The 72,089-nt window shown below is 34.0% G+C and overlaps 2 protein-coding genes and 1 non-coding gene across 3 annotated transcripts; all 3 read right to left on the reverse strand.

Moving 5' to 3' along the window:
- Positions 1–1,086: 1,086 nt before the first annotated feature.
- LOC105797332 (kinesin-like protein KIN-UB) lies at positions 1,087–4,291 on the reverse strand. Its single transcript, XM_012627313.2, has 7 exons — positions 4,055–4,291; positions 3,857–3,950; positions 2,811–3,036; positions 2,416–2,565; positions 2,166–2,254; positions 1,711–1,914; positions 1,087–1,568 (listed from the first exon to the last, which is right to left on the reverse strand). Exons 3-7 carry the CDS (start codon positions 3,028–3,030, stop codon positions 1,395–1,397), a joined length of 837 nt encoding a protein of 278 aa, XP_012482767.1. The 5' UTR covers positions 3,031–3,036; positions 3,857–3,950; positions 4,055–4,291; the 3' UTR covers positions 1,087–1,394.
- Positions 4,292–5,261: 970 nt separating this feature from the next.
- Positions 5,262–5,368, reverse strand: LOC128040060 (small nucleolar RNA R71). Its single transcript, XR_008194720.1, has one exon. It is a non-coding gene; the product is annotated as a small nucleolar RNA R71 (small nucleolar RNA).
- Positions 5,369–30,630: 25,262 nt separating this feature from the next.
- Positions 30,631–35,489, reverse strand: LOC105797334 (probable protein phosphatase 2C 12). Its single transcript, XM_012627315.2, has 10 exons — positions 35,295–35,489; positions 34,646–34,930; positions 34,147–34,318; positions 33,738–33,891; positions 33,595–33,658; positions 33,009–33,116; positions 32,433–32,558; positions 32,057–32,292; positions 31,672–31,871; positions 30,631–31,589 (listed from the first exon to the last, which is right to left on the reverse strand). Exons 2-10 carry the CDS (start codon positions 34,841–34,843, stop codon positions 31,564–31,566), a joined length of 1,284 nt encoding a protein of 427 aa, XP_012482769.1. The 5' UTR covers positions 34,844–34,930; positions 35,295–35,489; the 3' UTR covers positions 30,631–31,563.
- Positions 35,490–72,089: the final 36,600 nt, after the last annotated feature.

Below are 72,089 nucleotides of genomic sequence, written 5' to 3' on the forward strand. Positions count from 1 at the left end.
TCATATATTAACAAAAGGTTACATGACTTCATTAGTTTTATGTCATAATCCATAAATTAGAAACACTAAAAGTTCCCAAAATATCATCAACAGAACCACGATTTTTAATGGCTAGCAAGAAATCTTCTGACCCATTCCAACCGTACATCAGAAGGTAAACTAAAGAAAATGAGCATTTGCGTTGGATGATCTGGAATTTTGCTCAATGCTCGATAGCGCTCATCCACAATTAAACCTTCTATTTCACATAAGGTTGGATATAAATTTATAGCTTTTTCTTGGATGATCTGGAATTCTTCTGACTTTTGTTGAACTACCACATCGGAGGCAATACTCCTACTGATTTGTTCGCCAATGGCCTGCATGTATTCCGCCAATAAAGTGGAATTAGACTATCCTTGTGAGGTGAACAAATTTTGAAAATAGTTTAGAGCAATTTGCATAAATTCTTCGTCTTCAAAATCTTTAATCATGTTATTATGTTGATGCTTTGTAGGTATATGTATAATTGAGCTAAAATTATAATTTCATCTATATATTGAATTAAAATTAAATTTATATTTATACAATTGCACCAAAATAAAATTTTTAAATCACATTCTACATCAAATTAAAATTTAATGTAATTTTAAGATTTATTTGAAATTTTGTTGTTTCCATATTTATTATTAATATTCATTACAGTTAATTAAAACAATATTTTGTTAATTAAAACAAATAAAGACTTTGTAATTATTAAACGGTATTTAATAATTAAATATATAATTTAATTATTTTTATTTTAATAAATTGGAATATTAAAAATAAAAATATTAAAAATAAAAAATTTAATTTAATTATTTTAATTAAATATATAATTTAATTAATTTTATGCATTTAATTATTGTGTACACCACTTAGTAATGGCAACTGAGTTCGTACAAGGAAATTATACTTGACCATCATGCAACTAATATGTGTACACCATTATTAAAAACAGAGTCTTTTTACCATTATGTTGAATGCCAAACAAATCACCAAAAAGCCATAAATACGTATTTCAAACATTGATAAAACTGTAAGAATAAAGTTTGAATTAATCACATCTTCTAATAAACTCATGCGAAATAGAGAACTTTGAACTTGAGTTCGCAGAAATAGCTTTGAGAGGTGATTGCCACAGTATGGGACAAAAATCTGACTGATGGAAGAAACTTTAAGCCACATATACAAGAAAATTATAAAAAACATGGCTCAACAATGGGCATGCTACTACATATCTAAAGTGAAACTTAAACACAAGAAAAATATGCCATGATAAGTTAGGAAAATAATGCACAATTCCTTAATGCTGTTATATCAAAGAAAGATCATAAATGTCATCAAGACAAGTTTCCAACTGGCTAGCCATGAATTCACCTGATAAACTTAACATGAAACAAGATATGGTTCTTGATGCAAAGTACCTCCCCATTACATTTGTCTTTCATGAAGCCATCATGCTGATGCTTCCGTTGATTTACTATCATTTTTTCCTCCAGCTTCTTAACTGATTCCATATATTCCATCTGGTACTTTAGTCGTTCCTTCTGTAAAAGGAGCAACCAGATGTTCAATATCAATATATCACATTCTCAAGCAAATAACTGTTTAAGAATGAATAATGGAAAACATAAAAACATGAGGTTATAGAATCACGCATTAAGGGGAGTGATGAATTGCTGAACTAACCTCTAAGGCATCTGTGAAATTTCTCTCAACCTCAAAGACACGGTTTTGTGCTTCTAAGTTTATTCTTTCAACTTCGTCATCAAAAGCCTTTTGTTGCCTTTCATTTTCTGCAATGAGCTTATCCAGCTGTATTTCATGCCTTCTAGCCAAACTTTTATAATCAAACTCTTCCTTTATTCTCAACATATTCTCCACCTTCATTGCCTGTGCATAATGGAGTTAGCAAGGTAATAGCATCTTGCTTTTACATAATTTAGAGACTATGTTACACGAGACATGAAGAAATGGACAGATGAAAGAAAAGTGTCAAACAACGAAGAGAAGCTTAAATATAACTAGGATGCATCTTGCCCAGTGCCTTCACTTTATAATCATGAGTTGTTTGAAAGCAGATATTACTTATAGCAAACACATGATACATTATAGTTTGAGCCCATTTTGGTGTAAGAACTCACCCTTTGACCAAACAATATCGTACTTGCAGTCTCTCCTCGATGTCGAGGGGGAGGGACAATTGTCACAATTAATGAGGTCCTGGCAGTACCTGCAATACATAGAATCTATCTCATAATAACTCAAAAACATTCAACTCCTAAAGAAATATATAAAAATTTAGATCATAAACATCTTCGCCATAATAGCTTAGTTAGGTTAAAATGTAGCTCGGGCACATGCCAACTTAAATTAACATAAAAGATGACTTACCTTCGAAAGAATCTCTGAGTAGCCTCGTCAGTTTTGAATCACGAATGGGCACATGAGCGCTATTCTCTGCTAAAGCATTAATACACTTTCCCAAAGCACTCAGTGACAGGTTAATAGACTTAGCTTCTTCTAACATGTGTCCCTCACTTCCTGCCAGAAGCAAAGAGAATCAAACTCATCATCTACCAACCGGATCCAACTCATAAGTAACGCCAGCACTAGCACTTAAGAAAGTATATAGGTATATATAGGTTGGATAGGAAATATAACTTCTTTGCCAAAGATATATATATGAGATGCAATGCTTAAAAATCTTAGGTGGCAAAAAATGAGAATGCTCTTTGATATGCAGCATGCAACCGATTTGCCACTGGAGGGGAAGAAAAGATAAGCACCTGACTTTTGAACACGCTCTGAGCCTGGCAAATCTACCAATACTAGCTTGCTTTTCCGGACAAGAGGCTTTGGAGGTTTGACAAAGTGAGAAGACTTGTTTGATTCACTTGGAATGGCAACTTCTTCTCCCAAGACTGATCTCTTAACATGTACCTGCAGTAACATGGTTGAATATATATTATCATTTGTCGGATCAAGGAGATCCTGGATGGTCTCCATGTAAAGCTACAAGGAAACATTGGAAACAAATTAGCAAAAGTTCTTACCGAGGAAACACAAAAGCAGAAAGTCTAACAAAAAAATCAGAGCATATAAACTGTAAGGAAACAATAAAAAATTTTAAAATCCAAGAAGCATTTTATACAAAATAGCACAGTTGGACAAACATATCCGGCTATCACACTCGAGTCCAAGTAACATTGATCTAAACTATCATCATTACATTACATGCCCGATTAAACAACAATAATAGTGATAATACATAAACAGAAACGAAGGCGATTCTCAAATCCGCATCCACACATACTACTAGGTAGTATTCATGATTAAATCCTGAATATAGACTCTCACCTAACTAATCAATCTTCTCTAAAGAAAAACATCAACTTAATTCAATACAGAAACCAAAACATAAACTCCATGTTAACATCCTCTTAATATTAAAACCCACAATTTTATCATTAAAAAATTTAAAGAAATGCAAATAAAGAGAACTCAACTAATCGAAATCACAAGCCATTCGGAAAACAATCCAAAAAACAAGAAGAGAACCACCTTGAAAAACATATGGACTTTTTTCCTTTTTCCATTTTCCAACTTAGCTTCTTTACCGGTGGCTAGTATTTAAATCCTATATGCTTACAGATAAGAAGGTTTTTGGATGTTCCTCACCCTACCAATTTTTTGTTTAATTGTCCGTCTTCATGAAATGCAAACATTCTTATCTTATATAACCATAACCGTAACCATACTTTGAGCTTAACTTTTGATTTCTTTACAATAATTAAACAGAAAAGAAGAAGAATGAGTAATTTAATGGTATTACCTTCAAAGTCTTGGGCAATTTCACGAACGAGCCTTTGGAAAGGCAGTTTCCTGATGAGGAGTTCTCAATACTTTGCTGGTACTTCTGGATTTAACTGCATCCAATGGAAACATCATAATTTCAATTCGTGTAAACAAGAATAAGAAAACGTGAATGAAAGGGGAAAATAAGGGCAGAAAAAGTCTCAACCGAACTTACAATATTTGGGGAGATGAAGATGAAAGAACTTTAACTAAAAGGAATCAGGAAAAAAAAGAAAAAGAAAATGTAGGAGATGAAGATGAAGGGCGAATGGATGTTTGATTTGGGGAGGAAGAAATCTGGAGTGATGAGTTTTGGGAAAAAGAGAGGCAGGATATTTTGGTCTAAAAACCTAAATGGTGGGGCGTTGAATAGGTAATCAGACCCCCAACCCCTGTAATAGCAATTCCGTGAGCTGAGGGAATGCCCATGTAATAGCAATTCCTTGGAATCAAAAACGGTGAACCAAACGACTGCTTTACTGTAGCGTGCGGAATTAAGGTGAAATGGAATAGCTATTCCATCCAACCAAACTTGACCCTAGTTTTTAATCATCTTGAAACCAAAATATTTTTCATGACCAAAGTATTTTAACATTAATTTCATAAATATTCCTTTTTATAGTTCTTGTGGGTATGATAACTCGACATTTACTTGTCACTTTATTACTTGTTGAGATTGTGTACACTTACACATTTTCGTCGTTCCAAGTTTTTGGCGCCATTGCCGGGGACTGTTTTAAAAAAAACCATTATTTTTGAATCTATTTTTACATTTTGGTTTATTTATTTTCCTGTTTAAATCTTTACTTAATTTTTCTGTGATTATTTCAGGTGTTTATGAGTGTTAACCAGGTTATCGACTTACTCCCTGTGGACCCTGAAATAGAACGAACCTTTCGACAGTGAAGAAGACAAGCGGACCAAAGAAGGACTGAAGAGATAAACTTTGAGAATATGAATCAAGGAAACGGAGCAAACCTTGCTCAGAATCCTATCCTTATTGCTAATGATAGGGATAGAGCTTTACGACAGTATGTCGTGCCAGTATTTAACGATTTTAATCTGGGTATTAAGAGACCCGAAATCAAGGCACAACAATTTGAGCTGAAGCCAGTCATGTTCCAGATGCTTCAGACTGTGGGCCAATTCAGTAGAATGCCTACAGAAGATCCTCATCTTCACTTAAGACTATGTATGGAAGTGAGCGATTCTTTCATGTTAGCCGGAGTACCCGAAGATGCATTACGACTGAAGTTGTTCCCATATTCGCTAAGGGACAGAGCTCGTGCCTGGCTGAACTCATTGCCACCAACTCTATTTCTACATGGGAAGAGTTAGTCGAGAGATTCCTCATGAAGTATTTCCCGCCAAGCAAGAATGCCAAGTTGAGGAATGAGATCACTGCCTTCCAACAAATGGATGATGAGTCCCTGTATGAGGCATGGGAAAAGTACAAAGGGTTATTACGAAAGTGCCTTCATCATGGAATCCCACATTGCATTCAACTTGACACATTTTATAATGGTCTCAACGTTCACATGAGGATGATAGTGGACGCCTCTACTAATGGTGCTCTCCATTCTAAGTCTTATAATGAGGCTTACGAAATTATTGAAAGGATTGCTAGAAACAATTACCAATGGCCAACCAATTGAGCAGCGTCAGGAAGACAAGTCGCTGGAATACATGAAGTGGACACTCTCACTTCACTCGCATCTCAAGTGTCTTCAATATCCTCAATGCTTAAGAACTAATTGGTCTAACAATTTTGCAGCCCAACCACCTAACCAATTTGAGAATATAGCGTGTGTGTATTGTGGGGAAGGACATTTGTTTGAAGAATGTCCATCGAACCCCGAATCTGTATATTACATGGGTAACCAAAACCAAAACCGCGGGAGGCAAGGACTGCAATCCAACTTTTATAACTCATCGTGGCGAAATCACCTGAATTTTTTCCTGGAGTAACCAAGGGGCTGGAACCAGTAACACTTACGCCCAACCTAGACCAACTCAGCCACCTAACTTCCCCTAACAAGTTCAAAAACCAACCCAAGCGGAACCATCTAATAGCTTAGAGAATCTATTTAAGGCATACATCGTGAAAAACGACGCCACTCTAAGAAATTTGGAGAATCAAGTGGGCTAGCTTGCTACTGAAGTCAGGAACCGACCACAAGGTGCTCTACCTAGTGACACGAAGAATCTGAGAAATTTGGGGAAGGAATATTGTAAAGCGTTGACATTGAGGAGTGGAAAGACAATAGAGCCCAACACTGTCGAAGTTGAAAAGAAGCCAGCTGACGCTCATGATTCAGAAGAAGTTCAACCAAGTGTTGAAATTCCAGTTTCACCAGAACCAAAATCTACAAAACCCGACAAAGTAACCTTAGGACAAGCTAATTCTGATCAACTAACAATGTCGTTAGATGTAGAATTGCTGCCAAAGACGAATCAACCAGAATCACTCCCAGTAATGAAACCACCACCACCCTACCCTCAAAGACTTCAGAAACAGAAGCAGGATATTCAATTCAAGAAGTTCCTTGACATACTCAAGCAACTTCACATCAACATCTTGTTGGTTAAAGCACTTGAGCAAATGCTGAACTACGTCAAGTGTAAGAGTATGCCCAAAGATCAATCATGAGATGGTTGTAATAACATACTTGATTTACCATGTTTATTAATATAAGGCGTTGCCATTATTATTTCAATTTCTTTTCTGTGTGTATAAATAAATTGTTTTATAATAATATCCTGATAATAATATGATTACTCTTAAAAGATCCTTAGTCAAGTATTATTGTTGACTAGGACAACAATAACGCATTAGGACTAACATGTAGTTGATTGATGATAAAGAGTTGTCATTGATATGGAGTGTCAAAATCAATGCATGAATATGTGTGTTAGAGAACAACATATTGGACTGACCCGCTATGAGTATGTTTCTTGGATTATTATGTAATTGTCACAACATTACTCATAGTGATTAATATGTATATGATCCTCAAACTTGAGATCATCATTATCCCAACATCATGAGTTGTATATTTTGATACAGTCAAACGTACACCGTAACTAGTTGTTCTATAAAGGCTGATGTTGTATATACCACAACCTATGTAGAGAGATATGGTTGATCAATATAGGATAAGTCCCTCCTACATAATGGGAGTAATAACCTAGGCCACTTGATTGAGTGAGACTAGAAATGCATGGTCATGCTCAAATAATTTGATATGAGATGTCATACTTATTTATATATCATAGTCTACTCAAGATATCAAGGAACAATGGATGGACTATGCAAGTGTGACTATTCCATGACTTGTGTTCATTCTAGAGATAAAGGACTTAAAGATTAATGCATGAAAGGTTAATCACAAAAAGGTTATGTCGAATCATGACTTCTTGTAACTTAGGTAGCAATGATGCATTGCTAGATGTCACTCATTGTTTGTAACATTAGAATCGTTCTAGTATCACTGCTAACGTTACAAGAACCTACAAGGTCACACCCTATGGTTGAAATGAACGGAATAAAACATAGTTGGTATTGTGTTTAGTTGTCACATGAATTAAATTAATTATAGAATTAATTTAATTGAACAATCAAATATCGAACATATTATATGTGCAAGGATGTTGTACACATAATGAGAACATAGTTCTATTAATATATGAATTTGGTTCGTATATAAATTTAAATAAATATAGTTTACCGAAATCCTTGTTATAATTAATGTAATAATAATTTTCGATTAAAAAACATTATTATATTTATTTATTTTTTGTTATGATTATTATGTTCGGATAAAAATTTTATGAATTATGATTCATTATATATATACCAATTATAAAAGGGTGAGTTAGAAAGAGTTTTAAAAAAACCCTAAAAACTTTGCTTGTGATGTCTAGCAGCCGTCAAGCAAAGAATTCTCCAAAAACAGTTTTGGAGATTTCCTCCATTCATTGTCAAACTAGGTGGATTACTAAAGGTCAGAATCATAAAAGGTTGCGGCTTGGTTCGATAGTAGATCAGAATTCTCATTGCTGAGGCATCACTGCCTACTCAGATTAAAGTTTTGATAATTTTGAAACTATTATTTCACCCCGATTCGTTCCTCGCACATGGATCCATGGGTTGGATCACCAACATTATTTTTTATTAATTTTTGCTGTGCCATGGGGGTATCGGTATTCCAACATCAAGTTCATGAAAGATATCTTGTCTAAGAAACAAATACTTGGAGAATTTGATAGGTAGCTCTGACAAGGGAATGCAGTGCATATCTTCAAGACAAACTACCCCCAAAATTGAAGAATCCTGGATGTTTTACCATACCGTGCAACATTGGAGCAACATATTGTGGTAAGACATTATTTGACTTAGGTGCAAGTATCAACTTGATGCCTATGTCAATATTTAGGAAGTTGGGGATAGGAAAAGTTAGACCAACTACAGTTACACTTCAACTAGCAGATCGATCCTTAGCACATCTAGAAGGAAAAATCGAGGACGTATTGGTACGTGTAGATAAGTTTATCTTTCCTGATAACTTTGTAATTCTAGATTTTGAAGCAAACAAAGAAGTACCAATCATCCTAGGAAGGCCATTCCTAGCAGCTGGAAGGACCCTTATTGATGTGCAGAGGGCGAGCTCACTATCGTGTTCAGGATGATCAGGTAACATTTAACGTCCTTAAGTCTATGCGATTTCCTGAAACAATGGATGATTGCTCAGCAGTGTCTGATTTAGAGAATTTAATAGTGGAGAAGGAACTTAACTATGTTAAGGACCCACTAGAAAGAATTTTGGCATTAGATCTTCCAAGTGATGAAGAGGAGGATGAATACTTAGCTTTGCTAGAAGCTAATCAAAGGGGATTTAATCCGCAATCTCGTTTTGAATCTTTGGAGTTATAAAGGAGTCACCTAAATTAGAACTCAAGGTATTACCTTCTCATTTAATATACGTTTATTTAGGTAACGCTTTTACTCTACCTGTGATTGTTTCAGCAGAATTAACCACTAAGCAAGAAGAGAAACTTATCTTCGTTCTGAAACAATTCAAGAAGGCCATCAGATGAACCATAGCTGATATTTGCGGTATTAGTCCATCTGTTTGCATGCACAAGATTATACTGGAAGATGGTAAAAAAGAGACTATCGATGGACAATGGAGATTGAACCCCATCATGAAGGACATAGTAAAAAAAGAGATCAAATGGTTAGATGCGGGTATCATCTATACCATCTCAGACAGTTCATGGGTAAGCCTGGTTCAGTGCGTGCCAAATAAAAGAGGTATCACGGTCGTAGAGAATGAGAACAACGAGTTGATACCGACTAGAATGGTTACGGGATGGAGAATCTACATCGATTACCAGAAGCTGAACAAGGTGACTAGGAAAGATCACTTTCCTTTACCGTTCTTGGACCAGATACTGGATAGACTCGCAGGACGAGCTTACTACTATTTTCTCGATGGATACTCAGGGTATAATCAGATTATAGTAGCACCGGAAGATCAACACAAAATGACGTTCACCTGCCTATACGGTACGTTTGCATTTAGACACATGCCATTTGGTTTATGTAATGCACCTGCTACATTTCAAAGATATATGATGTCTATTTTTACTGACATGGTTAAGAAATATTTGGAAGTTTTTATGGACGATTTTTCAGTATTCGGAGATACTTATGATGATTGTTTAGCAAATCTAACTAAGGTACTAAGGCGATGCGAAGAAACGAATCTCGTACTCAACTGGGAAAAGTGTCATTTTATGGTACGAGAAGGAGTTATTTTAGGGCATCGGATAACGAGGCATGGGATCAAGGTAGACAAAGCAAAGGTAGACGTTATTGAGAAACTCTCACCTCCAACATCTGTAAATGGTGTTAGGAGCTTTTTGGGCCACGCCAGTTTTTATCGAAGATTTATCAAGGACTTCTCTAAAGTTGCTAAACCCTTATGCAAATTATTGGAGAAGAACTCTATATTCAAGTTTAATGAGGAATGCTTAAAAGCCTTCAACAATTTGAAGAGTCGATTAGTCACGGCACCCATAACCGTCACACCAGATTGGGATTTGCCATTCGAATTGATGTGTGACGCAAGTGACTTCGCAATTAGAGCTGTCTTGGGCCAGCGAAGGAACAAAGTTTTTCATCCCATCTACTACGCAAGTCAAACGCTAACAGGAGCTCAACTAAATTATACGGTAACAGAAAAAGAGTTACTTGCTATTGTGTTTGCTTTTGACAAGTTTCGATCTTATTTGGTAGGTACCAAAGTGACTGTCTATATGGACCACTCGGCAATTAAGTATTTACTTACGAAGAAAGACGCTAAGTCGAGACTAATCTGATGGGTACTTCTACTTCAAAAGTTTGATTTAGAAATTCAAGATCGAAAGGGAGTCAAAAATCAAGTAGCAGAACACTTGTCCAGATTGGAGCCATAAGAAAGGAATTCTCCTCTTATACCAATTCAGGAGATGTTTCCAGACGAACATATCCTGAACGTAAATCATGTCCATAATACCCCTTGGTTTGCTGATATTGCTAACTATTTAGCTTGTGGTTTGATGCCAATTGACAAGACATATCAACAAAGGAAAAGGTTTCTTCACGATGTGAAGTACTATTTCTGGGAAGAGCCATATATGTTTAAAAAGTGTGCAGATCAGATGATCAGGAGATGCGTGGAAGAAGATGAAATACCGAAGATTTTATACCACTGTCGCTCAGCTTCAAGTGGGGGACACTTCGGAGGTACACGTACAGTGGCCAAAGTATTGCAAGCTGAATTTTTTTGGCCAACACTATTCAAGGATGCATATGCTTACATGAAGAGCTGTGATCGATGTCAAAGGGTTGGAAATGTCACCAATAGAAATGAGATGCCTCGAAAAAATATCATTGAGGTAGAGTTGTTCGATGTATGGGGTATTGACTTTCTTGGTCCTTTTCCTCCGTCTTGTGGTCACAAGCACATACTAGTAGTAGTAGACTATGTGTCTAAGTGGATCGAGGCTAAGGCATATCCGACAAATGATGCTAAGGTTGTGATGAAGTTTTTGCAGAAGCATGTGTTTATAAGGTTTGGAACCCCAAGAGCTATTATCAGTGATGAAGGGTCCCACTTTGTGAACAAGTGGTTAAAATGGTTATTAGACAAGCACGGAGTGAAACACAAGGTTGCAACATCTTACCATCCGCAGACAAATGGGTAAGCTGAACTGGCAAATAAGGAGATCAAAGGCATACTTGAGATGGTAGTCTGCCTGAACCGACGAGATTGGTCCACAAGATTAGATGATGCTTTATGGGCTTACAGAACAGCATACAAGACACCGTTAGGGATGTCACCCTATAGGTTGGTCTTTGGGAAAGCCTGCCATCTACCATTGGAGTTAGAGCATAAAGCTTACTGGGTTCTTCAACAGCTTAATTTGGATCCTAAACTCGTGAAAGAGAAAAGGATGTTCCAACTGAATGAGTTAGAAGAGTTCCGAATGTTCTCATATAAAAATGTCAAATTACTTAAAGAAAGACTTAAGAAATGGCATGACAACACACTCGAGTTCGAGAATTTGAAGCAGGTCAGCAAGTCTTATTGTTCAATTCCAGATTGAAGTTCTTTCCAGGCAAGCTAAAATCACGTTGGTCCGGTCTATTTATGATTCACCAAGTCTATCTATATGGAGTTGTTAAACTCCAAGGTAAGGGAGGTAATTTCTGAGTTAATGCTTAGCGCCTGAAACATTATTGGGGAGATAAAATTGAACAGGATAAAATCTAGTTCATTTTATCGGATACTTAATTTTTTGTTTTTCTTTTTGAATAAATGATTTAGGGTATATTTTCGGGTGAAGTATGTTTAAATAAATTTTGTCTAGGAGATTGGAACTTAAGCGAGACCGTTTGTGACCCCTCCAATCTTTCTTGGGAATTTATTTTGACATAATTTTCCAAGAAATTATCCCCTAAATGGAAAATAAATTTTTAGTTTCAAATAAAAGGGTCAATTTTGGTCCAATTTTTAATTTGCAACTCAATTTTAAATTTTCATTAAGTCTAGGGACTTAATTGAATTATTTTAAATTTTAGTTGTTCTTTTCAGTAAATAATAAAAAACTAGGTGCCTTTCTTTGTGAATATTTTCAAAAGCATCTAGAATAAATATCTTTAATATTATTAATAATTTGATAAACTTTAATATATAATTATATTATTTATAATTTATATATTAATTTTATCAACTTAGCTTAGATTAGGATTAATTAGGAATTTTTTTATTTCTGCATAATAAAATAAGATATGAGAATCAAAAGTAAATATGAACAAGTAGTAAAGTCTAAAGTGTGGCAATAGGTATATACATGTCTAGGATTGGATCTAGGAAGAGCTTGGTACTTAAGCAGTCAAATTGACTCACCTCCTCTCTTCTGGAATCCTACCTGGTTTATAGTATCTATTCACTTTAAACAATGAGGACATTGTTCATTTTAAGTTGGGGGGACCGAAAATTGAAATTATTTCTTCTCAGAATTTTTTTTCTTTTAATTTTGAATATGATATATTTTTGTTCAATAAATTTGAATTTTGTTAAGTATACTAAATTTAAGTATGAATAAAGTTTGATTATTTCAATAATTTGTTATGTTAGCTTCATAATGACATGAAATGTATTTCTAATAAAGCATGCAAATCATACCATAAAATTTTAGTTCTTTAGGAAAGTTAGGCATGCATGAAAGTTTAAGTCTTTAGAATTGACTTAGTAGTTTCTTGAGGTGAAATCCTAGGAAGCATGGAACGTTGAAAATGATTTAAGCAACTATTGTTTGGACCGTTTGAGCCTTTCAAGCCAACCATGATGAAATTTTTATCCTTTGAAACCCAACTTTGAAACTTTATGGCCTAATTTTATTTGAACCCTTACAAAGTTAGTCATCATTTTCTTAATTATCTGAAAAATATCCCAAACACTAGACTCAGTACTACTCAGAGTATTCTTTGAAAATTGTAGTACATGCAGTAAAATACTAAAAAAAAAGCATATGTACTTGAAGCAAATTGCACTAAAGAGCATGTGAAAAGGAAAGAAAAGTTGATGTATTGAAGGTAATTATTTCAAAAGTTCCGATACAAGCTAAGTCTAGGGTTTTTTTTAAACCTAAAATTATCTATCTTTTACCTACCCCTAAGCCCAGGCATGTTACAACCTTGTTAAAGACATATTGATTCAAAGCTCCATTGTTACCTACATTAGTGGAGAGAAATTGCTCTGTTCAACATATGAAGACATCAGTTAAGCTTGTGATTGCAGTTTAATTTTGCATAAGGGATTAAAATCAAATTGGTAGGGATTAACATGTCTTTATTAAGAAACAATTAGTTTAATTTTGCTATTGTAGTAATTGTTGAGATTAAGTTGAACGATATATATACTTGAGTAGCATAATTATCTATTTTTGAACGAATGTTGCTCTAAAGGAGTTTTTCAAAAAGTGTTTACGAGAAAATTCTTTTCAAATTTGTGCATTACTCGGGACGAGTAATGAATTAAGTTTGGGGGTGTGGAAACACGAAAAATTATGTGTTTTTACATGCCCTTTTTAACTTAAGATCATGCTATTTCGGTTAAATTCTTGTCGAAAAATAATTAAATATTATAAAATATTTAAATTATGTTAAAAATATGAACATGATGAATTTTAATTAATTTTATAGTTAATTTTGATTAATTTTGACTATTTTCGACAGATTCGCACAAAGGGCGAAAATTGGCTCGGCAGACAATGCTCGAAAAATAAAACCGAGAAGCAATTTGAAGCATCAAGGAAAATTTATTTCTAGCCTAATATGGTCCAAAAATGTTTTTTAATTCATAATACAATTAATTTTAATTTATTCCCAATTTAATTTGGGCTAAATAAATTATTATTAATTAATTATGAAAAAAAGGGTCCACTTGAACTGAATCTAGTGAACCGAACTAGCCACCAATTGGGCTGCCCAGAACCGTCCATATGCTGACCCAAATCAGCATTTTAGCTGACTAAATAAGGTTGCAAAGAAGCCATTGAAGAACTTTCAACCTTGCATTCAAACCCTCCAAAAAAATGTGGCTTTATAGATTTGCCCCAGGCTATTTTTAGCAAAGTTGAATCTCTCAACTTTGCCATGTGTGTGGCCAGCTAAGGGGGGTCCTTTGGCTGATGGAATTTGCTATTTTTATCAGCCACAATCAGCTATAAAAGCCACCCCTTTCTGATAATTCAAATCATTCCCCACACTTACATTCTCTCTTCTCTCACTTTCTCTCAACTTTTCCTTCCCATTTTCCCTTTTGTTCAAGTGCCAATTTCTTCTCTTGGGAAAGAGGTCCTCATCAGTTATTTTTGAGCAGCAATTAAAGTTTTCATAAGCCACCTTGATAGCCCAGGACAACGGAGAACGAAGAACGGAGAAATCAGTCAAGCTAGGGAGAAACACCGGATTTGCTTCTTGTTCCCTATCTCTTTAAATTTCATTGTTGTTTTGAAAAACATGTGTATGAAAATTTATGCTATTGAAATGTTTATTTTAATCAATCTAGCTTGAATTTAATTCGTGTTGGGTTTATTATATTTTTCCTGCTTGAATTATTGAAATTGTGTTTGTGCTGTTATAGGCCTCGGTAAGATGCTTGATTAAGTAAAATCATGCCTAAGTTATTCTTGCAATATTAATTGCTAGATAACTAATGAATTAATTATTAAATCATATTTAAATTGTAATTAATCGACACAATACTTAATCAGTGCATGTTTATTCTTCTAAGGTAGATGAAGTTAATTTAGCATTGTATTTGGCGATACATATGCCTTGCATAACTTGCAAGATTATTGTGATTAAACTATTTCAAGGTAGAAATACTCTGTTACCTCACTTGATCTTTTATATGCTTGTGAAGATTGATTAATCGCTTGGATTGACATTGAAAAATGTTCAAGAGATTGATTAATTTAATAAGTATGTATGAGCAGTAGTTAGCAAATTACCGAGTTGCCGTGAATTTGTTCGTTGCAGTATAAACATAAGTTTAATAATTCTAAGTTAAAGGAATGTAATTAATCCAACACAATTATATCATCTTGATTAAACCTTATTTGAAATCATACATTAGAACCTCTTTATTTTTAAATTCTTTTTGTACTTAGTTTTTAACCCTTAGTTTTTATCATCTTTAAACCAAAATATTTTCCATCACCAAAGTGTTTTAACATGGTCATTTGATTTGGCTTGTGTTTAGCATATTTTAGTATGTATATAAGTAGCATTAACATGGTTGATGTGTTGCTTGTTTTGTGTTTGAATTATGGAAGTTGAAATTATGGTTTGAATATTCATATTGTGTAAGTCTTGTAATTTGTTGGAATTATAGTAAAATGGCACTTTGGTTGAATGGCATGATTCGTACCATTTGGTATGTTTTGGAAAGAAAGTTCCATGTTGTATTAAGGGAAACATGCCTATAAGTTAGTTGAGTAATTGGCCATATTGAATACATAGTTATACATGTTTTTTTGTATATTGTCATTTGAGGTGCCTAAAGACATAATGGTTGTATGTGATCATACCATTTATATAAGGCTAGAATATGCATGGATTTGGTGCCTTATTATGGCTTTTGTATATATGCATTTGTGGTTGTAGGTACATGTCAATTTGGGTGAGAAAAATGGCTTATAAAATGGCCTATTTTTGTCTATACGGGCAGAGAACACGAGCGTGTGTCTCAGCCGTCTGTGACACACAGTCAGGTGACATGATCGTGTGTCCCCTTCAAAGGTTTGTAAATCGGGCTGTTACACAGCCTAGCACACGGTCTGGCACACGGGGTGTGATTTTATTTTGAAGGGTACACGGCCTAGCACACAGGCATGTGGCTTGGCCGTATGGTCAAAGTCAGTGAGTTACACGTGCACGAGAAGGGGCTGGGACACGGCTGTGTGTCCCTACTTAAAATGCCCACATGGCTTGAGACACAAGTGTGTCTCTTGACAGTATGAGTCACATGGTCTGGCCACACAGCCGTGTGACCCCTACAGTGTTGAACATTTTCAATGTTTCCTAAAAAATTCTCTGAGTTTCTGATTTAGTCCCGACTTATTTCTAATGCATATTTACGGCCTCGAGGGCTCGTATAGGGGACAATATGTACGATTTTGATTGGTTTAAATATGAATACTGATATGATCTGAAATGTTTGAAATTTCTATCTGTTTGATTGGTAAACTCTGGTAATACTCTGAAACCCTATTCTGGTGACAAATACGGGTTAGAGGTGTTACAGTCCACCTAAGCTCCCCCTTAGAACGCGAACTGGTGTCCCCTTGTAGTATACAAGACCACTCACCCGCTAGATCGTTGCTTGCTTTCGAACCTAAGTCACCTTCTGCTTGCCTTTGTCTCTACTCGTTGAGGCTCCTTCGTGATCTGAGGCTTCGCATAACAACACACAAAACATAGAGGTCACAATCAATTTAAAGTTAAATAAGCTTCCTGGCAAGCTCACCACACACATCACTAATCCTTTAATTTCTTCACTCTCACTCGATTTAATCCCTATTTCTTACTTCCTAACATCACCTTTAATGTTTAATTACAAATCCATACCTCTAATTTCACACAATTCTACAAATCCTCATTTTTCGAGAAATCACGTTTGTTTTCAATCACATAGAAGAAAAATCATTGTATCCCTTCAAAATCATTATGGATTTTTTAAATTAATATTATAAACCTCTTAATTCCATCAAAATGATTCGAAATCATTTTAAAACAATCACTTAGCTCACTATTATGAAACCTACCATTTTCAAGCAAAAACAAGCGTTAAATCAATAAATCTTATGAATTCTTGATTAGATCTATAAAAACTCAAATTAAAACCACATATTATCTATTTAAACCATGAGAATTAGATTATTTCCTTTGATTTGAAGAACTCCACGAGATTTGGGTCGATTTGAGCAAAACCGTGTTAGAAATAATAGAAAATTGAAAGAGAAAGGATGAGTTTCTTTTGAAATTGGAGAAGAAAAAATGTATTTGGATGCTTAGAAAGTCAGAATGATTGAGAGAATTTTGAGTGGAAACTTCTAATTTGGATCTAACAAGCTTTTCAAATGAATGGAGATATGGAGGGAAGGGACGGTGGTTGTTCTTATATAGCCAACCAATTTTCAAATTTTGGTTTATTTCCCCAAGGCCACTTCCTATTCTCTCCATCTTTCAACTAACTCCATTTTCAATTAAAACTCTTTATTTTCACAGTTGACCTCGAATTTAAAATCCATTTCAATTTAATCCCTACTAACACATATATTTATTAGCCCAATTATTATTACTATTATTATTTTAATTAATAACTACGACCCTAATTCCCACATCTTTTTAAGCTCACATCTTAATTACGATTCTACTAACCCAATTTTTAGAGTGTGACATTTCTTTTTGAAACTATTCAAAACTTCAATTACAATATATTTTATATATGTCCATCACTTAAATTTATAAATTATAATAAGAAAATTGTGAAAGTACATTGTTATTTTTTTCTACAAATCATTATTTATAAACTATTCAAATTAAGTGTTTATCATAAATAACAAGATATAATCATCTAAACTTAAATTAATTTTTCTAAATATTAGTTTTCTCACTTCGACCTTTAACCAATAGTTTTGAAAAATTCATTATTTTTACCTTTGTTGCCTTGTATTGGTCTTTTCCTATTTATTTTTAAATTCAAAACGTCAAATGGAAGTTTAGAATAAAAATTTTATTGATTTCTTTGTAAGTGATGAAGAAGAAAAGAATATAAGTTTGGTAATTGATATTAGTTGGTAATTCATTTAACTTTTATTGATTTCTTTGTTTAATAAGTCGTTAATGAATATTTCTCTCTTCTATGATTTTTATAGTTTATATTATTGCATATGGTGCTTTTATTCCTTTCATTAAAATGAGCATTTGCTATTATTAAAAATGTGCAACAAGCTTAAAAATTTGAGTTTGTTGCAAGTAGTGATTGTCAACATCAAAAAAAAAAAACAGATTTTAAATGTTTTATCCTTTTATTTATGTATTTATAAAAGTTATTATTATTCTTACTTTTATTAGTATAGTACTTGCACATATAATTTTATATTACTAAAATATAATAAAATATCTTAATTAAAAAATATTATTTTAATAAACTAAACAAAAATGCATATAACTTGTTTTAATATATTTTTTCCTCTCCTTTTTCTCAACAAACCAAATTCACCATATGTATATTTCCTTCCCAAAAAAATAAAAATTTAATGTCAAGATCCATCACTAGTTCTAATATTTTTCATATTTTACGATAAAATTTTGACATCGCAAATGCCAAAGCAAGTTTCCAATGAACTTTGGTTCTTCCTTTGATGATGTGCATCCATTACTTCTCATTGTTGAAAAGCTTGAATCTTGTAATTACCTATTCCTACATATGTAAAAGCACCATGCGTAATAAATTGAGTTGAGCTTGCAACTTTGACTATGTAAAAAACTCTTCTATAGATGTTAAAGAAAATTCCTCTTTCATCATTTACCACCAAATCTCCCTTATGCAACTACTCTCATCGGTTTTTTCAACTTTTGTTAGTAGCTTTAATCAAGCACCATTTTCATTAGTGTTCTGAATACTTTTCATAAGTTTGGGGTTTTTACTTTATATTATTTTCTCTCAATAACTTGTCGAATTGTTGTAAGCATTTAGAATATGAGTATATATATCCTTAATTTGACTAGGAGCCCTAAAAGGATTAGAAGAAGCTTTTGTAAAGATCGCATTATTTTGTGCTTTCCAAATGCCTCCAAAGAATGCATGAAAATAAAAAAAATAACACTCCTCGACTTCCTAGTTGTTAGATCATCAAGTTAAAGCCATTGTAAGATCCCAACTAAATTAAAACTAAAAAGTTGGATCCTAATTGAAAGCGACATTTCTAGCCACACTACTCTAACAAAGTTACTTTGAATTAAACGGTGTTCCAACATTTTAGTTTCTTTATTACACATGGGGCATAATGCCGCAACAAGAATGATAAGCCTCTTCCTTAATTCTTCCCTAGTTGGAATATAATTATTTCAAATTTTCCAAAGACAGATAATAAGCTTAAAAGGAAATTTTAGTTTCCATGAATTCTTCCATTTTCTATCAATTTGATTATGTGTATTCTTGCCCTTCCAAATTTGTTTCCAAAGGAGTTGACTGCCTACAAACGAGTTATCGTTTGTAGTAAAGTTGGAACGCCCTTAACCTGACCTGGTTCACTAGGTTCGAATTTCAGGTGTTACTACACAATACTTAACAAATGAAACAGTTGACTAATACTCCTAAACGAAAACAATTTTCTTATTATTTTAACTAAAGGCCTTAATATCTAAAAACAAAGGAAAGTATAAAACATTGCATTACACCTTTATCTAAAATTTTACAATACAACATTTATTAAAGATAGACTTTTAGGATGAAAGCCCATAATACAACACTTTTCCACTGTATGCATAACAACCCACTTCACCGCTACCCAGGCGTACTCCTAGCATCGTCCTTCGTGATGCATTCTTTTACCACAATACCTAAAACAATAACAAATTTTTGTAAGTTCAAGATAACTTAGTGAGTTTTATCATAAAAATTACCTTGGTGGATACTTTATCTTATTCGAAGAACATCTATGCTCAAACTACCCCTCTAAACCAATTACTTTCATTTCAAGCTAATATTGTTACAATTTCGGCATACACTTACATGCCAATTTTCATACTATTAAATTACTAATGTACCATTTAAAAGAATATACCTGCAGAGCCCACTTTATAGAGATCAACTCTTCACACATACACTCATTCCGGAACACTTGTTCACTGATTCTAATAATTGGTTGATACATACATGTTTGGCAAGTACTCACTTAGATTTGCATACCATCAATTTACTAATGAAGTCATACTCTGATTCAATATCATACAAATTCTCATTGATAATGTACTATACAGATTATCCAGATGAATCCCATACAACCTTATTATAGGACCCCAAATAATTCAGAAAATACGATGACTTGGTTTCCATAAGATTCCAAAATAATGTATGATACTGTTCAAATATGGTGTATACCACATACTCAGATTTCAACACTATACAACACAAAAGAATTCAAATAAACAATTTATTATGTCTCTCAACTGTGAATACATCCATATTCAACACTAATAGATTCTCATGACGGTTATCCCTTCTTAGCATATAGATACACACTTCTCTACAAAAACTTCCTTAAAAACTTATCCAATTACTTTACACATTTAATTCCATCAATTAACTTCAAACATATCATAATCTTATCTTAGGAATATTTATTAAAAATTGTTAGGATTTACCCAGACTTACCATAAAGGCGGATAAGTACATTTTACTAGATAGATTTATCAGAGCACGTCGCAAGGGCCGAACAAAATTCGCCATAAGAGCATAATACAAAATTATGTGTTTACTGTCCCAGTAGGCTTTCACAGAAGGTGCCATGGGTTCTCCCTCATAGACTTATACATAAGTTCATATATCGCGATCTGCTCATTCGATTTACACACCATCGAAGGCTACACCATGAACATTCTTACAAACATATTTTGTCATGGGTCTTAACCATATGGTATTACACATTCATGTTTCGTGATGTGTCATTCCAGTTTTCATCTTATTAGAGGTTACACCATGAGTGTTTCCAAATCATATCAAGATGCCACGAGTCTCAACCTCATGATCTTACACTTGTTTTTATATCGTGATCTGCCAATCTGGTTAGCAATATAATTACCCTACTAGAGGCTGCACAAAAGGACATTTCTCATCATTTACTTACCCAAATGTATTTGCATTCCAGACTGACTCATACTTTTCATATCTCAAACTTTAACTACATACTTGTTAATCAATATTCCTCTTCAATAGAACTTATTACATGTCATCATAGCAATTATCTCATCTTTACTATACTAGTACGCTTACCATATTATAGATATCATAATCTTCTATATATATTTTTTCTTCTACTTGAAAAGTTTACTTAAGAGAGAGATTTAGGGTAGAAACTCACCTACTATAGTTCTAAGTTCTAGACTTAGATATTCTCCTCGAACCAGCAACAACAACTGCTTACAAAACATATGACCACCATTAAAACTCATTTTCATACAATTTACTATCACCGCAAACTCTGATAACCCCCATGCAAAGCCTTATACCTACCACTTACTGTTCATATACCATTTACAGACTCACTCTTTCAAAACATCTAACATGAAGAGCTGTAATACTTACCTAGAGATGGAATGATCACTGATTAAACTAAGAATTCTTAACTTCTAGTTTAATAGGGAACATATACCATTGGATTTAAAAAAAGAATCAGAAAGTACTCTCAAAAGAAGAAAAACCTTTCTCAGAACCCTCGCACATATAAATATGACCCATCCTATCTAGTGAAACTTAACAAGTGTCACGCATTTTAGAATTTGTCTTCTTAATGGTCTATAATTTACCGAGAGAAATATAAATGAGAATCTCACATTATAAATATCACTAGTCTATCTAGTTGGTTCCTAACCAGGTTACTTTACAACCTAACTAGTATAGTACTTTAGACAAATAAGACATACTATACCTTTGATAATAATTCAAATCACTATACCTTTGATAATAATTCAAATCATACTTACCCCTTATTACTTAACATGTAAACTCCCTAACCTAGCCTAGACGTTTGGCTAGATTGAGAAGGCTACATTAGTCACCGGAATGGCTAAGCTAACTTATGTTACTTTTTAAGACTTTAAATAAACTCATTTTGGAGAAAAACCGTATTTGCACTTTAAATAAACTCAATGTTAAACTAATGCAGCAAAAAAATCATTTTTCAAGTCATTTTTAAAACTTAGTTGTCTTATCGATTTGTTTTTCAAAAACGATTCATTTGCAATGCAGCGAAAATTAGGGAACAATGTCAAATTTTACTTAAGCCCAATATCATGTATTTTTCAATTATTATGCTTGAGTAATCCATGCATGCAAAAATCTCTAAAAGAAAAGTTACCAAGCCACAGACTAGAAATAATTAAAAATTACAAACCAAAACCAATAAAGACATAATAATATTTATTAAAAATAGTTCGAGGTCCAAGGTGATTCTCCGAATGTCGAGTCTGGTCCTAATTCCGAGGTTTTCTTGAAAAGTTAAACATTATTAAGGGTGAGCTTATGAAAGCTCAGTGTGAGTGGAACTGTTATTTAAACAGACATAAATATCAAATATAGTAAAACATATTAGCTTTAACATAAGAACACATAACCAACATTGGAATTTCATATCATTACATAGCCATTATCAAATTGATGTCAAACGGTCTATGAGCATAGGTCATCAGTCATTCGAGTAACAATCATTAATTTTGATACCATTCAATACAACATAATACAATATGTAGTATAAATCAATAACATTCGAATATGTCATGAGCATGATGGAATACAAAAAGATTCCTATCCATACATCTGCTACACACCACGAGTTCCCTAGAACCTGTCTGCCAAACTCCAACAAATGTGAGCATAGCTCGATGTGGGAAAACCACCAAATAATAAATAATGCAAAAAATCTGTCGGATATCAAATAGTGCGATACAATCGCAAATAACATATAATATGCGATAAAATCATCAATCCCTTAGGTACTCCAGCTGCAGTGCACTGACTACATATAAATATGGACTTAATATGCCACCAATACTACATGAAACTCCTCCGTCAACCACAAGATATCCCATCCTAATGCAAATGCAATATGTCACACAAACTCATACATAATCATATCTCAATACTTTTCACATTTATTTGACATGTTCAACATACCCTCAATAATCACATACTTTCAATAAATGGAAATAATGTTCCAACTTTCAAATTACCATTAAGATGATATCATTCAACATTATACAATTTCACATACTTTTACGATTTTTCTAATGTGCACGTATAGCAACCTTTCCAATATAACATAGCAAATTATCCATACAATTATATCATGCATAAACTCATATCTCAGCAAATCATGCTATATATAAAATCAATCTAATACCAAATAACACAATCATCAATCACAATACCATTCACACAGTCACACTGTCAAACTAGCAACTTTGCTAACATATTAATCTTTTAAGGCTCGAAATGTAACTGGTTCGATCACTCACAAAATTAATTATTTGGCTATTAAGTCAATCCAATCAGGAAGATAAATCATCAAATATATTAAAAAATTATCATTTTTAATTAATTTTTTGAGTTTGGGATCCACACCTTATTTTTCGCTTTCTCATAGCACACTAGCGAATCTTCAAATTTTCCTTAATTAACCTTAAAAACGAACCTAAGTTAAAAATCAGTATAAATTTCATCAATTCATCTCTTAACCATCCCTTAAACACCTACTTACAGGTTCCAACCAATCGTCAAAATTACTACTATTTTTCGAATCCAAACTAATTAGATTTCTTACACTACTTTGTTGCAAATCGTGCGAGCGAACGTCTTTCGGCTTTACAGTTGATTTGGAGTGTTCCAGTCAGCACCTAACACAATTACATACTAGAAAATTAGTAGATAATATTGATTAAAATCTCTCATTTAATCAATCCATAACCTTTTCCCAATAACTTTGTTGAAACAACAAACTAGTTTACAATTAATTGCACTTACACTTCCTGAATTGTGAGATCCGAATGGCTAATTGATCAAGAACGTCTTTCCCTAACTAAAATGTGATTAAAGGCTAATTAGAAGGATTCAAGAACTCAAATTAATGCTAGGAAAAGATGGGAAAAAACCAAGAAACAAAACAACCCCCATTCTTGCACATAGGCACACGCACCACCACCTACGGTGGCCAAATTCGAGGCTAATTTAAAAATAATTTAAAAATCCATTAAAAATATGGAAAAATAAATTTAAAATATTTAAAATTACCCTAAATTAAAGATCTGGAAATTTAGGTTTTTAATTGACAAATTAATCAACAAATTGAAGAAAGAAATCTTACACAAGCTAGTTGAGAGAAACGACAATGAAACTTTCTTGGCAATGGTCGAGACTGATCTTGGGGTTCAAGATTTCAGATTTGGGGATGATTTTAATGAGAAAAAATATCAGCAAGATGGTGGAGAAGATGTTAACAAATCTTGAGACAAAAAGAAAAAAGAAAGATATGGTAAAACTAGGTGTAGGTGACGATAACAATGGAAGAAGAAAGAAAAAAATGAAGATCAAAGAGGAGAGGAGAGGGAAGGAACAACTAGGATAAGTAAAAATAAAATAAATACTGGTTATTTTGTGTAAAATTAACATTTATACCTAGGGCTACAAGGGTATGGATGGCACACACATTAAAAATAAAAAATTTTGTAAAAAAATAGTTATTTTGCATGGGAAATGATTCGAACTTGGGACTTCGATTTAATTTTCCTGCTTTTTCATTTATCAATTAACCACTAGGCTATTTCCTTATTTTTGAAATAGTTTTTGCAATATTTATTTTAAAAATAAGATGTTTCACATTCTAGGATTTGAGCAAAATTAGCAAAATAATAAAAATGGTGAGAGAGAAGGGATTTGAACTTAAGTTTTAAGGAACATTTCACTAACACTTATCCAAAAAATCAATACCTCATTTATTCTTAAAAATACATAGATAATCTCAAAAATTAGGGCATGACCACTCTTTCTTAATTCCCAAACCTGATTATATTAACCTCTGATTTTTTGGATGTTACGTAACACTATCTTTTCCTTTAAATAGCAGAATATCCATAAATAACATCTTCATTTGCTTACACAACAGTTACAATACTCCCACACCTATGCACAAAAAGAAACATATGTGCAGACTACATTTCGCCAAACAATTATTTTTCCATTATACGCCAAAATCTTAAGTCTGCCAAACTTGGGGAATTCCTAGCTTTGGAGAATTCCAATACATAACTGAAACCTAACTATTTGCGTCAGACGTATACCACTAATTTGGATAATTTAGATTTTGGCAGCTACTCACGTAAATTCAAACATTACATAATTTACCTTTTTGACAGATGTCAAATTTGTATTAGAGAATCTAAATAGTTTTCACGAAATAAACTTCTTGCATACGCTTGTTTCTATAAAATAAATACTCAATCATCCCTTCAAACACTTTTGCTAAATCAATCCAAACCCTAACTTTTTCTCTACTTAATCTTTTTGCCTTCTTCATCTCCAGTCTCTACTTTCTCAAAAGGTAATAATTTTCTTTCTTTCATTTCCTTTTTTTTTTCTCTTTTTTTAATACAAAAATGGTCAAGACAAACACCAAAGGGAGGAGTGAGGCCAAAGTAAGTGAAACGAAATTCTCAGAAATCCCTTCTCTTTTAGACCTCAAGGTCCCAATGATATTCCACTACACGTGGAAACTCCTTATGAATGTAGTACTACCCATGATGAGATTCATTGATATTTAAGAACTTGGGGTCTTCTCCACCCAAATTTTGCCTAGGAAGTTCTTAGCACACTTGTCATGGGCTTCAATCTATGACCTGTAACACTACTATATTTTTTTTTCAATCCAGCTTGCTTGTTAAAAAGTCTAAAAGATGATAAGGCTGCCCAAAGTTCAAGTTTGTTTATTCACATAGTTGATTGGAGTGTTTGAATTGTATTATCCATCTTTTATTAATTATTTCAATTATTTTTATTTTAATTCCTTAATATATTTCTTCTAATTTCTTTATTATTAGTCATAAATAATCTATCATATTAATAAAAAAAACTCATTTCATTTCAAAATTGTTTCGAAATTAAAATTTCAAATCAGACTTCATTTTCTTTAATCAATTTCAACTCCAATCCTTACAATTAAATATCAATATCTTAAGTTATGTTATGGTCTGTATAGGATGTCAAACTATCCAGAGCGATCTAAGCTATCCACAGTCACTAAAAAAATTAAAGCAGAGCCTATTGAGGATAAGGTGTTGGAGCTTAAATCAATGATGCTCAAATTTACTAAAGCAAAGAGGGATCGCAAGCAGAATGAGTTAATGTATGTAGACATAAATATCACAGGTCAAAGAAAGTATGCTCTTGATGATATAAAAGCATCAAATCTGTTCATATAAGAGAAAGTCATGGGTAAGTTTGGTCTCTTAGTGTGCGAGTCAACTAAAACAATCAAGACTATTAATTCTAAAGAGGTCTCGACTGTGGGAGTAACACCAGGAGTTGAATTACAAATCAATCAATAGAAAGGAAAAAAAATTTCGAGGCAATTCACTTAGATAATTACGACTTTATTGTTGGCTTGAATTTCCTAGACAAGGTTAATGCTCTTCTAGTTCCTTTTGTCGGTTGCTTATGTATCTTGGATACTCAATAACAACAATGCTTTGTGTTGATGAGTTGAGACACGAGAGGCAAAAAAATGTATTATTGAAAATCCAACTAGCTAAGGGTGTTTCATATGGGAGAAACATTAACTTGGTAGATCAAAATGCTAAGGATATCTCCTTGAAAATGCTAGAGATGCGAAAAACTGATGTAAGACCTGTGGAGTCATTAGAAGGATTACCACATAAGATAGAGGTGGGTTATGCATAAGACTTTGGGGGTAAAATAGTGATGCAAACTGGACAAACAATACAAGTAAATGCAATAAGTGAACAAGTGAGGTATATCTCAAACATTTTGGTAGAGTTTTACATTTTGACTTATCGTTGGCTTGGCAAAGACACAGGAACCCTTTTAGAATTTTGAAACGAGTAAGTCGAGGAACTTACAAACCAGAGTTAGTGCAAGACTCAAAGTGAACTCGGTGTTCAATGTAGGCATGTCTAAGCCTATTTGTACAGATGAAGAGGATCTCGATCGAGGCAAGTCATAATGGGGGCAAGTAAAAGCGGTGGTCTCTTACAATTGAGATGTACAAGAGATAAGTACAGTGTGAGTTGGGCAACAAAAGAGGCATAAGCTGAGGCAAATGTTCTAGGAGGTGGGATGACCCGATAAAGAGAGAAGTTCGGAATCAGTCAAGGCATTGATACTTTTCTGAGACAAGTCAAACCAGTTCCATTTTAAAGACGCAATGAGAGCGTCTTGAGAATGGGCACGAGTTGCAGATCAAAGTCTGTGACTATTGTGCACAAAATGCCCCATAAAGGTCCACTTATTAAATGAGACTCATTTGACCTACATGAACTAGGTCGATTCGTGGAACCTATGGAGAAGCCCATCTACTTGAAGCTTTGGTGGGCCAGTGAAACACTCTAGTAAAACTAGAGTTTCCAGGCTAAATAGTGTAAATCCTAAAAAGATAAAGATTGTATAGAATTTAAATCCCTTAGGACTCTTAATTGTAGATAGGCTCTAATCTCGATCGTCGATGTAACTTAATCTGTACTGTTGGTTTTTAGGGAGCTCAATTGCAATAAGAAGCCTTCCCCCTCATTTGTATTCACTCAGTTGTAATTTTTCATAGTAATTAAATATTATTGAGAGCATTTACTCAAACACTTGGTGTGCGCTATTTTTCTGTGGCTTTTTGTTCATTCTTAGCTTCTTTTTTTATGAGTTTGCTTCCTCTTTGCTTTGATGTCTTAGAGAAATTCTGTGAGAATTTTCAATTTTCGAGATAAAGGTTGACTTAGGCAGATTTGAATCCAAGAAATCGCCTAAGGTCGTACGATTTGTTAGACTAAATATCTAGCCCCATGACATGGACCTACACCAATATGTTCAAATGGTTTTTCTTATTATATGATATTTCTTAATTCCTCTACTCATTATAGTTGGATCTATTTTCTCAAACGCAAGTTCCAAGTTCAAACTGTTTTTATGGAGTTTCAAAAGTTTGCAGAACAACACATTAGTTGCAAACTTAAAGCTTTTTAGTTAGATGGAGGAGGTGAATTTCGTTTGTTTTGTTACTTCTATACTTGAAGGCTTATGGGATTCAACAGCAAGTCTCATGTTCTCATACTTCTAGAAAAACAAGTTGGTTGAGCATAAACATAGACAAGTGGTCGATATTGGCCTTCCAATGCTTGCTCAAGCTCAAATGCCTCTTTCTTATTGGAACGATGCGTCCTCTACTATTGTGCATTTGATCAATAGACTTCCTACAAAGGCATTACATGGAATCTCACCTTATGAAAATTTATTCCACATCAAGCTTGATTACAACTATCTTCAAATATTTGGGTGTCTCTGTTTTCCATACTTGAAGCCTTTTATGGCCTAAACACACTGCTATTGATGGTAAACAATTTTCAGATTGCATCTGTATGGAAAAGTTGTTGGTACCATACGATATGTTTGTCTTACCAGACTAGATATTTCTTACAGTGAACAAAGTAAGTCAATACATGCTATTCACTTACTTGAGGCCTTTTATGGCCTAAACTTTATGCTATTGATGGTCAACCATTTTCAGATTGCATCTGTCTGGAAAAGTGGTTGGTACCCTACGATATGTTTGTCTTACCAAACTAGATATTTCTTACAGTGAACAAAGTAAGTCAATACATGAATATTCCTTTGGACGCACACTAATGATTGTTAAAAGGATTCTCTGGTACCTGAAAGGAATAACTGACTTTAGTCTCTTTTTTAGATCTACAGAAGTTATGAATCTCACGTGCTTTGTTGATATAGATTGGGCTGCCTATACCGATGATCGACATTTGACCTCTAGCTATTGTATCTATCTTGATGATAATCCTATTGATAATCCTATTGGGTGGTGTCCTAAAAAAGAATTGGTGGAGTCCAAATCAACCTATGAAGCAAAGTATAGAAGCCTTGCAAGAGTTAAACGTGGGTAGAACAATTATTTGTTGAGCTTAGAGTAATCATCATTAGTGGTAAATCCAGTACTAGGTGTGACAGTACTATTATTGTCTCAATAACAGCTAATCCCACACATCATGATCGTGTTAAACATGTAGAGATCAACTTACATTTCATTCGAGAAAAAGTTTTTGATGGCACGTTGCTGGTTAATTTTGTCCCTTTTGAGGAACAAGTGAATGTCTTCACTAAACCTCTTCCACCATAATCATTTGATAGGTTACGAGTTAAGTTGGGAGTCTTATCTCCCATTTAGGAGGAAAAGTTAGGGAAATACTATAGTATGAGTCAAAGAATCAATTTCACTTGTTGACCGAGTCTGCTAGTTTTAACTAGCTAGTTATTGATCTGTTACTAATCAATTAGTTCGTAAAATAATTAGCTGGTTAATTAGTTGATAAGTTATCAAATCTTATCACTTGTACAAGTGTATAAATGTGAGATTTCTGAGTTGAACGAAAGAAGCCTTTGTGCTACTAAATTCCTCTCTTGTTCATCATTGTTTTCATTTTTAGGGCCAGTTCTTCATTGCTTAAAAAAAGCACTTTTGACTCTAAAAGCACTTTTGAAAGAAAAGTTGTGAAGAACAAGCTACTTTTGGCTGAAATTTTTAGCTTTTCAGAAGTGCTTTTGAAAAACACTTCTGAAAAGGAGCTGAAAAGGAGAAGCTAAAAATTTTAGCTTTTCTTCTCTCAAAAACACTTTTGGTGCTTAATTACCTTTTCACCCCTTCAATAACATGGTATTTTTATTTTTTTTTCTTGGTGCTTAATTACAATTGTGTTAAAATCATTAATTAAAAATAAAAAAAATATTTTTTTAAATACTAATTACAAATATTTAATGGTTATATTTAAATATTTAAAATTTATATTTCATATATTAAAATATTAACAAGTTATAATAATTTTTTTATATTCTTACTAAAATATAATAATATTAACTAATTTAAATATTATTTAAATGTATATTTGTTACTTGATAATAACATGTCTAAAATGGACATTTTATTTCTCAAAAGTACTTTTTGACAGCAATGCTAAACACTCAAATTTTAAACTAAACTTTTCAAAAGCACTTCTTAAAAGTACTTTTCAAAAGTAATGAAGAACTGACCCTTAGTGTTTACTTCTTCATTTTAGTTTTGTTTCTTGATTCTCATGGTTATTCTAATAGGTTCTATGGGTGAATATCCTTTGATCACCAATGGAAATTCGAATTGTTGGAAATTGATATCCCTGATATTTTCAACTTGAGTCACGATTATTTCTAAATCAGAACTAGCAAAGCATCAACATAAAGAGCTACTTTTCAAAATGATGTTTGGACAAGAATAGCTTGAAAACTGACCATTCTGCTTGTAAATTCTACAAATTTAAAATTTTCTTCCAATTATTTGAACATTCAAGAAAACGTCTGGGCTTTGTTAAAATATCCTTCTTTACTATTAAAATATTAATATTTTATTTTTCTAAAGAGTAAGAAAAACGAGTACTATAAAAAAGGATGGGTTGTGATTTGTGAATTTATGAGCTAAACCCAGTCCAGCCAATTCGCAGGCAGCTGGGACCCTTGAGCCATTAACACCAATGGTATTCAAGAAACAGCCAACCAACAACAGAGATGTGAGCCTAAGATAACTTTAGGTCAACTCTTCCCCCCACTCTCTCCCTCTCCATATGCCTCGTAAATTATCAAACAAATGGAGCCGTCAAGTTAGAAAACCATATAATATGATCATTAGGATATTATTAATATGCCCTTTTTTTCTTTCCTTTTTGTTCTAAAACTCCCCAACATATACTGTTTTCTAAATTCTAACGTGAATAACAAGACAAGTTGTTTGGTACTTGCCTCCTCATAGAGCTTGAATTGTACACATAAAGGACATAGCTGGCGAGTTCATAGTCTAACTTGCTTAGAGTCCACTTCCTCCAGCCAAGTGGTGTCTACTGATCCTGACAGCAGAGCTAGTCCAGTGCTCGACATATCTATCTATCCTCAGACTCTGGCACGGCAAGATCTGCCTACTAGGTATCACAAAACATCAAGACATATATACACAAACTAAGCATGTGCATGTATCTTCCTTTTGATAACTGAGGTTACCAGCATTTGATCCTTGATCACTAAAAAGCTATATGTATAGCACTCTAGCAATAAACCACACAATACATTAACAAATTTCTTTCAACAAGCTAATAACAAAAGTTTTTTTCCTAACTTCTGACAAATGTGTATTATGTACTCATCAAACTCCCTATACATTATTACTAAGAATTGAAGTGCTCGGTATAAGATGGGAACACAAATGTTAAAAAGAAAGAATTACCTCTGAGGCAGCCAGTGTGCACTGCCAAGAGTATGAAACCCTTTGGCCAATATTTTCTCATTTGTTTTTCATATTTTCTTTTCTTTTCCCGCTTGAGGTACTGTTGAGAAAAATAAACACATATTTCAACTCTGATCTTCTGAGTTGGATAGATCTAACTGGATCCTTAGTTGCAAATGAACCTGAATGATCAATGCCCCCCGATAAGAAATTTGAAGGTAGTTACTGTAGTGAGACGCACCATCTTCCCCATTTATAACCACCTCCAAAACATTTTTGTGCCCATAAAATGCAACAGTAATTTGAGAGGTCTAGCTAGTCACTGTCAATGCAATGTCTGTCTGAAAATAGGAAGAAAGAAAAGGTGTTTTAGTAACACCAATTTGCATTTGAGACGGAGAGAGTGGAGAGTTCAGTCATTACCTGATGGTCTTTTCCCTTCCATAGCTTCTTTCTTCTCCTGGCAACTAGAGCAAAGGAAGGGACCATCCCATGGACATACCTTTACCAAACTAGAAGTACCAGCATGAACGGAAATACCCTCTCCAGGTTTCATTTCTATTTGACAGACTGCACACATGAACAGCTTAAACATGTTGCACACTGGGTATTTTGTATTCAACCTGCATCCAACAAAAGAGTTCCTCGTGAGATGAAAGTAGAAATTACTTTATCATGTCTTCATTTATAGCAAGCTATGCTAAACAGAATGGACAGATACAAATGATTTATGGGTCTGATGCTTGATCTGACAATTGAAGTACAAATTTAACATTTTAATAAATAGAAGATCCTCATAAGCATTAACCTTTCTGAAAGCAAAGCAGATCCCTCCTCAAACAATTCTTCCACCACATCTGGCTCCATGTATTCTTTATCTTTATAAGAGAATGATTCGGAAGGCTTCTTGCGAAATAATGACATCAAAAGGTGTTTTACTGGCTTCTTTGGTGGTGGCGACGGAGCAGCTGGCTTCTCTTGTGGTAAGATATCAATAACGATGCAGGTTGTATCATCTCGAAGACCATTTGCCTGCAAAGCTTCCTGTTCATAGGAGACAAAGGAATCAGAAGATAATGAGAAAGGCAACAGATACTAAAATATAGCAAAGGCAGAAGGGCATAGTGCTCCCAGCAGCAATATCTAAAGAGCAGAGTGCAGACAAATATAATTCAGGATGGTACTTTCACAATCTGTGCAGCTGCTGCTTCTGGTGGCATTCCACGACAACAATCAAGAGCTGCTTCAGCTGATAAGGCATCCCAAACACCATCACTAGAGATAATCAGCCTACCACCAGCTGTAGACATCTGCAGAAAATACAGAAGCGGTTAAATTAACTTGTTAATAACAGTAAAAAAGAAACACTAGCACTCTCAATCAGTTAGGAACATTTCCAAAGAAAACTGATTAGAGTAAAAAAAATAATAAAGAAAAATTGAAAAACCAATGTGCAAAAGCATTTCAATTGTGAGTGAAGGCAAATGAAGATATGAACTTAATGCCTCTACTAAATCCTTCAATGATCATGAATTCGGAAAAGATATTGGTCCCAAGCTCAAGGAAGTCCATTACAGCAAAATTCATTCCAAGTTTCTTAGTACAGTGGCATCAGGAAAATATATATTAATATGGTGCTCTGAAAGGAACTGTACAAAATACAATATTCAAGCACAGAGTAAGAAGTTCAATCCAGAAATTAAGATAGGCCAACTAACATATATCAAATGCAGCGTGCATGCGGTGTATGAGAGACAAACCTTTATTTGCTTTATGTATGGAACAGGAACAATGAACTCCCCAACATCCCTATCGCCAATGGATCGTGAAAGACACAAGCCTCCAGGCCAACATCTCAAAGGACCAATCTACAAAATAACTTTACCATTAAGTCACCAGCTTTGATCCACAAAATTAATCAAAAACAGACGTTGTCACTGACTGCAGATGCTGAAATTCTCTACAGGGAATCATATAATTTACAAGCACATCAGTGGCATGTTTTTAGAATCTGCATCTAAACATTATAGATACAGAAAAGTTGTTGCTAATTACAATTGTTGCAGCTATAATTACTAAGTTTTAAAAAAGGTGTTCTGTAATTCACATCAATTATCAAATAAGAGTAGTGTCTTTTTGATACACTTTTCCATAGAGTCATGAAATGTCTGAAACTAGCTTCTAGATTGTGTTTTCCAAGTGTTGTGGTTGCACATCCATTCACATGAATATATCTTGAGGGTGTTATGTTTCACTGCCTAGAAAGAAAAGGCTAAGAATCTATATAAACTTTGTTGAAACACCAAAAAAAAATGAGATGCAAAATTGCAATGGAAGAGAAGATACCTCTGTACCACAACCAGCATTTAATCGACCAATATCACCCCCACTAGCAGTGATTCGTTCCGTTCTAATAAGATGAAAACAGAGAGTAAGGCCTCAGTATTTAGAGAAACTTGCATATCAAACAAACACTGTCATTAACTTACTCCTCTTCATTGCAATCAAGCCTATGATCAGCTGACAAGTAATACATTCCACCATTAGCTGAGTCAAATATACACTGGGAATCACCAACAGATGCAACTGTTATAACCCATCCTTCTATTATCACAAAGGTTACAGTTGTCCCTGATTTTTTTCCTGGAAAGAAAAGCATAACATGCAAATCATTTACTAAACGTGCGTGAAAAGCCCAAAGAAATTACTACCAAAAACTTAAAAAATTAAAAGAAAATACCCACTTAAAAATAAGTTTTCTTCATCCCAATTGCTCCATTGGGGGGAAGAAATTATGTGCTTGTGTCCATGAACTTACCCAAATACTCCTATTTTGTCCAATGATTGTCCTATAAAACATATGCTATACTAAGATATGTTTACCAAAACAGCTCATACCTATCTTGTGGAAGTCTTTATCTGTTTTAACAAAGCCAGAAACCAAAGCCCTAGGCAGTGCAGCAACCCATTCATCTGTATTAAGATCCGTTGGAATAGCATTTAGGACATTATTAAGGAGATTCTCTTTAGTGTAAATAGCAGCTGCAGATCCATTGTGCCCATCAAAGAGCTGCAAAAGTGAAAAAAAATTTAGCAAAACCAACATATAAAAAGAGGAAAAAAAAAAAAAAAACAACAATGAAGAACATCAAGGAAGCAGCACTTTAAAAGATGATCTTTTCCACTCTAATAAGCAAATAAATGATGACAAGTACATCTTGGAAAACCAAACAAATTCTACAGAATAATTGAACCAATATGCCTAACAGATAAAAGTTTGTAAATCTTTATATTCTAGTGATACAAATGACAGATTTCTTGGTGAATTAGGCGACTCCTCAAGCATTAGTATATGATTAGCATTGGTTCAGTAAATATGGGAGACGGAAATTCATACCCCGAAAACTGAGAATGTGGTGACACCATTTCCCATTGTTCTTTGGCATTCCGTCTTAAGCAACGTAAAGTCCTCACCTTTCTTGCTCTGGCTCGCTAGTCCGTGTACAATCTCCGGTTTCTCTATCTTTTCATTTGATGATTCTCGTTTCAGTAGAACCGAAAGTGGCATTGGTTGATATTGGCCTCTCGAGGACATTGTTACAAATCCAAACACCAAGCCAGTTGCTAAATCGACTCCTCCAAAAACAATGCCTCTAATTATTCATCAATTAAGCCAGAATTCCTGAAAGATACACAATGCAATCAAATCCCATCGCAAGATAATCGAAAGTTAAATGAATCGATTAACGATCAACCAGAATATAAATATGTATAAAGAGATGAGACGCCAATGGCTAGGGGAAAATGAATATCGAGATCTTTGAGGAAAAAAATAGAATATCTAATTTACATAATAACTGAACGATTAGATTTTACATCAAACCAAATAGAAGAATCAAACTCAATGTAGACAATGACACATTATAGATATTCCTAAAATCTGCTAAACAAAAACCAAAAAAGGAGAACGAACTCAATGCAGAAGGTAAAATGGAATTGAGAAGAATATAACAAAAATTGAAAGGAAGCGAGAAGGAGAAAATTACAGTGAAAAGAAAGAGAAATCGGCTGAGAGCAGCTGAAGAAGGAGATTACGCGCGAAAGAGAATGAGAGGGACGATGGCACCACCAGTTGAATTGGATTTGTCGCTGTGATTGATAAACACGGATTCATTGATTGTATCTCTTTCTTTCAGAATTTTCTGTTTTTTTCAAACATCTGACGCGGTGAAAACGGTGCACTTCTACTTGAGTGGCCGCATTTAAAAAATAAATTATTGGTTTTCTCTTTAAAAAAAATGAGTAAATAAAATGGTAAATTACACCATTAGTCATTAAATTATTGGTAAGTTTTCATTTTGGTCACTTGACTAAAAAAAAAGCTACAAATTGGTCATTGTACTATTTAAAAATTTTCATCTAAGTCACTGTGCTGTTAAAATCGATGCTAAATGGCTTCCTCTGTTCACATTACATGAAACAATCGAAAGCTCATTTTCTCCTTCCTTCTACAGTTTAGTTTTTTTTCATGAAACGAAATTCAATTTTTTTCTCCATTCTCCAACACTGATCGTCAAATCACCTTGGATCTAAGGTATGTTCTTATACTCATATATGGTTAATGATCCATCGTACTGATTGTCGAATCGTCACTTGGAGCTCGCTATCAAAACTTAAAAAAAAAAACTTAACTATCCAATAACTTTGTTATGGTGTTCGCCATTATCAACTTGCTACCCAGTTACTCGATTAGGACCGGCCTGTAGTTTGCATAGTCTGCAACTTGCATTCACATGTGAGGAGTTTGCATCCTTTCATGAGCTCGCACGGGATCGGTTCACACCACCATGCAAGTGAACTTGCACATAAAGAACACGTGTTAATCCTAGAGTAGGGCATGTGTCGGCATGCATGGGGACCTACCTACGACGTCACATCTGGGAACCATATCATATAAATAGGGAAATTAACACCCTTTAGAGACAAACACACAAAAACACTCAACAATTTGGTGCGGTGAGCGTGGGTAGACTTCCAACCATTGGAAAATGAGAAAACCAAGATGACTCACCCTAATGAGAATTTTCTTAACAGCTTCCTATCAGACCAAGCAGGAAGTTCTAACACCGGCAACCAACACCGAGAAATGGATCTCTTTTTGGCTGGTTTGTTGATCGACAAAAAAACTTAGGCAACTCAGGCCAAGAAGGTGCTTCTAATTCATTTGATCTTAACGCCCCTTCTGGTTAAGGGCATCCTTCCCCTCTAACCAGGGAGCATTACCACGGTAGTTGTTTGGTTTACAGGAAAAACTAAGGTTAATGAAAGAATAAATGAATCAACAAAGCACCAGGTTTTAAACAGCAACAATTGTTTCACCAAGAGCTGCTAACGCAAAACAAAGAATTAAGAAGAAAGATTTCAACCATTCTAATCTGCAGAATCATGTCACGCCTTTCCAAGAAAAGGCTATGGGAGCACATGCAAAACCATGGTAGAATGAGATGGATGCTTTGCGTAGAGATGTCCAAGAATTACACCTTAATGTACAAGACATGGACTGGTTATTTTATTCTAACAACCTTTTGTCCTTAGAAGTAGCAGCTGTGAACCTACCATCCAAATTTAAAATGCCAAAAGAGATGTTTGAAGGTAGCAAGGACCCCAAAGCATACCTCATGCAATATAATGATTACATGAATGTATTAGGGGCCTCTAATGTAGTGAAGTGTAAATCTTTCTTGACGACTCTTAGGGGAAGTGCGAAGGACTGATATTTATCTTTGCAACAGGGCCCCATTCAGAGCTTCTCACAGTTGGGTCAGATGATTTTTGGAAGGTTTCGTGCCCATAGGACGATAATGACCACTCTTATAGGTTTAATGTAAGCAAAGTAAAGGGATAGAGAATCTTTGCAGAACTATGTGAAACGGTTTCATCCATCCACGTTGAACACGAAGAATTTGGAAAACTAATGGGCTATTGATGCCTTCATTATGGGGGATCAAAATGAGCACAATGCAGTATTCATTTACTGATAATAGACTGTAGAGTTTGGCAAACTTATATGATAAGGCACATAAGTTTGCTAAGGCGGAGGAAATTAAAAGAGCATTTTCCAACACCTTTCAAAGGGATGGTAGGCAATTTAGGGGTCCTAGAGTACGCATGGCCAACAAGGTCCTCCTTTAAAGAGTCTAAATGTGGCGCTCCAAACCCAGCCTGAATGGACTAACCAAAATCTGAAATGTCACATAGCCACTTATGTGACTCTCCTTATCGGTCAACCAATGACACCATAAAACCAACCACCACACCATCAAATCATGCTTAATCAAGAACATTTAGACATACCAATCTAAATCATGCTTCGACTAACATAATACAACAAAATATAAACATGGCTAAAATTTTTATTTTACACATCGAAAGCAAAACTCGTAATTTTTGAAATGTGGTTCATTCTGTGTCTTGGGCATTTTATTTTAAACCATTTGACAAAATTTCAACTTAAAACATATAAATGAGTACTCAAATACTATGGCATGCCAACTATATCCAATGTTTTCAAAGGTTCACAAGGCCAATATATCCATTTCACACACATTTTCTGGTTTATGCACACTCACATTTATCATCGTTTACCATGTTCAAACATTTAACACATGTTCATATAATGCACTACAAGTGCTAAAATTTTTCTAATTAAGCCAAATTCACTTTCATACCTAAGGTGTGTGCATAATATCAACTATCTTCAAGGGATATTCAATCACATATTCAGCATATATATAATCATATGACACACTTAAACATTTCAAAACACAAGTAATCTTGTTTATCAACTAATCAAAGCTCAAGTAAGAACACTTAATTCTAGGACTTATATTTGATGATTTTGATCACCTAATCCCCCTTTAACTCACTGTTTTGTACATTAACTATAGCACACAAGATCACTCACATTAGCAACTAGCTTCCACAATAAAACTCAAGTTAGCTTTTGTTTACCTTTGTCCTTGCTTGTAGAGGCTCCCAAATGAGTTGGAACATTACATACACATAAACACATTACAAAGGCATTACAAACAACAACAAACAAGATTAATTCATTCTAAAATATAGATCAAAGCCTCTAGATCTCTATACCGAAAACTTAGCTAGTTTTGTCGAAAATACGATTTCACCACTCAAATCTTGTTTCTAAACCTTAATTTTGATCATAGTCTTCCTAAATATCATCTAATTACATATTTAAACCTTCAATTTTTTCCAATTACGTGGATTTCATTTTTTGGGAAAAATCAAGCCAAAAAAGCTTTAATGTGAAGAAATCACTCAAATCTTTCAAAATTACTTAAAGATTTGTTAAATTAGGATTAAAACCTTTTAATAGGATCAAAATAAGTTGAAAATATCTTTGAAACAATACGTTAACTTAATAAAACGAGATTCACCATTTTCAAGCTAAAATCAACGTAAAATCAATTGATCTATTGAAATCATAATTTAATCTATTAAAATTTTATTTGAAATAACAACACACTCTATTTGATCAAGAAAAGTTAGAATGTTACCTTAATTTTGAAAAATTGATGAGCTATGAAGTTAATTCAAGTTTGAATGTGTGAAGAACTTTAGAGAAATTGAGGTTGAAAACTTGAGTATTCTTTGAAATTGAAAGGAGATTTTGTGTTTGGAGAGTTTAAAAAAAAGGATGAACTAATTTCAGAAGAAAAACAAGAATTTCTGTTTGGCAAAATTTTTGAATAGATGAAGAATGGGAGAGAAGGAGACGGTGGGTAGTTTAAATAACCAACCAAAATTTAAAATTTGGACATTTTCCCCTTTAACCAAGTACATTTTCCTCTCTTTCCCAAAATCGTCCTTATTTTTCAATTAAAATCATTTTCAAAATTATTTTCAAATCAAATCTCGTTTTTAAAATCCGTTTTAACCAAATTAATTCCCAAACACTTAATCTTAATTTCTTAACCTAAATTTTTTTAATTCTAATTATTTTATTTGTAACACCTTAAACCTGGTCTAGACGAAAAGACCAAGTTTAGAAAGTCAAATGAACTTACCAGAAACAGATGCACATAAAATCGATTTAATCGATACGTAGATAAGTCTTAAAACCATAAACTATTCAACATAATAGGACCATTAGATGACTGAGTCTCGCATCCTCCGGCCACTTAGTTCTGGGAGGTTCCTAAAATTCATTCAGCCTAGTTAGTATGTTGCAACCTAGTGTGAAATATAAATACTCAACGTATGTAAAATAACTCAGATATCATTGAGAATTTTGACATCATACCCAGTCTTATTTGATCAGATTAATAATTCATAATAGTTTTAGATACAGAATAGTTCAGATACACAGCAGATCAAATAAAAAATAGATTTAGATGTAAATATAGATACAAATGCAGTTATCCTACCCTCATCCACTACACACCATCTCCGACCAACACAATACACGAGTAAGCATATAATACCCATGCCGCCCTACGTACCTCATAGTGTCAGAATGTCACGTTGCAGTGTTTACAGTCTCATTGCCAGATAAGATAATTACAGGTGGTTTGACCACCAAATTAGTACAAAACACTTCCTTCAATTCATAATTCCTACCCCATGCAAATACAGAGAACAGATGACCAATATATATTACCTTATGCAGATACAATCATATAGTTCCAATATAATAGAGGGTTGAAATTCTTATGAATTTTCTCATACGTGTATGTAGAACTAGTTTATAATCATGATAAAGTAGATCATACAGTTTAGTTTAGTTCATACACATCCTACAGATGACTTACACTCACCTCGTACAACAATTATGGCATTAACAGATATTTGTTGATTCAGGGTCACATGCTCGTGTGGGTGCCTGTGTAACTTCACACGATTTGGCACACGGACATGTGGTTGCCTATGTACTTCTATTCACCAAGTTAGTGAGTTACACGATCTAGGCACACCCCTGTGTACCATACATAGTCTGGCACACGCCTGTGTCCTCTACCCGTGTGTCCCTAATACATAAATAATGAGTTACACAGTCTGGACACACATCCATGTGCTAGCTCGTGTGACCACTGCACCTTAATATCTCACACACAGCCTACCACACACCCATGTAGCTCGTCAGCGCGTCTTAAATCCAAATTCATTTAGTTACACGATCCACCACATGACTCTCCACATAGTCATGTGACACACATGACCTGCACACACGCTTGTATGGCAGCTCGTGTGCCGTCAACTATCTCATTTCCAACGACAAAAAAACGTAGAAGAAGAAAATAAAATAAACAAAAAACAGTGAGGGAAAGGAAGTTAAATGTATAATGAAATTCATTTAAAATTCTAAGATCGATATTATCAGATAAGTGCAAAAAAAATTCCTTAATACCCACGCAGAGATTTAAGCACAAGACCAATGAAACATACAGATGCTTAAAAAGTGAACCACTAAACTCATCATTGAGACATCAACGCACAGAATTTAACTTATGTAACACATGCAAGTCTAAAGATCAATTAAAGAATACACAAAAATTCAAAAGATGTGACTCAAACCTCAGACCTTTAGTGAGGAACCAGAGCACATTACTATAGAAACACTCACATCTTTCATTGACACAACCTAATAAGAAAGCTCACATTTTTGAGGCGTTGCAACTCTCTCCCCTAAAAGAAAATTTTGGCTTCAAAATTTTACCTAATTCAAACAGATGCGGGTATTGCTGGTGTATCAAATCTTTAGGTTCCCAAGTGGCTTCCTCGGTACCGTGATTTCGCCACAAGACCTTAACTAGAGGTACAGTTTTCCTTCACAAGACTTTATTGTCCCACTCTAGAATCTGAATCGATTCCTCCTCGAAGGTGAAATTAGGTCAGATTGACATCTTCGTAACATCGAGACATGGAATACGTCGTGGATCCTATCAAGTTCAGGTGGCAACTCAAGTTAATAAGCAATCGGTCCAACCATTTCAAAATATGATAAGGTCTGATGAATCTCGAACTTAACTTGTCCTTTTGTCTGAACCGGTGGACCTTTTTCCACGACGATACTTTCAAAAACACTTGATCGCCCATAGAGTACTCAATATCTTTTTTTAAGTCAGCATAGGACTTCTATTAGTCAGAAGTAGCTTTCAAATGATCTCGTATCAGTTTAACCGTGTTCTCAATTTCAGATACTAACTAAGGACCCAAAGCCCGTCGTTCACCTAACTCTGTCCAACACAGAGGGTTACAACACTTACGACTATACATACACTCGTAAAGTGCCATCTGAATGCTAGATTGGAATTGTTGTGATACGCAAATTCAGCTAACGACAGGTGATCCTCCCAATTGCCCCTGAAGTCAATCACACAACTCATAAGCATATCCTCTAGAATCTGAATAACTCGTTCAGACTGCCCGTCAAACTGAGGATGGTACATAGTACTGAAATCCAGTCGTGTACCTAAAGCTTCATGTAGTTTATTCCAGAATCGAGAGGTGAAATACAGACCCCTTTCCGTGATAATCTAAATCGGGACTATGTGTAACCTCACAATCTTAGACATGTACAGTGTAGCTAACTTCTGTAGTGAATAATTAGTTCTAATTGGAAGGAAATTGACATACTTGGTTAATTGATCAACGATGACCCACACAGAATCTTTCTTAGTGGGTGTCAGAGGTAACCCGCTAACAAAATCCATTGCCGTACGCTCTAACTTCCACTAGGGAATCTTAACCCACTAAAGCAACCCTTAAGGCAACTGATGTTTAGCCATGACCTTCTGACACGTTAGACATTGAGAAACAAAAGTAGTCACTTCCGATTTCAAACCAGGCCACCAGTACAGCTCTCGTAGATCACGGTACATTTTATTCCCACTAGGATGCATAGCATAATGGCTGCTATGCACTTCTTACAAGATTGATTGTCATAATTCATGGTCCTTAGGCACACAAACCCAACCTTTGAAGTACAGAACCCCGTCACTGTTCAAGCCAAATTCAGAAGCTTCACCAGACTCAACCTGACGAAACTGTTGAATTGAAGACTCATCATCCATCTGTTTAGCTCAGATCTAATCAGCCTAAGTTTTTTTAACTTGCAATACAACTAACAGACTCATGTCATCAAATAAGCTCAATTGAGCAAACATTGCTCGCAGATCAGACATCGCTCGACGACTAAGAGCGTCGACTACCACATTAGCCTTACCAGGCTGATACTCTATAGTACAGTCGTAGTCTTTAAGCAATTCAACCCATCTACATTGTCTAAAGTTTAACTCATTCTGGGTTAATATATATTTGAGGCTCTTATGATCAGTGTAGATAATATACCTCTCACCGTATAGATAATGCCTCTAGATCTTCAATGCAAACACGACTACAGCTAGCTCAAGATCATGAATAGGATAGTTACCCTCATAAAACTTAAGCTGTTAGGACGAATAAGATATTACCCTACCATCTTGCATCCGAACACATCTTAAGCTGACGTGCGACACATCACTGTAAACCAAAAAATCTTTTCTAGACTCAGACTGAACTAAAATAAGAGCTTGTGTCAGAACAGACTTAAACTTCTCAAAGCTCAACTGATTCTCCTTAGACCACCTGAACGGGGCGTTCTTATGCGGTAACTTAGTCAGGGGAGATGCAATTAAGGAGAATCCCTCGAGAAATCTCCAGTAGTAACCTGCTAACCTGAGGAAACTTTAGAGTTTGGATATATTGTTTGGTTGTTTCCACTCAACTAGAGCCTCAATTTTCTTGGGATTGACTCGGATCCCCTCGGCGGTTACAACATGCCCCAAAAAGGCAACCAGAAAACCATAACTCGTACTTACTACACTTAGCATACAGCTGTTACTTACGGAGTGTCTATAGTATAATACGAAGATGCTTGTTGTGCTTGGTTTCAGTCTTTGAGTAGATCAGAATACCATCCATGAACATTACTATAAATCGATCCAAATAAGGTTGAAATACTCAATTCATCAAGTCCATAAATGTAGCCGGGGCATTCGTTAAGCCAAAAGGAATAACTAGGAACTCGTAATATCCTTAACGAGTCCTAAAAGCAGTCTTGAACACATTCATCTCCTTAACTTTGAGCTAATGGTAACCAGAATGGAGATCAATCTTAGAAAACATAGAAGCTCTACGGAACTGATCAAATAAATCATCGATTCTTAAGAGCGGATACTTGTTCTTGATTGTTAACTTATTCAGCTGACGGTAATCAATACACTTTCTCGTCGTACCACATTTCTTCTTGAAAAACAGCACTGGTGCTCCCCACGAAGACACACTCGGTCTAACGAACCCTCGATCGAGAAGCTTCTGAAGTTGAGCTTTCAAGTCAGTAAGCTCTTTCGGTGCCATGTGATATGGTGTAATCGATACCAGAGTTGTTCCAGGTTTCAGATCGATACCAAACTCAACTTCCCGGTTCGGTGGTACACCCTGGCAACTCGTTGGGAAAGACATCCGGGAAGTCACAGACCGTTTGAATGTCATTAAAAGATACCTTAGTTGAAGCAGAGTTAGAGATGAAGGCAAGGTAGGCCTCACACTCTTTTTGGACTAATTTCTCGGCTACTAAGGCGGAGATTACATCTGCAAGATAATCTCGACACTCCCATATCATCACTATCTCACAATTCTCATCCGTTCTCAAAGTAGCCCCTTAGAGGCACAATCGAGAATGACTCGATGTTCGATGCGTCAATCCATTCCTAGAATCAGATCAAAACTCCCCGAAAGGTAGTTTCATCAAATCAGCTAGAAATGCAACCTCTTCATTCTCTAATGGTACACTTCTGTAAACCTTGTCAACTCGAACGGACTGATCTAGAGGACTAACCATAAAAACCTTGCTAGCAGTATACTCGACAAAAATATTCAGTTTCACAGATACAATACTAGCTATGTAAAAATGTGTAGAACCTATATCAATTAAGGAAAAATATGGTATAGAGTAAATAAAGAACATACCCGCGATAACATCGACGTCATCCCTATCCTCATGACACCTAGTCGCGTACACAAGTACAGGCTGATATGTTTCAGCCTGAGTTGCACCTCTGTTCGGTGCTCGCTGACCCCTACCAGAACTACTACCACCCTTACCGGTATCCCGACCTCTAGATGTTTCTGGAGTTACTCTCGGAGGCTAAATAGTACTCGTAGTCGTAATTTGTGTCGGAGCTAGCATCTGATCAAGTTAATGAGGGCAGTCTCGAGCTCAGTACTCCATTGACCCACAATAGAGACAAGCTCTAGATTTCCTCCAACACTCACTCGAATAACGTCTCCCATAATTGGCACAGCACAGAATCACATTAGAAGCAACCGACGCCTCATTCTTAGGAGGTTCATCGGATCTAGCCCATTTCTTGGGGCACTGAACAAAACTAGAAGGACCTGAATCTTTCTTCACCTTACTCTGAGCTCTCTCTCAGTCTTTCCTTTCGCGTTTAGTGCGCTTGACTTCCTTCAATATTTTGGCTTTATCAACTAAGACCGTAAACACTCGCTCCCTCTGATGAGCTATCAGAGCCGTTCAGTAACTGACCTCCAAACTCCAAGTCTAGTACGGTTCCCAGCAACCCTCTCTAGTACTCGTAGCATCATTTGGGACACAAGATCATCCCCAATTGGCACAGTCTAAGACTCTATCTCAGTAGTAGGAGTACAAATGGTCTTGTTAGTCTCCAAAACGGGTATGCTACCCATGGAGGATGACTCAACTCGAGCTCCCCCATGACGCCCACGGCATCTACGTGACCCTCATCCACGACTTCCTCGTGAACTCATAATTTTTAGTGTCTATAATGTTAGAAACACACAGATTAATTGAATATTTCCATCAGAAATCCCATAACAATTTATTTCAAGTTGCAGAATTAACCAACAAAAACCAGTTATCACATTATGATATACACACAACATACCAGAAGAGATACTTATAGGCGCGGCATCGGAGACCCGATCATTTACTAAACCAGTTATTTAGCTCATGATATAAAAATACTTTATTTAAAAAACCTTTTTTTAAAACAGAGTCCCAATTACACAGCCTGAGTGTTGTTAAAATTGGCTCTAATACCACTAAACGTAGCATCCTAAACCTGACCTAGACAGAAAGACCAAGTCTAAGAAGTCAAATGAACTTACCAGAAATAGATGCACTTAAAGTTGTTTTAATCGATACGTAGATAAGTCTTAGAACATCAACCATTCAACATAATTCAATCTTAAAACTTAAAGTCGGAAAACAAATAACAAGTTTAAACACGCACATATATTTAAAATAGGACCATTAGATGACCGAGTCCCGCGTCCATTGGTCACTTAGTTCTGGGAGGTTCCTGAAATTCATTCAGTTTAGTTAGTACATTGCAACGTAATGTAAAATATAAATACTCAACGTACATAAAATAACTCAGATATCATTAAGAATTCAGAAAACACAATCAATGTTATTTGATCAGATTAATAATTCACAATAGTTTCAGATACATAGTAGATCAGATACAAAAATAAATTTAGATGTAAATAACAGATACAGATGCAGTTATCCTACCCTTATCTGCTACACACCATCTCCGACCAACCCAACACACCAGTAGGTACATAATACAATCTTACTGTAAGATCAAATAATTACAGGTGGTTTGACCACCAAACGAGTATAGAACACTTCCTTCAATTCATAATTCCCGCCCCATGCAAATACAGAGAACATATGACCAATATATATATTTATGCAGATACAATCATACAGTTCCATTATAACAGAAGGTTGAAATTCTTACAAATTTTTTCATACGGGTACGTAGAACCAATTTATAATAATGATAAAGTAGATCATACAGTTCAATTTAGTTCATACACATCCTACGGATGGTTACCACTCACCTCGTACAACAATTATGGCATTAACAGAAATTTGGCGATTCAGGTTCACATGCTTGTGTGGGTGCCCGTGTAACTCTACATGGTCTGAAACATGACCATATGGCTGCCCGTGTGCTCCTATTCACCAAGTCAGTAAGTTACACGGTCTGGGCACATGCTCGTGTGCTGCCCGTGTACCTCACACGGTCCGATACATGCTTGTGTTCCCTATCTGTGTGTCTCTAATACATAAATAATGAGTCACATGGTCTAAACACACGCCCATTAGCCAACCCATGTGACCACTGCACCTTAATATCTCGCTCAAGGCCTGTCACATGCCCGTGTAGCTCATTTGTATCTCTCAAAGTCAGTAAGTTATACGGTCCACCACATGGCTCTCCACACAGCCGTGTAACACACACGGCTTGCACACACGTCCGTGTGGCATCCTGTGTGCCATTGACTATCCAGTTTCCAACAACAAAAAAAACGTAGAAGAAGAAAATAAAAAATAAAGAAAAAAATAGTGAGGGAAAGGAAGTTAAATGTATAAGAAAATTCATTTAAAATTCTAAGATTGGTATTATCAGAGAAGTGTAAAAATAATATTCATTAATACACACGTAGAGATTCGAACACAGGACCAATGAAATAGACAAATGTTTAACGATTGAACCACTAGGCTCATCGTTGAGACTTCAACTCATAAAATTTGACTTACGTGACACATACAAGTCTAAAACTCAATTAAAGAACGCAAAACTTCAAAAGATGCGAATCGAACCTCAGACCTTCAATAAGCAACAAAAGTACATTACCACTGAAACACTGACATCTTCGTTGACACAACCTAATAAGAAAACTCGTATTTTTTGGGTGTTACATTATTATTTATTTATTTAATTACTAATTATTTAATTATCTAACCTAATTGCGATTTTTGGTCCACTAATCCTTGATTTATTAACCCGGATCTATTGACCCGATTTTTTGGATGTGGCAACTCTCTCCCTTTCAAAAGAATTTTATCCTCGAAATTACCTGAATCGAATAGATAGGGATATTGATGTCTCATTGTATCATCGACTTCTCAAGTTGTAACACCCCTTACCCGATCCGATCATCGAACCCGAATAATAAGATGCTACATGCAACAATCAAAACCACATCTAAAATTTATATAATGCAAGCCAAATACATTGCACTGAAATAAATTGAAATATATTAATTGTGAAATTCAAGTAAGAAATAGGATTGATTTGAAAATTTTTAAAAGTTTTGAATTTTCAAAATTTGTATTGATACTGTATCGATACCATACCTAAATCACGATACCAAAATTTAATTTTGTTTGTTAGGCAAAAATAAGGGTATCGATATTTATTTCCTGGTATCGATATTTTAATAAAAGTATTGATACTCATATAAAAAGTGATACATTTTAGTATTAAGGGTCATATGGTCAAGTATCGATACAAAGTGGCGTAGTACAAAAGAAAAGCTTCTATGGTGAACTCGGAAGAAACTGTATGGACGGCGAAGTCTTAAGGGTTGAATCTTATAGTGTGCCTCAAAACAAATGGATATGGCACAACTAGTAAGACTCGTAAGAGTAATTAGTATAATTTACATGATTTAGAATCAATGCACTTTGGGAAAGAAGAATACTAAATTGTATTCTGATAAGGATAACAAATTAAAAGCAGATAGAGAAGTTATAAGCTAGCTTATGGGAGCATATTTTCAATAAAGAATTTTAATCGTGTAACATTGAAACAGCATTGACTAACTATGGGTGACCGTAAAAAGGTTTCGATGAGATGACAGCGTTGAAGAATTTTGAAATGGCAACGTTTTGGGCAAATAGATCTCTGACAAGGAATAAATAAAGTAACTAGGTGAGTACCCACTAGAGTATATGGTGAATACAAAAGAATGAGTCATTTAAGCTTGAAGGACTAAATCGAGTAAGGGCTATGTCTGGTGAGGTATGGAATGAAATATCTATGAGTGTCCATGAACTTCATGAATAGTTAAAGAAATGATGTTTTGGAATAGGAACGTAAAAACAATAGTACTTCACCTAAATGGATTTCTTGGAATGAGACGAGTTAAGGAAAAACATGAGAAGGTGAAGTGATGAATGTGAATATTGGATAAAGAAAGGGACAGATGTAAGATATAATGTCAGGATAAGGCACAACACCATAGTATGAAAAAGAAAAACCTAGAATGATATACGCTAGAGATAAGTCAAAGAATAAATATAATGAGATAGATAAAAGCAATGTTAAATACGATTCAGGTAATTGATGTTTGCCTTACTAAGTTCAAATGAACTCATTCTTGTGTCTTATGTTTCAAGTGAGTTGAATTGGGTTTACGCCTACAGGGATGATGCTAGGACTATGCCAAATGAGTGGTGTGATGGGGTTATTATGCATACAGAGCAAGTTAAATGGCGTGTTCAAACCTAAATACATGGTTGTAAATCAGTGCCTTATGGTATTTATGTTAGATTTTAGAGTTATTCAAATGCGCCACGAAAATCTCATTACCATACGTCATACTTGTAATCATGCACTATATATATATATACTTAGTAATTCAATTTAAAGCTCTCGTAACTATGTAAATGTTCATGAATAGAAACTTCTTTTTCTTAGTAAACAGTTAAGTAACACTCATACTAGGAGGTGACACCCAATATTTGGGTCCAATTTACCGGACCAAGTTTGGACTGTTACAAGTCCAGAATTATTCCCAGTTTATTTTAAATGCTTCATATGCTCGTTTTAGGTTCGGACATGATAGATTCACATAGATGTGATTGTAATTTAATTATGAAATGATTTATTTGGTTATCTATGACTGGTTAGTGAATAGTGTTAATGTTTTACAGTTGTAATACCTTATAGCTCGGGTTGCGCAACCGGACCGAGTAAAGGGTGTTTCATCTAGTGATATCAGAGCTACCGTTTAGCTGATTCTAACACTGAATTTAGCATGTATTGAGTCTAGAAATGCATGCCACTTTATAACCTGTGATCGTGTGATGACTCTTGATCAGTTTGAATTGTTTTCTTATATATTAAAGATGTCAAGTGTATCCAATAGAGAAGATTCTGATAGAATACAAAGTTATGTTCCAGTCACTGATCAAGGGACTGCTCATAATGTGCTCGAGTTTCAAGGGTCGATAGAAGAAGCTAATAGTGTCTTTTTTCTATATAATGAATGATATGTTTAACACGTATATAAGAGCAAATCTTGTGGCTCAACAACCTCCACCCCTCGTCCTCAAAGTCCTATACAACTGAATATTCATAGGATTTTTATTGATAAAGTCCAAAAATGTGGAGCCAAAGAGTTCCGTGGTAAGCTGGGTGATGATTCGACTTGAGCTGAGTACTAGTTAGAACACACACAGAGAGTTCTAGATGAAATGTTGTATCCCCCCAAAGATTGTTTGAGATGTGTCGTATCACTATTAAAAGAGGAAACTTTTTATTGATTGTGGTTGTACCTAAAGAATAGGTTAACTGGGAATTCTTTAAAACTTAATTTTGAAATAAATATGTCAGTAAACGGTACATTGATAAGAAGAAAAAGGAATTCCTCGAGTTGAAACAGGGAAATAGATCATTTGTTGAATACGAGTGTGAGTTTGTACAACTCAGTAAGTATTGTAACACTGGGTTAGTGCAAGTGTACACAGCTATTGTCAAGTAATAAGTAAGTATCGACTTATCATCCCACAGGGGTTGTATTTGTGCTAAGTCACTTAATTTGTAAAATTATATGAACAGTTTCGTAAATAAAAATACAATATAGTTGAGAAGTGGTGATTAAAATATATTAAACTAAATGTAATGATCCATAATGTCAATTATCCTAAGTATGCAAACTATATGATTGAAATAGATTTTAGTAAAATTAAACACAATTTGCAACAATTATAACATAAATAAACTAGGACAATTACTTTAATTAAACTCAATTTATTATCAACATGCTTAATAACATTCGAAAAAACATTCCATGGCAACTCGATCTTTCATGAGTTTGGAAACCACATTAAGTCCTTTCGGAATCCTTTACTTAGTAAATACGTATTTTATTGATCCTTATTTACTAAGGGTTTCTTAGCATTCGTGAGAGGTAACAGGGACGTGTTAGGTTTGAAACAATTTAATCACACAAATCTGAAAACTATGCAGATAACAGAGATTGGTTAGAGTTGTTATGCAACTTACAATTTAATCGTGTTGGGACCTAAATTAAGCATGCACATTTCAATTATGTGTCCATTAGCTGTCGTCTGGTTATGATCGCTCAGCTAATTCAGGTGCATTTCAATCACGCATGAATGAAATACAAACTTGATTTTAATTGAAAACAGGATCGATTGAGGCACAAACATTATAAGCATGAATCAAATAAATATTATTTAATCAAAATAATCATCTTAGTTTAAATAAAATTAAGCTATTATTGTTGTAAACAAGAACAAAGAACACATAGCAAACATCTTTAAATTAAATTTAAAGAAAAGAAAGATTAAACCCAATTTAGAGTGGCTGTCACCCAAGACTCTAATTGACGAGGCTCCTTCGCTTCTTTGCGTTGCTCCTTTGCTGATGGCTCTCCAAGGTGGCCGACCAAGGGTTCTTTAAGAGGATTAATTGCTAAAAATCCTTATACAAGGATGATGAAGGGGAAAGATAGCTGAGAGAATGATGAATGAGTGAGAGATGATGGGATGAGGGATGGTTGAAAAAGTGAGAAATGAGCTCTTATTTATAGCTGAGGCAAGGGAGCTAGTTTGCTAAAAATAGGAGTGTCCATATTTTGAAACTTCCTCCAAGAGTGGCCGGCCATGAATTGAGGAAAGGTGGCTGATTTTTCATTGATTTTTGGTCAATTTGAGTGCCACAACAACTCAGGACTAAGACTCGGTCATCAGCAAATCTTCGGGAAAATCTCCAATTTCTTTAACTCTTCAAGGACTTTGTATAATTAAACAAAAAATGGTTTATGACATCCATGTGTAGCCGAAAATTGGGTTGACTTGGTCCCCAATTTGGATGATTTTGCAATTAGAAGAAAACTCTCAAACCTGTCCAAAATTAGTAGATAGTTTAGAGGACCAAATAATATAATTTAACCACTTTAATTAATCAATTTACTTAATTAATTAAAACCCAATTTATTAATGAATTATTAAAAATGAATTATTAAATATAAATTTATATTGTATTATTTAATTTAATAATGCATGACCCACTTTATAGCTTAAAAATATAATATGCTCAAATTAATATAAAATAAGCCATTTAATGCATGAAAACTATATAATAAAGTATAAAATCACATTTTAATAATTTCTATGTCCTAATTTCATATTTTTGCTTATTTCATTAAATTATTAAACAATTACTTGGTTTTAACAACAAATTTAAGTAAAAAGGTAATGAATTATATAGGAAAAATCCTATATATTTTTCAGTTTACAAGTATGCACATGAAATTGTATCTGCTGAGGAAAAAATGTGTATCCATTCTGAAGATGGATTGGACGATGAAATCAGGATGTTGGTTGGTGCGATGGAATCCAGGAGTTCATAGTTTTGTCTAATCCAGCTAATAAAATGAAAGAAGTATACAACCATAAGAAATACAATGAAATGAAAGCTTGTGATTTCAATAAGTGTAGCACACCTAGAACATTCTCTGCTCCTCCATAGAAGAAAATTAAAGAATCGAGTATTTGTTTTTCAGCACTATCAGGGTTTTCTAGAAGAGATAGAATGAAATAGAATAGTATAAGATCACTGATGCCTTCTATAGCTAGCGCGGGTAGCGTTCAGAATGTTAATAGACTTGAATGCAACCATTATGGTCGGAATCATTCGAGAGTGTGTAGAATGAAAGACGGATCTGTTTTATTTGTGGATCTCCCGACCATTTTAAGAAACATTACTTGAATCGAGCTGAATTGAACAGATATCAGAATACAAAACCTGTTGTTACTTATACAGAAGAAAATGACCAAGAAATAATGGCACCACTAGAGTCAGTAGAAGTGGGACCAAAGATACAATAATTCGATCTAAAGCTCGAGCTCCTGCCAGAACTTATGCATTCCGTGCATGCAAGGAGGCCTCAAGTCTTGATGTTATTGCTGGTACCTTATATCTTTGATATTACTGTGTATGCATTAATTGACTCTGGGTCGACACATTCATATATATGTACTATGTTAGTAATGAAAAAGAGTTTATCGGTTGATTCAACTAAATATGTTGTTAAAGTAACGAACCCTTTAGGCCAAATGTCATAGTCAATCTAGTTTGCAAACAGTGTCCACTGAAAATTCAAGGTTTTGACTTTCTTACTGATTTGATGTTACTACCTTTTTATGAATTTGACATTATTTTGGGGATGATTGGCTGACTGTACACAATGTTGTAGTGAATTGCAGATAGAAACAAATTGATTTCAGATGTCAAAATGGTGAAGTAATTTCTGTTGAATCTGTTAAGTCTGATTGTGTTAAAAAATATGATTTCAGCAATATTTGCATAGAAATTGATTCAAAAATTTGTAATGTTTTTTAGATTATATCCTAGATTCCAGAGTATCAGAAATGAAAGTTGATCAGTTACCGTGAGTTTATAGATTTTTTTGAGGAATTATCAGGTTTACCGCTAGAGCGAGAAGTTGAGTTTGCTATAGAATTAGTGTCAGGGATTGATCCAATTTTGATTGCTCCGTATAGAATGGATCCAAAACAATTAAAAGAATTAAAAGCTCAGTTGCAAGAATTGATAGACATAGGTTTTATTCAACCAAGTGTATCACCCTAGGTTACACTTGTATTGTTTGTGAAATAGAAAGACAGGTCGATGAGATTGTGTATGGATTATCGACAGTTAAATTAACTCATGATAAAGAATAAGTATTTGTTTCCTCGTTTTGACAATTTATTCGATCATCTAAAAGGTACCACAATGTTTTTGAAGATTGATCTCATATTTGGCTACTATCAATTACGAGTTAAAGATGTTGATGTGCCGAAAGCAACATTCACAACTCGTTACGAACATTATGAGTTTCTAGTTATGACTTGAATTGACTAATACTCCTACAAAATTTGTGGATCTGATGAATCAGGTATTTTAGCTATGTCAGTAAGAATTTTGTTTGGTCAGATAAGTGGTAGTAGAGTTTTGACCAGTTGAAAACTTTATTGACAGAAGCTCTAGTACTATTTCAGATTAAACCCAAGAAGGAATTCATTGTTTACAAAAATGCTTCATTCAGATGACCTTGAATTATGCTAGTTCGATTATTACGGAGTTGAGAGTTAAACCGTTAATTCTTTAGAGAATTTGTGATATGCAAAGAAAATATTCGAATTTGTTAGCTAAATGAGAACATATTCAGAATGATCATATCACTAATTTCAGTATGGTTTGTCATACTAGTCTATATTTTTGAAATTGAATATGTGTGCTAAATAATTTTGAAATTATACGATACACCTTACATGAGGTTCATAACAGTGTCTACTTGATTTAACCAGGTAGTGATAAAATGTGTAATGAATTGAAACAGAGTTACTGGTGGTCTAGAAGGAAATGTGAAATTTTAGAGTTGTACCGAGATGTTCGGTATGTCAACAGTTGAAGGCTAAACATCAAGTGTTGTTCGAGTTATTACGACCTGTTATGATTTTTGAATGGAAATGAGAGCGAGTCATGATGGATTTCGTTTTTGGACTATCTTTGACGTTGAGAAACAAAGACTCATTCTAGATTATTATTGTTAGACTGATGAAATCGACTCATTTTATTCCGGTCAGAATAGATTACTCGTTTGAAAAGCTAGTTGAGTTGTATGTATTTGAGATTCACGAAGCTATGGTGCAAACAAATGGACAGTCAAAACGGGTAATTCAAATTCAGGAGGACATATTACAGTGTTGTATCATCGAGTTCGAGGGTAGCTAGGATTGGTTGAATTCACTTATAATAATAACTATCAGCCTAGTATTAAAATGGTACCATTTGAAGCTTTTTATGGACGAAAATGTAGAACCTCATTATATTGGTCAGAATTGAGAAAGAACAAGCTAGTTGAGACATATTTGACTTGGAAAACTAAAGATTCTATGAGAACACAGTTACCAAAACTAATTTCTGGTGAGAAATTTCGAGGACGAAATTTTCTGAGGGAGGGAGAGTTGTAACAACTTGTTTTTAGGGGTTTCAGAAACAATGGTTTCAAGGCCACAAATTCGACGAGTGAGTCCATAAATACTATTATTTAATATTTGCTAGTCAAATATAGTATTATATAGAATTTTGATCTAATAATTTTTCTAATTGAACGAATAGTTAATTACAAGTGGTTTTGGAAAAGAGGTTTTGGGACCTCGTTTCTGTAAATCGAGCCTATATATATTTAAAATATTTATGGAGTTACTATATAGGTATACTTAAGTTTGGTCTTGAAATTTTAACCATTAGATAGTTAATTAAAGAAAAGGACTAAATCATAAAAATGGTAAAAGTTAATCACTATTAGCTTAAATGTGTTAAATGGCTATAAAATTATGAATTGAGGGCTTTAAAAGGTAATTGGACCTTAAGTTGTTATAATGGACCGTTAAATGGTTAATATTGTGTATTTTATATGCTAAAAATATGTTTAATTATTAATAATTAAAAGTTAAATAATAAACAAAAGGAAGAGAATATTAGTATATTCATCATCTTTCTTTTTAGGTCGATTCCTCCATTAGAAAAGAACCAAAGCTTTGGTCGTGGTTATATTCTTTGCATGGTAATTATTTTTAATCTATTTTGAGTAATTTTTATGTTTTGATATCGTTGTAGCTTAATATAGCTAACCTAGAGACTAATTCGTAAAACTTTTAAATGTTTTGATTTATGCCACTGATGAATTTGTGATGTTTTTGAAGTTTAATGATAGATTTAGAAGCTTGGTTGTTAAATAGGACTATTTTGTACAGCGATTTTGGTTAGTTTTAAGTTTAAGGTCTAAATTGATAAAATATTAAACTTGGCATGGAATTCTTGTGAGATTTTAATAAATATGGGATGTAATTGCATAGGGGAAAATTTGGCTAGCATGAATTTGGTTTAATTGTGATAGATTTGAAAGTTTCGAGTTTAAGAACTAAAATGAATAAAATGTAAAAGTGTAAAATATTGATTAAGGGTCAAATATGTGAATTTAATTGTTTTAAGGTATTTTAATTGGTTAATTGAATGAAATTATTATATTTAGATCAAGAAACGGATCATTTGGTCAATAATCGTGGGAAAGGAAAAGTTATTGAATAGTCGTCGTAAAGGTTGATAGCTACTGTGTTTTGGTAAGTTCGTATTATGTTGTTATGTTTGATAATAACTTAATGAAATTATGTATATGATTATATAAGCATGAATAATTATGTGATTAATTAAAGTAGTTCTGAAATGGAAATGTAATGGATTGTAATGGAAAGTATGGCTTGGTATGCGGTTACGTTGAAATAAATTGTATGCGAAATGAATGTGACCAAGTGAGCATGGTTTAATGTTTGAACTTGTAAAGATTATGAAATACAGGTTAAAGCTCATGTGAACTTAGTGAATAGCTAGGATACAAATGACATGTCATTAGGGCATTCCAGGCACTAGTTACCAGTAATTACAGTTCCAGGTACTATGTACTGGTGATGGATACCATACCGATGGCTTGAGATCCTACATATGTTGTGTAGTCTTTGAAGCTTGTGAGAGCATCATCTTGTATTGGTTAATGTCTTATTTGTTAGCTTGTGTGAACATTACCCTCCCATATATCCGAAGTCAATTTGAGTTGATTGTGGTGTGTGAACATTACCCTCCCAAATCCTAACTAGTATTTTGGTTGGTTGTGGTGTGTGATGGTAAATGCATGTTTTGGTAACTAAATGCATTTTGAATAGTTTCTTTGGTATAAATGTTTAGGTAACTAGGTGAACTTTGGTTGATAATATGTTAGCAATGTGAGAAATGGTGTAATGTATTTAATTTGGTATTGAGTTCATGGAATGGATGGTATGGATGCTAATGGTTGATGTTTTTATGGTTATGTTTTAATGTTTGAAATGTGGTGCCAATGATGGCATATTGGTTAGGCACGTAGGTTGAATGTTATTTGGTGTGTTTTGGTACATTTTGAATAGGTTTCAGTGATTTTATTTGTATGGCTTGAGACTTAAGGAATTGTAGGTGAAATGGCTTGTTTTCTTAGGCATTTTAAGTGCACACAGCTTGTGACACGATCTACCACACGGTCGTGTGCCACACATGGTTGTATGACATGACCATGTGACTCTAAATTATACAGGCACATTTCGTCACATGGTTTGGCCACACGACCATGTCTTTGAGCCACACGGGCTAGGCATTGTCACATGGTCTTGCCACACATCCCTCTAACCCTTGTTTTCACTTTTTGCGTAAATTTTTGTAAAAGTTTCAATTTAGTCTAGAATTGTGCTCAGTTTGTTGTAAATTTTATTTATGCCTGATTTAGTTCCGAAAATGATTAATCAACCTGGAAATTATTGTAATTTAATTATGAAATTATTTATTTGGTTATTTATGACTGGTTAGTAAATAATGTTAATGTTTTACAGTTGTAATAACTTATAGCTCGGGTTGGGCGGCTAGACTGGGTAAAGGCTGATACACCACCAAAATGCAAATTCGGGCTCAAGTAATTGCTATTGATGAAATTTATGAACTAAAATTAGTAATAATGGTAATGCATGCAAGACCTAATAGTAATCTAGTCAAAATATCTCAAAATCACCAATATTGTTCAAGAAAACATCAAAATTTGCAATAATAGAATAATGAAATGTAAGAGTAAATTTTGGAATTTTATCACAAAATTTGAGTTGATGTTCGAGTCAGTTGTGGCCTTGTAAAGTGATTCGTATGATCTAGAAAGTGTGCTTGTTTGGTTGGATTTCGGAGATGTGTTTGGGGGGTTTATGTGGTTTTATGTTAAGAAGAAAAGGTGAATGGCGCAAGGACTGATTAGTGGGTGTTTTAAATATTTTTTGAAAATTAAGAAAATACCTGTGGGGCATCGATGTCGGTGTAGAGGCACAAGATTTAGCATAGAGGCATGCTAGTTGGGACGCCAGAGTGCTAGCTGGCATGGAGCACGGACATGAAGGTAGCAGTAGTAGTGCAAGGTCGCCAACAAAGATCGAACTAATCTTGTACAAAGGGTGTCATGGACATGAGGAAAGGGCGTCAAGTTGGCCTTTGTGGCTTCAATGTTTTTGGTGCAAGGGTACTAGACACCACATAAGGGGACCAGTGCAAGGCCTTTTGCTTCGATATTTTTGGCTTGAGGCGTCGAAAACGATGCACAAGTGCCAATCCAAGGCCTTTTACTTTAATCTTTTTGGAGTTGGGACGTTGGACATGGATTAGAGGCACTTGGGATATGGCATAAGGGCATCGTGATTGGTGTGAGCATGCCATGAACCCTTGGTTTTAGTTGTCTAGCCTTTTGTTCAACCTTCGTGAAGCCATCCCTCGATGATCCACAACCTGTTCATTTTGAATCTACGTAGATAAAAATAAAATTGTATATAAAAAGAAAGAATAAATGATAATAAATAACTAAGAAAAGGAAAATATTGAAAATAAAAATAAAATAAATTCAACATGAAAAGGTTTGAATTATGTTGGAGTTGCCTTTTTAAAAGCACCTTTCTTTAGTGTATTTGGCTAGACATAATGCCCCTCATTAAAGCTCATAAGTTGGAAGCTCAAAAGTCAATGTGTCAATGTATGCTTTAGGAAGCTCTCATAAAAAAGGTTTTAGGTGTTGACCATTGACTATAAGTAATTTTCCTAAAATCACTTTCTTTTTATTTTGACTACACCATGAGAAAAAACGTTAATAATAACAAACTTTTCTATCCACTTAGAGTGCAGTTTTTCAAGAATAGTTTCAAATCAGAGTTAAGTAATCAAACTTTTTGTCCAATAACAAAACTTTTTGAGTTAGACTTTTATCTTATCCTTGTATATGCATAAATTCTCATAGGTGTTGTTTCAAATTTCTTCCAACTCCTACAATTGTAACTTTTGATATTTTCTGGCTTGGTCCATTTTCATGTTGCATTGCTTGAAAGCACAATATACTCAATGCTCTAGTTCAACGGGGAGGTGGCATGATTTGCCAAACACCAATCGATAATGGGACATGCCTATAGGCATTTTATTGGTCGTTCAGTAGGCCCAAAGTGGATCTTCAAGGCACAAACTCCAATCCTTTCAATTAGGATTGGTAGTCTTTTAGAAGATATTCTTTACCTCCCTATTGGAAATTTTAGCTTGGCCATTTGTTTGCAGATAATATGTTGTCGAGACTTAGTGGTTCTCATTGTATTTCTTCATTAAGACTTCCACCACTTTTCTACAAAAATGGGTTCCTCGATCTCTTATTAAAACTCGTGGCACATCAAACCTAAAGAAGATGTAAGACTTATTCGAAACGCCAAATGATCTTTACCCAATTCTGCGCTTCAATATAATTACCAGGAGTAAGCGTTATAGCCTGTTTCCAATACTCAGTGGCTTGATCGAACCAAGCCTCCGCTATTTCAGAATCCCCTTGTTGAATGGCCTGTTCTCCCCGGTCAAAATAGGTGGTTCAATTCCTTCGTTTAGAACCGCACTTGAGAGTTTCCTACATCATACGGCTCGACAGTCAACTCTTTTGGTGTCCCATTTTTTTCTTATCATATATTCAATTGAATGAGATTTCTTATAGATCTATTGATTTGTCTCGAGTTAACCAAAATGGGTTAAGTACATGAGTTTCAAACTCTAATTTGGATTAAATTAATAATAAGTTTTATCTTTTCTCCCACCTTCAAAAAAAAAAAAGCATTGGCATTTTGAGGCTGTCGTCTATTAGATTTTTTTGAAAGGTAACTATCTCGGTTTCATATCATATCAAAATTTATATAGAATCCTTGAAAAAGCCTTCTTCCCCATAAAAAATACTTATTGTCTTTGGGATCTAATGCTACACCACCGCTCAATAACTTAGGGGATCCCGATAAAGAAAGGGAATCATTAATAACAAATTTTTCGTGTTGTTAATTCCTAGGCGTAGTGATTCTTCTCACCAAGAACGTTTTATAGAACTCTTGGACCCCGAATTTGGAGTATCCTACTTTCACGCTATTCATAGGGCTCAACAAGCAATCGATATTTCACGATCAAGGGTGTAGTACTATTTGTAGTAGCAGTCCTTATATATCGTATTAATAATCGAAATATGGTTGAAAGAAAAAAAACTCTATTTGACAGGGCTTCTTCGTATACCTATGAATTCCATTGGACCTAGAAATAATACATTGGAAGAATCTTTTGGGTTTTCCAATATCAATAGGTTGATTGTTTCGCTCTTGTATCTTCCAAAGGGAAAAACAATCTCTGAGAGCTATTTCCTGGATCTGAATGGGAGTACTTGGGTTCTCCCAATAACTAAAAACTGTATCATGCCTGGATCTAACTTGGGTTCGCGATGGTGGAGGAATTGGATCGAAAAAAAAGGGATTTTAGTTGTAAGATATATAATGAAACCGTCACTGGAATTGAGATCTCATTCAAAGAGAAAGATATAAAATATCTGGAGCTTCTTTTTGTATATTATATGGATGATTCGATCCGCAAGGACCATGATTGGGAATTGTTTGATTGTCTTTCTCTGAGTAAGAGGCGAAACATAGAAAAAATCTACAACCACTTTAGAATCGTTAGTTCAAGTTGCCCTAGCTTTAACCCATTTCAAGACATAATCAACTGTAAGAATAAAAAATTCATTTCCATAAGAAACCAAAAAAAAGGTCGTATGAAATCAATGCCCCATATGTCAAAAATTTCACAAGTAAAGATTGGGTTAAGTGGAATTTGATCTCTAGGTCCTAAACTACCTGTTCTTTAGCAATTCGGGCAAGCTTTACAATACAAATAAGATTCTAGAAACAATGATGGGCAAAATAAGTCACAATCCAATACCTTACAATTCGTCCTCTTGGGACTAAAATGCCCCTCAAAAGCAAGAGTGTGACAATGTTTAAGGATCGGGAGGGCTTCGGCTTGGGAGATGCATCTTTGAATGATTTGATCTAAGCAATGCTTCCACAATTATGGATCGTCCCAAATGTAGTACTTTACTTTACTTTTGATTTTTTCCTTTTGGGCCCTAGACAATTCATGATGTGGCCATTTAGTAACTAAATTATTGACAATACTGTGCATACCATGGAATTATCATTTTGGTTGCGAATAGGTGTTCGTCTAAGAAATCTTTTAGCAAATGTATTGGTTCTTTGCATGTTATCAACCTACTAAGGTGATCAACCACTAAGTTTTCGACTCCCTTCTTGTCTCGGGTTTCTAAATCGAACTCTTGAAGTAAGAGAAACCATCTAATGAGTCGTGGTTTAGTCTCCTTCTTCGACATTAAGTACCTAAGGGTTGCATGGTCAGAATAAATAATAACTTTAATAAATAAGAATAGAATTTTTCTAAAGCAAAAAAATAGGTAAAATTTCTTTTTATGTTGTTGAATAGTTTTTTTGGGCACCAGGAAGTGTTCTCGAGGCATAGTAGATGACATGATGGTCTTTCTCACTCTTTTGCCCAAGCACGACTCCCATTGCATAGTTTCTAGCGTCACACATGATTTTGAATAGGGGTTCCTAATTGGGTGGCTACATAATTGGCGTCATGGTTAATGTTTCCTTCAAGTTATCGAATGTGTCCTTGCAACTCTCGTCAAAGGCAAATGACACATCTTTTTGTAACAATCTACATAATGATAGTGTAATCTTTGAAAAGTTTTAGATAAATCATCGATAAAAACCTTCATGACCAATAAAAAAACAAATCTCTCAAACACTAGTAGGGTAAGGTAAGGATGTAATCACATCTATCTTCGATTCATCTGCCTCAATACCCTTAGCAAATTCAATATGGCCTAGGATAATACCTTCATCTACCATGAAGTGAAATTTCTCATAATTAAGAACAAGGTCCATTTCAATGCATCTTTTAAGAATTTTGGTAAGGTTAGTTAGACAAGAATCGAAATAGTCACCATAAATGATAAAATCATCCATGAATACTTCGATGATTTCCTCTAAAAAGTTAGAGAATATATTAACAATACACCTTTAAAAGGTTGCCAAATTGTTGCAAAGGACGAAAAGTATTCATTGGTAAGTGAAAGTTCCAAATGGACAAGTGAAAGTTATTTTTTCTTGATCTTTTACTGCAATAGGTATCTGATGAAAACCTGAATAACCATATAAACAACAATTGTGAGAATGACTAGCCAAACTCTCAAGAATTTGATCAAAAATGGCAAAGGAAAATGATCTTTCTAGTTGATGCATTTAATTTTCTATAATCTATACACACTTACCATTCATTTTGAACACGATTCAACACCAAATCACCATTAACATTCTTAGTCACGATAATACCTATTTTATTTTGAATGACCTACACTAGACTTACTTATTTACTATTTGAAATTAGATAGATAATACTTGCATCTAGAAGGTTTAGCACTTCTTTCTTTACCACTTCCATCATTGGTGGATTGAATCTTCGTTGTGCATCTCGAGCAAGTTTGGATTCTCTTCCATCAAAATTCAATGCATACATAAGGAGGGACTTAAGCCCTTAATGTCAGCTATGGTCCATTCAATGTGTATCAACCTTCCTTCCTTTAAAGGTCTATGTTTTGTTGAAACTACCATTGGAAGTGTTTCATTGTGTCCCCAGAACATGCATTCCAGATGATCCCGTAACGGTTTCAATTCCAAGTTTAGTGCCTGCACAATAGAAGGAAGAAGTTTCATGTGAGAAGGAAGTAAACCAAAGAAATTAATTTTATCCTTAATGGTTAAATTGCTTTTAACTCAAACACCATGTCTTGAAGTTCTGGGTGTAATTAGAATTCTTCCTACAAAGCTTGAGAAGTCAAATTTTTGCATATGGTAGTTGTAAGAACATCGAAATTAGAAAAATTGAAAGCATCTTCAGCCTATTCATCTATAACATCTAAAGAATATGCATAGGATACATCACATGGAAATTTCATTGCATAAAAAATATTAAATCTAACTATATCTCCATCAAATTCCATAGTAAGTGTCCTAATGTGCACATTAATCTTTGTTCTAGATATTTTTAAGGATGGTCGACCCAATAAAACTTGTGTAGAATGAGGTGAGTTATCATCCTACATATCCAACACATAAAAATTGATAGGAACAACAAACCCATCAACTTGTACAAGCACATACACTAATAACCCTTTTAGATAGACAACGAACCTATCAATAAGTTGCATAATTACACTAGTTTCATGCAAAGGACCTATTTTTAAAGATGAATAAATAGACAATGGCATAACATTAATTGCTACCCTTAAATCGCAAATTGTTTTCTCAATTTTGAAATTTCCTATTTTACATGGGATAGAAACATATCTAGGTCCTTGCATTTGTTGGAAAATCGGGTTTAGAAAATGCAGTAGGAAATAGGTTTAAAGGAAAAACCAGAGTTATTTTTTTTCCAAAAATAAGAGCTTGGTTGTGTTATCTAAACTAATAAACAATTAATTAACATCGTACCTTTATAATTCATCTAGGATGAACGCTTCAACCGAGTAGTCTTCTCCGCTGTCCTCAAGCTCACGTCTGCCAAGTGTGGGTTCGCTTCAAATAAAAAAAAAATTCACAATATTACCAGTGAGGCATTATTGAAAATTTTCTTAATTTTTATGGTCAAGTTTTAAATAACAAGAATATCTTTAGAAATTTTTGAAATAATTTTTCAGATAATTTTCTCTCTACGACTTTCCTTGTACTCAAGTATATGAGAATAATGACTCGTGCTCTCTTTATATAGGGAGAGTTTAGAGAGAGCTTAACTAGGATTAGAATTAATCACATTAATATTAAATTAATAAAATATTATCAAGATAAATATTAAATTTATTAAAATAATATTATCTTTCGAAAAGTTAATTTGAAATCAAGTTATTCGGTAGAGTCCTACTAGGAGTCTAATTTTTCCACTGCTCTACCACTGAACAACCGCTGTCGCCGACCATCTGCCTATCGTCAGATCGTCACCGTCGCAACTGCTGTGCCTGGCAGTGCCATCACCGGCACAACTCCCCCAGCACCTTGAAATGTCATCATTTTGCCCGAATGGGCCTGGCTAGTTTGGTCTGGTCCGGTCCAGCCACCAGTTGGACCATCAGCCCAATTTCATACACAAGGTCCGGTTCAACTGTTTTTTGGATTTCAGTCTTGAGTTTTGGTTCTTAGGTTCACTTTTCAATCTCGGGTCTAATTTTCAAGTTCAATTACCCATTGAGTAAATTGTTTGACTTAAAAATTAATTTTTAAAAATATCATATTTATTTTAATTACTTTTACTTTTATTAATTTAATTTTACTTGATCAAAATTAATTTTCTCAAAAATCACTGAGACTTTTCAAATTAAATTTTCAAGAAAATTCTTTAACCAAATTCTCTAATTGAACAATTCACACGAGCACCTAATTTAATTCCACGTCGAATAAATCGACTTAATTAAATTATTTCCAAAGCTGTAGAATTTTATTCTGATTCAAATGCAGTCTGATCGAACTTTTGTTAAGCTAGCGGAGGGACGAATCAGACATATACAGTTATGCTCGAGTAATTGCAATTACGTCTAGAAGAATCATTCCGATGATTCACAATTTACTTAATAATAGAGTTAGTCCACAAGAAGTATCGTGATTGAAAACTCCTTATTGTATACTCTTTACTAAAGCAATTCATTTAACTACTTTGCCCAATGGTCTCGCCATGTGTGTGTTATCCTCATATGACATCCTTGATTCATTTGAGTTAAATCTTTTCACTCAATAAAATCCTGTTTTATCTCATTGTCACCATTGTGTCTTCTTAATAATTAATATGATCACTGTCAACTAATGATTGTGATAAATTATTCATACGAGAACAAGCAACTCGTGGCCACGTTCAATATTTATCAATTCACACAATGCTAATAAGTGGATATCCTTAACTCTTTAATCGAGCTATGAATTCCATTTTTGCTAGTAAAGACATGCCATAGACAACTCATGTACCCAACATATCAGCTATCGGGTTGATCATCTTTAGAGCATAAGCCTTCATTTATATCAGACCACATGAGTTACATGCCCATAAGTTTGTGACTAACTCAAGATTTAAGTAAGTTACACCATGAACATTACAAGTGCATTCATTCACAAACGGATTCAGAATTAATTCAACTTGGGTCCAGTCCAATGTATCATTCTTCTAATGAGTACATTTATGTCTCTACCCAAAGAGTCAATTGCTCTGGTAGCCAAAACTAGCCATCTCCCTAATGGAATTATAGACGACACAATAATCCTTCTGAGTATTTGAATCAAATGCTCACATTGATTCTTTTACGATATTACGGACTTGTTTAGATTATCTACTGAAATAAGTTGTCTTTCTCGCAATGTAAACATTCTTACAATGCCACTTATCATCAGTTTGAACTTGGACAATCAATGAGCTAACATTTGCTTGTTACAATTTCGCTATGTATGCAAAACATGAAAGATAGAAACAAAAAATATATAATAGTGAAATGTGAAATTAAATTTATTTATTTAATTATTCATCATTTAAATACATAGAAAACAATGACATATATACTACAAAATAGGCACATTTCCCAACAACATTTATGAGGTAGCATCTTTTGAAGTACATCGGAAACATTCTCCCCATGTTTATTTTCTTGTAACCTTTTAGCTTCCTCTTATTGGTGCACAGTTCCTTTAGAAATTTAGCATAGCTAGGCATTTGTTCTATAGAATTTAATGAAGGAATTTTTACTTCAACCTAGTAAAAAGTCTGTAGGATACCTTCCTCCTCCAGCTTTTTGGTTATCACAAGTCTTTTTGGGAAATGTGGTGGTATTGCTAGCGATTTGGGTTCTACTTGGCGCGGTTGGACATCTAGTTCTTTGGGTAATTTCTTCTTTCTCAAGTTCATCTTCGAAGGCTCAACTCTTGTCTACTCACTTGGGTTCCTCAAGTTCCTTGTCACTTCTCAAAGTGATAGCACTAATATTTTATTTTGGATTCACAACAGTTTGAAAGGAAAACTTACCTTGGGATTTCATTCTATTCATCGCGGTCATGAGTTGGCTGAGTTGATTTTCCAATTTTTTGGAAACGTCACCAAAATTTGTAAGGCTTTCCATATGCTTTTCCATGCTCTCCTCGTTTTAATGCAAACATTGAATAGAATTAGTGAGAGATTCGACTAAATCTTCAAGAGATTTACTTGGCTTTGAAGATGACAGTTGTCTTGGCATCTGCGGTCTATATTGGAAATTCTGTTACTTCTGCCCATAACATAAATTTTGGGTGATCCTGCCATCTAGAATTGTAAGAGTTCAAATAAGGATCATATCCCTTTTGAGGTGGTTTAGAAAATCCTTTAACTACATTGGTGTGTTCATTTCTATCCTCAAAAAATATAGGCATGAATTGATTAGGTAATTGTAATTAGCTGAAAATATAAGGTGTTTCCTAGTTCATTTTTTATCAACATGTTGTTTAAGAGAAGAAGAATTTACCTCATTCACTCTTTGCGGAACATCGCAAATTGTTGTCAATTAATAACCATGATTGAAATTAGTTCCCGAGCATTGCAAGGATTTTTGGTCATTAAAGCATCATCGCTTGCACCATCCACCATCTTTTCTCTATAGGTACAAGTCCTTCATAGAAGTACTGGATGTGTAGTTCTTCTGAAATTCCATATTGAGGGCAACTTACACACAGTTGTTTAAATCACTCTCAATATCCATAAAGGCTTTTAATACCTTTCTATTTGATTCAACGAATCTCTTTCCTAAGAGAAGTAGCACAAGGCAGGAAAAATATTATCTAAAAATAACCATACCAAGTCTTCCCACGTGTCAACAATTTTAAAAGATAGATAATAGAGCCAATTCTTTACTTATTTGCTAATCAAATGGGAAAAGCTCTTAGCCTGATTTGCCCTTCGATTATTCCTTGCGGTCTCATGGTGGAACAATCCACATAGAACTCTTTTAAATGTTTATGAGGATCTTTGTTTTGAAAACCATGGAAAGTAGGGAGTAAGTGAATCAAAGCATATTTCAGTTTGATGGGTACCTCAAGTTCAGGATACTGAATGCAAAGTGGTTGATGGTTTAATACTGGTGCAACCAATTATCAACAATGACTTCTTCTATTTCACTGATTCCGGTTTCACTTGATGAAAAGGATGACTTACAATCAGTGTCTGATTTAGTTGTAGAAAATAACAAATTTCGGATTGATGTTGGTTTTCCTTCTCAACCTTCTTGTAGTTTTCTCAATCTCTAGGTCATACATTAGTTCACCTATTCGTGAAGATCAAGGCAAAAAGAAAAAAAGGAAACAAGAATAAAATAAAATAGAATAAAAACTAAAACAAGAAATAAATAAAAATAAATAAGAAGAAATAAAATTATTAACATCGATCCTCGACAACGGTGCCAAAATTTGTAAGGCTATCAAAACCTACTTGAAAAAGAGTAATTAGTAAAAGTAAAAAGTAGGGTCGTATCCATAGGTGTCAGTAATAACTCTATTTCTTCAAGCAAATATAACCTCCCCAACTCGGATTAGACGTTAAGTCCAAATTAGAGAGATTACATTGGCCATCGAAATGGCCCAGTAAGCTATCAGTATTTATAAACTGTCATTTTAAAATGATAGTTTATTTTAGAAGAAAACTTATCTTATTTTTAGAAAAACTCACAAGTTAACAAAAAATCGATTAAACAAAACTTTTTTCCTTTTAATGGTGACTACTTTTGAAAACTTAGATGATTTTCAATTATTTATTTTCCAAAGTTTATTGTTAATTTAGCACAAAAAAGTGATATTAAACATAGTATTAATTAAGAAAAATAAGAATTATTTTATGCATATTTAATTCTATATCCACGTTTCATTATCCTAAATTCTAATTAAATACCATGCATGCTAAATAAACCAAAAATAGAAGTCCTATGCCACAATTCAAATAAAGCTATATAGTTCCCAAATTAATAGAATTTTCAAATAGTAAATCTAAACTACTTTTTATGTAAAAAGGTCAATCCGGGCCGAGCCCTCCATATGTTAAGTTCGTACCCTAACTTGGTGGGTCATCTGTAAGAATGGAAATAAGAGGGTTAATGAGCTTATAAAGCTCAGTGTGAGTTTAATCACAAGAAAACCTGTGCAAACAGTAGTCAAATCGTATAGAATATAAACTCATAGAATGATCACAATTGAATAGCAATTCAGAATATCGGTATTTCAGATCAACTCATCACCATAATATCTCAATTCATTTATGCGAATGCTTATTAATGCAATGCAATTTCAATTTATCAGAAAAGGTCCTACCCCACCGTTACACACCACAGTAGGAGTTCCCCAGAACTACTTTAGCTTTACACCACGTCGTGGATAAAACACTTATCGCTGTGGACGTACCACTCGTTTTGGATAAACCACTAGTAATAAAAAGGGTGGATTAACCATCGGGGTTTATTTTATAATTTTTTTCGCAGAAGAGCTTCCAATAAGTTGTGAATGCACAACATATTTGTAGATTAAACCTGCTAGTACAGTGTAAATAAACCACTCATTGGTGTAGATAAAAACTACTACACTATGTGGATAAACCACTCAACGATGTAGATAAACTGCTCAAATGGTGTGGATAAACCACTCAATGGTGCAGATAATTTGTTCACACTTCCTCCATTCATATCGTCCCACCCCATGCAATGTAATGACATGTTTATAACATATCAATACGGTAGCAATAACATGATTATAGCAAATCGATACAGTAAAAATTATCATGCTTATAACGGATCATTACAGTAGTAATAAACTTGCTTAACATGAGTTCGGTTTAACAGTAATAGTAGATATGCATGTCATGCAATCAATAACACACTGGTATGGAAAACATTATCAGTTCCTCAGAATTATAGTGATAGTAAACATGTAATATTTTTCCACCATAACTTACATATTATTTATTAGTTTAAACATTTATCACATATAACACCATAACTTTGACACTTCTTGATTAAGCCCTCTTTCCACTTTATACAATGTCATGACATAATTTTGTAACTTTACGATTTAGTCATTTTTCATCATTATTGTAAATTCATAATTTCATAACTTAAATTAAAATTTATATCATAAACACTACTTTATTCGATAATACTATACATAACATTACTAAAGTAGTAAATAAGCTACTTAATTGACATAATTTCTAATTAACATTACATAATTTCTTTTGAAGCTTAGGATGGGGTTTAGATTAGAAGAGGAAGAAGAGATGGTGGAAATTCATATTAGAAGACTAATTTCCCAAAATTGGGCACTCCTTATTTCTTCTCTTTTCCAATTAGGACATAACTCAATTAAAATACATTATTTTCAAATTAAACCTCGTAATCAAGTTTCTTTTTACATTAATTAATATAATAAAACCTGATTATATTATTTTAATACTTTAAATTAATTATTTATGACCCTAATTTTAGTATTCATTTCAAACCCTTTATTTAACACGAAAATAACCTTATAAATTGAGGCATGACTATTCTTGATATTTACAAACCTATTTCTTCTAACCCTATTTTTAGGATATGACACAAAAATAATAAGTAAATTAGAAGGGGTTTATGAAATTGAAAGGTAAAATTAAACTAAAAAACCAAATTTAATTGAAAACTTAGATTGAAGAAAGCAATAATTAAAAGTTTTATAAAAATCGATGGGAAAAAGCTCCAGCCAAAGGTAAATCTTCATTTTATTTATGAATTCAATTATTGAAACAAATATAACTTCAACGCCTTTAGTAAATTAGTTCTGGTTGTTGACTCAATGTTAGACAACCGATCTCTCCGAACCTGTTTAGTAACCAGGAGACTACTAGTTTGAAATTACTTCCCTAACCAATAAATAACCTTGCAACTCAACACCCAAGATTTAACTTACTGGCAGCGGTAAGAACTAGAGAGACCTAATTCTAACCAACAAACTCACCTTAACGGGATTCATTTAAGCTAGATTGCACATCTATACCTCATAATTGTAAACTATAATATAAATTAGTTATTCAATTTGTCACTAGTATTAGAACAAATTAAACAACTACAAATTTAATTATTCTTGTTGACTCAACAACCATTCTAAGCAACTAAATGCTGGCCACATATTCAATAAACCTAAGCAATTGTAATTAAAACAAAATATGCATGAATACCAAAGAACAAAGAAGAATTAAAACACAAATACGAAAGATTGCAAAGAAACAAAAATAGCTATTCGGCCTCTAAACGGCCAAAAAGTCCTAACTACTTATCAAATCAGAGTATTTATAATATATTTTTGAACCAAATTAGGTTACAGAAACTTGATTTAGGTCATAAAAGTCATAAATGATCAAAATGCTCTTAAAACATTATCGAAACACAGAATTTCAAGCTAGAATGGGATGATTCAGTGTAAGGGTGCTTGGGGTTTGGTGCTAGGGCACACCTACTTGTACACAGGGGCATTGAAATATTGTGTTAAAGCTCTAAAATTCTAATTTTTTTCTATCCCTTGCCTTAGTTATTTTTCTAATCTTTCAATGGTCTCAAATCCCAAATCTCAAGCTCCCATGCACCTATATCAAGTTCAAAAACACCTAACTTAAATCCAATTATTTAGAAATGCAGAAAATAAAGGAAAAATATTAAAAAGATAAATAAATGCAATTGAGGCTCTAAATAAGTAATCTAAACTTTAATGCAATGTTTTAGCTAAGGATCATGCAAAATGCTAAATGTACAGGCATATAATATGTCAAATTTATAGAATTGACACCTATAGAATTGTGTGCGCATGGTGTTAGTAAATAATGATCAAACTCAGTTCTAGATCCCAAGATGTTGAACTAATCAACCAAATCACTAACTCTCAGATCCAAAGCCATCTGACGATCATAAGACCTCGAAAGTCCTATTAGGCCTAAGACACTCCATCTATAAAAAAAATGTTGAATCTGATTACCCCAACCCAATCTCCAAAAATAGCCCGATGAAAGAGCCTCAAAAACATATAAGATACTAGTCCAAGCATATGAAGGCTTATCTACCATCTTGTCCTAAAAAATATTACCACTAAGAAAGTACTTGGCTTGGAAAACCGTGTGACATAAAGAGTCCTTGTGGTGTAAGAATCTCCAAACCTGTTTACCAATCTAAAAGGATGAATAGTCAATGATCTCTTCAACCAAGTCCTCCTATGCCCTTCGATTTTTGGATGGTGCACCAGTTTAGCATAGCCCACCCTTTGTCCTCCCCTTTACCTGCGCGTTAGTATTATACAATGGATGAAATAATGGCATTAGTAACAAATAAGGAAAGTAAAAAGCATGACATGACATAAGTAAGAATGGACTAAAGCGTTGATTTAATGAAAACCTCATGTTGTTGGAAAAGTTTAGTTTAGAAAACAATTTTGTTGCGTAATAGAAAATTATTTTTTTTTCTAAAATAGAGCAGTTGTGATATTTATAGCAATAAACTCTTTACGAAATTAGTACATATACTTTGGAATAGGCGATCTAAGATATTTCCTAGTTTTCTACCAACACAATGTGGACTCTAAATCATGAACCAATGAGCACAATGAAACCTTGATTGATATTCCAATCAGGAACTAGAAATTGAAAAGAACTCTCTCAGAATTAGAGTTTATTTGAAAAATAAATCTCACTAAAATTTGACAGGGTGTTGACGTTTAGTATCGTCTATTTTGACTTAACCCATGATCAATATTTATAAATAAAACCAGAAGAGTCTTACTTGAACAAGAAAAGGTAAAATAATATTTTAATAGAAAATATACTATCCCTTACTAGGATAGGCTATTGGTGGTGGCACCCCCTACCCTGGGAGCTAGGGTTGCCACCCATGCTATGTAAGATAGGTCATCATGCTTGTCTCATTTATTGGGTATAACTATATGTGTTATCGAGACTTTTAATCGACTCATATAATTTAACCAACATAATAAACAATTTTCTATTTCCAAAATATTGTTTTATTAATTAAAATAAATTTAATTAATTTTCCTAATTAGATTATTTTCTCAACCCAATTATAATTCTGTTAAAATTATGATGACTTTACCGTAATGGAATACATGTGTAAATAAATTTAATTATTATGTTCAATAAAACAATAATAACCATTTAATTTCCATTTGAACTCCAATTATTTAATTTTAATCAATTAAATAATAACTCAAAGAAACTAAATTAGTCTCTAAGTCATCTCTTGCTCAACGAGAAAATATATTTAGTGTAGATAGTAATACATATGATCTATTCCTCTAATTTGCCATTTTCATGTATTCAACTTATTGATTCAAATGCAAACCATACAAGGTTGTGCTAGAGAAGGGACGAATTGGACATGTAGAATTAGGTATCAAATAATTTGTAATTAAGTTATGGCTCTTTGTCTATTAATTACAACATTATTTAGTCATGAAGTCATTCCACTACAATATCATGATTGAGCTCTCTTTATATACCATTACAAAAGCTATTTATCAAGTGCTCATCCAATGACCTTGTCATATATGTGTTACCCTCATGGATATCCTTAATCTT

Source organism: Gossypium raimondii, chromosome 3 (assembly GCF_025698545.1).
Source record: "Gossypium raimondii isolate GPD5lz chromosome 3, ASM2569854v1, whole genome shotgun sequence".
Lineage (NCBI taxonomy): Eukaryota > Viridiplantae > Streptophyta > Magnoliopsida > Malvales > Malvaceae > Gossypium > Gossypium raimondii.

What these genes read in the sequence shown, in the direction of transcription:
- LOC105797332 (XM_012627313.2), bottom strand. Translation starts at nt 3,030, where the DNA reads ATGGAGACCATCCAGGATCTCCTTGATCCGACAAATGATAATATATAT. An exon ending in AGAGCGTGTTCAAAAGTCAG is followed by an intron (nt 2,566 to 2,810) that starts GTGCTTATCTTT and finishes TGCTTCTGGCAG; the next exon opens with GAAGTGAGGGACACATGTTA. An exon ending in CGATATTGTTTGGTCAAAGG is followed by an intron (nt 1,915 to 2,165) that starts GTGAGTTCTTAC and finishes CATTATGCACAG; the next exon opens with GCAATGAAGGTGGAGAATAT.
- LOC105797334 (XM_012627315.2), bottom strand. Translation starts at nt 34,843, where the DNA reads ATGTCCTCGAGAGGCCAATATCAACCAATGCCACTTTCGGTTCTACTG. An exon ending in CATACATAAAGCAAATAAAG is followed by an intron (nt 32,559 to 33,008) that starts GTTTGTCTCTCA and finishes TATTTTCTGCAG; the next exon opens with ATGTCTACAGCTGGTGGTAG. An exon ending in CAGCTGCACAGATTGTGAAA is followed by an intron (nt 32,293 to 32,432) that starts GTACCATCCTGA and finishes TCCTATGAACAG; the next exon opens with GAAGCTTTGCAGGCAAATGG.